The sequence below is a fragment of the Oncorhynchus mykiss genome, chromosome 14 (assembly GCF_013265735.2).
Source record: "Oncorhynchus mykiss isolate Arlee chromosome 14, USDA_OmykA_1.1, whole genome shotgun sequence".
Lineage (NCBI taxonomy): Eukaryota > Metazoa > Chordata > Actinopteri > Salmoniformes > Salmonidae > Oncorhynchus > Oncorhynchus mykiss.
This window is the reverse complement of record NC_048578.1, coordinates 1005643-1077731: the sequence shown is the minus strand read 5'-3', so window position 1 is coordinate 1077731 and position 72089 is coordinate 1005643.

The window sequence follows — 72089 nt, the reverse complement described above, 5'->3', positions numbered from 1 at the left end:
TGAGGAAGAATTCATTAACATCATTGCAGTTTTTTCTCCCTTACAAAAAACAACCCACTTAAAATGCAGATAAGCAAAGTATGTGGGATTAGGTTTGTAATTGTAATGAGAAATGCATGAATTGAATAATCAAATCAATTGCTCTGGCACTACAAAAGCGCTAGCTGCAATAATCATAAAGGGATTTAAAGCATGGGAACAGAGATAATGCATTGATTTCTTGCATCTTCATCTCTCTTCCTCTCCCTGTGCTCACCACCACACTCTCTATCTCTTTTCCTTTCTCTTGTAGCAGGTTTGTAATCAACAGGGCTTCTACAGTCCACCACTGAAGTCGTCTGTGGTCTCTTTTCAGCTCATGCTCAAACAGCGGGCACACCAGGCAGATGAAAGGCGGCCTTGAGTAAAGAGGCCCACTCTGCACAGACTCTCCTCTCCTCACAGCATCAGCCATGCATCACATTCACTGTGTCTGCATATCTCTGTCTCTTCAGTGGCCAGGGGCAGGGATATGCTAAACAAGTCTGTCAGTGTCAGTACAACTCTGGCCCCTTGGCTACACATTTAAAATAACAGTGCAGCTGAAAATGGCACAGATGACATTTGGTGCTTTTCTATCCCTGCTGATAACTTAGCTTTGAGCTGCTAGCCACTCAGAGTACTGTAGCAAATGTAGCTTATGCATGTGCCGAGTGGGACCCATAATAAAGAAGTTGTCAATTCAACATCCAAAGCATTATGCCAAGAGGTCAAAACCTGTTGCTGATGTTGTACCAAGGGCGTGGTTGCAATAATACTGTAATCTGATGCCCTACACAGAGGAAATATGCTTTCTAGCGAGTCATGCAAAATGAATAATAGATTTGAGAGATATTATGCAAAGTAAAACATTGCAATATGAGCTATAACACCAAAAAGTTGTGCAAATTATACAACATGAATCATCTAATTTGGCCTGGTCTGCATATTAAGCTAATTGTATTATCTCCTGTCCCTAATGAGTCTGAAGTGAAAGGACACTTATGTTTACCATCAACCACTTTCGATGCACTAACATAAACTCCAGTGTTGGACAGTGTCCCAAAGCTTACTTGTATGCATATTTTAAAGATGCCACTTGCTGATATGCACACTTTGTTGATATTCATGCTTTTTGATGGCAGTGTGGGAGAGTGTGTGCTTTTGCTTGGCAAGGCTGATGTTTTTAATGAACAGAAAAACTGCCAAAAGTTCTGTGTGACTTTACCACCTTAATCAACCGGGCTCACCTCTGACGATTACCAATTAGAAGATGACAGATTTATCCCGGGGACTTCTGTTTGTTGTAAACCTACAGCTTCTACCTAGGTAGAACTAGATTTGGACCAAACAAGACTTGGATGTATTGTATTGGCTAAAGTGAGTTTTCTGAACGTCTTTCCTGTCTTCTCTGCTTAAGCCTGCTGGTTCCACAGGGCCCCTAAGGCTGCGTTTAGACAGGCAGCGCAATTCTGATATTTTTTTCACTAATTGGTCTTCAGATCAGCTCTGAGCAAGATCTGATGTGAAAAGATCTGATGTTATTGGTCAAAAGACAAATTGGTGGGAAAAAGATCAGAAATGGGATGCCTGTCTAAACGCAGCCTAAGTGTGTTGTTAATTAATTGTTGGTGTCTTTTATTTCAAAAAATGTTTTATTTCACCTTTATTTAACCAGGTAAGCTAGTTGAGAACAAGTTCTCATTTACAACTGCGACCTGGCCAAGATAAAACAAAGCTTTGCGACACAAACAACACATAGTTCACATGGAATAAACAAGCGTACAGTCAATAAAACAATAGAAAAAAAATAAAGTCTATATACAGTGTGTGCAAATGGCGTGAGGAGGTAAGGCAATAAATAGGCCATAGTAACAAAGTAATTACAGTTTAGCAAATTAACATTGGAGTGATAGATAAGCAAATGATGATGTGCAAGTAGAAATACTGGTGTGCAAAAGAGCAGGTAGATTGGGTGGGGTATTTACAGATGGGCTATGTACAGCTGCAGTGATCGGTTAGCTTCTCAGATAGCTGATGTTTAAAGTTAGTCAGGGAAATATACTTTAAGTCTCCAGCTTCAGCAATTTTTTCAATTCGTTCCATTCATTGGCAACAGAGAACTGAAAGGAAAGGCGGCCAAAGTACAGTAGGTGTTGGCTTTGAGGACGACCAGTGAGATATACCTTCTGGAGCGCGTGCTACGGGTGGGTGTTGTTATCGTGACCAGTGAGCTGAGATAAGGCGGAGCTTTACCTAGCATAGACTTATACATGATCTGGAGTCAGTGGGTCTGGCAACGAATATGTAGCAAGGGCCAGCCGACTAAAGCTTACAGGTCGCAGTGGTGGATGGTATAATGGGCTTTGGTGGCAAAACGGATGGCACTGTGATAGACTGCATCCAGTTTGCTGAGTAGAAAATTGGAAGCTATTTTGTAAATGACAACGCCGAAGTTGAGGATCGGTAGGATAGTCAGTTTTACGAGGGTATGTTTGGCGGCATGAGCGAAGGAGGCTTTGTTGCGAAATATGAAGCCGATTCTAGATTTAATTTTGGATTGGAGATGTTTAATATGTGTCTGGAAGGAGAGTTTACAGTCTAACCAGGCACCTAGGTATTTGTAGTTGTCCACATATTCTAAGTCAGAACCGTCCAGAGTAGTGATGCTAGTCAGGCGGGCGGGTTTGGGCAGCGAACGGTTGAAAAACTAGCGTTTAAGAGCAGTTGGAGGCCACGGAAGGAGGGTTGTATGGCATTGAAGCTCGTTTGGAGGTTAGTTAACACAGTGTCCAAAGAAGGGCCAGATGTATACAGAATGGTGTCGTCTGCATGTAGGTGGATCAGGGAATCACCCGCAGCAAGAGCGACATCACTGATATATACAGAGAAACGAGTCGGCCCGAGAATTGAACCGTGCTGTACCCCCCATAGAGACTGCCTAAGGTCCGGACAATAGGCCCTCCGATTTGACACACTAAACTTTGTATGAGAAGTAGTTGGTGAACCAGGCGAGGCAGTCATTTGAGAAACCAAGGCTGTTGAGTCTGCCATGTCGTGTCTTTGGCATCATTAAACAAAGAATGTTATTTTTTCAAATATATTCTCTGTAAATATTCTTATGTGATTAGACGTATCATGTAAATATAATTAACTAGGAAGTCGGGGCACCAAGGAAAATATTCAGATGAAAAAGTTATAATTTTCCTAATATAACTTTTCAGGTGTTTTAATATCTGATCAATTGGTCTTTGACTTAACCTGTTTGGGGTAGGGAGCAGCATTTTCACTTTTGGATTAATAGCGTGCCCAAACTGAACTGCCTCCTACTCTGTCCCAGCAAGGAGGCCTACAAACCTGACTCAGGTACACCAGCTCTGTCAGGAGAAATGGAACAAAATTCACCCAACTTTTTGTGGGAAGCTTGTGGAAGGCTACCCGAAACGTTTGACCCAAGTTAAACAATTTAAAGGCAATGTTACCAAATACTAATTGAGTGTATGCAAACTTCTGAACCACTGGGAATGTGATGAAATAAATAAATCATTCTCTCTACAATTATTCTGACTTTTCACATTCTTAAAATAAAGTGGTGATCCTAATTGACCTACTAAAGGGAATTTTTATTTGGATTATTTGGCTAAGGTGTATGTAGACTTCTGACTTCATCTGTGTGTGTGTATATATATATATATGTATATATATTGATAAAGAAAATCTCTCAAATTAATACTATGCAACCATTGAAACAACTTAATTTGCTCGGATTTATAATTTAAAGACTGGTATTTCACTTACCAGTCTAAGGCAGCATGAGGCAACATGATACGTCCTTTAGCTGTTGTCTAACCTAAATTCACTAACTGAGAACATGACACTTTCTCGGTAGATTTCTGTTAGAATATCGTCCAAAATCTGTATACCTGGACTTTGATTTAGCTTTTCCAGTATTAGTAGCCATATTGTAAGTTCAATATTAGCAAAACACTTAGTTTTCATAACTCACAGATATGCGTAATGCGCTTTAACATGCTTTTGCATAAATGTCCAAAGGCCACTCGAGTCAGATGTTTCCACCTACTTGCAGGTCAGTCAGTCAAGTGAACACCGCCCGTGTCATCGGCGCGCAATGATGTTGTGCCTTCCTGGCTAAAATTGGCTTTCCAGTGGATATACTAAATGCAGAATGATATAGCGAAGGCTGGTTACTTTTTAATGTGTCTGAGGAATAAATATGAACATAATATGACTGGTTGAAACTACGTTGAGCGAGTGGAAATACAAAATTGATCGTGCATATTATATGGACCTTTTTAAGATATGAAAAATTATTTTATCAAACAACATTACACTACATATTAGCTCTGGGACCCTTAGATGACAAATCAGAGCAAGATTTCAGAATGTAAATAAATGATTTACCTTCAGATGTGAAATGTATCAAACGTGTCGCTGTGAAAAGTGTTTTGTTTTTGCGCTTTCCTCAAACAATAGCATGGTATTTTTTCGCTGTAATAGCTACTGTAAATTGAACAATGCAGTTAGATTATTAACAAGAATTTAAGCTTTCTGCCCATATGAGACACACTGAACCATAAGAAGTTTTAAACAATGAACAAGTAAACATTTACTAATTTATTGTTTTTTATTATTTTAACAGGAAAGATATTTTTACAATTGCTCATTGGCTACATCTTCTGACCAGGAGAGAGAATGGCCCGGAAGTGCAAGAGCCTAATTACACACACCAGCATTTAATCAACATGTACAGTGCCTTGCGAAAGTATTCGGGCCCCCTTGAACTTTGCGACCTTTTGCCACATTTCAGGCTTCAAACATAAAGATATAAAACTGTATTTTTTTGTGACGAATCAACAACAAGTGGGACACATTCATGAAGTGGAACGACATTTATTGGATATTTCAAACTTTTTTAACAAATCAAAAACTGAAATTGGGCGTGCAAAATTATTCAGCCCCCTTAAGTTAATACTTTGTAGCGCCACCTTTTGCTGCGATTACAGCTGTAAGTCGCTTGGGGGATGTCTCTATCAGTTTTGCACATCGAGAGACTGACATTTTTTCCCATTCCTCCTTGTAAAACAGCTCGAGCTCAGTGATGTTGGATGGAGAGCATTTGTGAACAGCAGTTTTCAGTTCTTTCCACAGATTCTCGATTGGATTCAGGTCTGGACTTTGACTTGGCCATTCTAACACCTGGATATGTTTATTTTTGAACCATTCCATTGTAGATTTTGCTTTATGTTTTGGATCATTGTCTTGTTGGAAGACAAATCTCCGTCCCAGTCTCAGGTCTTTTGCAGACTCCATCAGGTTTTCTTCCAGAATGGTCCTGTATTTGGCTCCATCCATCTTCCCATCAATTTGAACCATCTTCCCTGTCCCTGCTGAAGAAAAGCAGGCCCAAACCATGATGCTGCCACCACCATGTTTGACAGTGGGGATGGTGTGTTCAGCTGTGTTTGCTTTTACGCCAAACATAACGTTTTGCATTGTTGCCAAAAAGTTCAATTTTGGTTTCATCTGACCAGAGCACCTTCTTCCACATGTTTGGTGTGTCTCCCAGGTGGCTTGTGGCAAACTTTAAACAACACTTTTTATGGATATCTTTAAGAAATGGCTTTCTTCTTGCCACTCTTCCATAAAGGCCAGATTTGTGCAATATACGACTGATTGTTGTCCTATGGACAGTCTTCCACCTCAGCTGTAGATCTCTGCAGTTCATCCAGAGTGATCATGGGCCTCTTGGCTGCATCTCTGATCAGTCTTCTCCTTGTATGAGCTGAAAGTTTAGAGGGACGGCCAGGTCTTGGTAGATTTGCAGTGGTCTGATACTCCTTCCATTTCAATATTATCGCTTGCACAGTGCTCCTTGGGATGTTTAAAGCTTGGGAAATCTTTTTGTATCCAAATCCGGCTTTAAACGTCTTCACAACAGTATCTCGGACCTGCCTGGTGTGTTCCTTGTTCTTCATGATGCTCTCTGCGCTTTTAACGGACCTCTGAGACTATCACAGTGCAGGTGCATTTATACGGAGACTTGATTACACACAGGTGGATTGTATTTATCATCATTAGTCATTTAGGTCAACATTGGATCATTCAGAGATCCTCACTGAACTTCTGGAGAGAGTTTGCTGCACTGAAAGTAAAGGGGCTGAATAATTTTGCACGCCCAATTTTTCAGTTTTTGATTTGTTAAAAAAGTTTGAAATATCCAATAAATGTCATTCCACTTCATGAATGTGTCCGACTTGTTGTTGATTCATCACAAAAAAATACAGTTTTATATCTTTATGTTTGAAGCCTGAAATGTGGCAATAGGTCGCAAAGTTCAAGGGGGCCGAATACTTTCGCAAGGCACTGTAGATTAGGTCGTGGGTGTTTTAACCTGGCTTTGGCCAGATCTGTTTTTGGTCTGGAGCAGCAAGAGGTGACATGCAGGGCTGTTAAAGTAATTTAAATGTTGAAAAATAATGATGAAATAATTCCCACTCTGAAACCTTATAACTGTATGAAATTGTTTAGAATCATACATGTAGCATCTGATGGGCCTGTTTAGGTTTAGTCAGTAAAAGTATAATTAATGATGTGTGTAGTTTTAGTCAGAATTAGGGTAAAACAATATATCTGTACAATATATCTTCACAGTATCTTAAACACAGACTGTCTGAGCAAAATTCGGTGCCGACCTTGCTAGGGGCCTCAGAGATTTGGGAGAGGGCAGTGAGTACTCCCTAATCTTGAGGGAGGACAGGGAGTGCTTTTCACGGTCCCTAATCTTTGTCGGCTGGGTTGTGTGTGTATGTATGTGCGTAGGATACCTAATGTTTGTGTGTATGTGCGTAAGAAGCCAGTATAAAATGAATGGTTTTGTACAACTAACGAGCGCACTCGTAAATAAACTTTCTGACTGTCGTAGCTGGGCCTCCGTCTGTTTCATTTCAACCAGTATCTTACAAATTCTGGGTTGCAGACCGAGTAGTATAATTGATTTGGGTTATGAACATTGAGAACATAATTCTCGTGACAAGGGCCCTCCAACACTGGGAGGTATATTGAACCCAACTAGACAGGAATCTACTGGCTGTTACTTGGCCATAGACCTGACCCAAGTCAGGACAAATCTGTGGAAATTCTATTTTCTTTTGTTGGATGCGCTGGTAAACAGCTTAGCTGTCTGGTAGCAGAGAGGGATGGGAAGACCCGTGTAGAAAGGCTCAAAGACGAGCTAGAATTTGGTTTTATTTTTATACAGTGCTGTGGCACATTCTGTGTCTTTCCCTGGACAAAGGTCAATTTTTGTCTATGCTAGTGTTACTTCACACTCTCGTCAGTTGTTAGCCAGCCCGCCCCCCCTGACCGCTAATTCATTCATCAAATCACATGGTAGAGAGCAGAGACTGAGCCACACATCCACAACAGCAGTGTTCCCTTTATACACAAACATACAATCAAAAAACCAATGCAGTCTGAGATCAAAGCAATTCATACAACAAATCACAGGGTTGGGAGCAGAGCCCTGAACCACACATCCACAACAGCAGTGTTCCCTTTATACACAAACATACAATCAAAAAACCAATGCAGTCTGAGATCAAAGCAATTCATATAACAAATCACAGGGTTGGGAGCAGAGCCCTGAACCACACATCCACAACAGCCGTGTTCTCTTATACACCATTATTTTACCAGGTAAGTTGACTGAGAAGACATTCTCATTTAAAGCAACGACCTGGGGAATAGTTACAGGGAAAAGGAGGGGGGCTGAATGAGCCAATTGGAAGCTGGTGATCATTAGGTAGCCATGATGGTACGAGGGGCAGATTGGGAATTTAGCCAGGAGTTAAGCCAGGAGTTAACACCCCTAATCTTACGATAAGTGCCATGGGTTCTTTAGTGACCACAGAACTTCAGGACACCTGTTTTGTGGTCCCATCCAAAAGACTGCACACCACACATGTCCCCAATCACTGCCCTGAGGAATTGGGATAATTTTTTAGACCAGATGAAAGAGTGTCTCCTTCTTGCCCTCCAATACCACTTCCATCAGCATCTGGTCTCTCATCCAGGGATTGACCAGGACCAATCCTGGTTAGCTTCAGAGGCTAGTCAACAGTGGGATGCACGGTGGTAAACATACAATAATAATACAAAATCTACAGTCTGATATCAAAGCACTATCTCAATTGCTTTAAAATGTCTGTCCTCCTTTGCACTGACTGACTAGGGCCACGTTCAGTTGCCAAACATTTTTGAACATTGCCGATAGAGATGTCATGTTTTAAATGAAAATAGGCCTACACTACATCCTATTTTCATCTGTCAGCACAGTGTCAGTAAAATACAAGTACTGTAAGTAAAGTTATCAATATTTGTTGGATTATGAATTGCAACTTTTTAACATTAAACCAAATGAAGTGGCATACAGACAAATTTGTTGGCAGGAGCAAGTACATTCACACATTTCAGATCTTAGCTTATATATGAGAGAAGGCTCCCAACCTGACATGAATTCATTGGGTAGTCCAAAAAGTTCAAGTCCAAAACATATAAAATGTTTTTTTTTTTTACCTAAGAAGTTTTCAAAGGAAACCCTGAGAGAGTACGCGGGTGACAGTGTATTTTTACATCACTTAGATGCATAATAAGGCCATGCTCATTATACACCAAATTCTCTTTACCATAAAGCTGGCCAAAATGATCCACAAAAGACAAAGGTAAAGTTTTTGAGAACTCGCACATTTGAACAAATTGGGCTAGAATTAAGATGGCAAACGAGAAAGACATGAACTTATTGTACACTGGTGCACTCAAAACGGCATACAGCACTACTGGACCAGTATAGAGCAAAAACTGTCTGAATTCGGTAGCTTTCCATCTACAGTATGCTAAGTCGTTACACAGCAGCCCTAGGCTCAAGTGCAAGGGTGTCAAACTCTCCATGGAGGTCCTAGTGTCTACTGGTTATTGTTTTTTCTTTTCAATTAAGACCTAGACAACCAGGTGAGGGGTGTTCCTTACTAATCAGTGACCTTAATTCATCAATCAAGTCCAAGGGAGGAGCAAAAACCTGCAGACACTCGGCCCTTCATTGAATGAGTTTGACATGTGCAGTAGAATGCAGCTCTTTAGAGAAAGTAGATTGAGACAATTGAGATGGTAAACGGCATTGAAGTAGACCAATGCCACCGCTCCATAGTGCTAGCAGTTTCTTGTCACTCCAAGACATACAAGGTGTATGTAGTCATAGGAGAATGCTGTTACCATACCAAAATCTATTTAGCTGTGGGAATGTCTCTGTGATTTTCCTCATCAGACTGTAATGTAAAACACCTATCAGTTCTTAAGGCACAGTTGGTCTCGGGAAAGGTCATCCTACTTTTAATATGTAAACCATATTTTGTACATTTGTCACAACCAGCGTAACCTGTTTGTCTTGATGAAAACCCTGTGCAGGGGCATCACGCATTACTGAAGTAATTGTAATAAAGAGTTGTTTCCCTTTGAATGTAAAGACAGATTGTCAGTCTAATTTATTTTACAAAATCTGTTGGATGCTCTGCCAATGATTTTGTTTTGGATGTTCCACCAAAAAGTGCAATTAGACAGGCTTTGTTGATGTTAAATCCCTGCACCAGTCCCAAAATGGACAAGATCTTTTGAAAAATCATAAGCCCATCAAAGTTCAGTTGTTTGGAAGTTTTTGCAAACATTTCCCAAGCATGCCAGATAGTTGCTGGTGGCACATTTTATTGTTTTGTTATTCTGAGCTCACTATCTTAACTCTGTAGGAGGGTCCTTGTGTCTTTTGGCAAGGTTGGATGATGGAACCTCAGAATTGAGAGCAGTGTTGTTAAGGAAACTAATGTGATTCCAAACTCGAAAGCCCAATACACCAAGCTGCCTATAAGGCTATGATCTGGTGGACATTCAACCTCATCAACCTTATCCTCAACATCATCATCAACCTCATCTTGAACAACCCCCTCTCCTACATTACCAGTGTCCATCAAAGCATCCATGAATTGCTCATCAATGTCCTGACCACTGTCCTCACCCATTTCCTCAATGGCCTCATTGGAAGAATGAGATGTCAGAGGAACGACATTATCATTGTCTACAGACATTTTTGACTGCTCCTGAGAGTAAGAGCGTTGACAGACATTGCCACCTTGTTGCAGGCTCCTACGCAAATCTACAGTATGTTGTATTTATTTTTGTTATTTCTCACATTACTATCCCAGAACGTTCTTAGCATTATTACATAGAGCTGGAAATTACATTTGGATTTCAGAGGGGCAGTAACTCACCAGCATTTAGACCAGGAATACGACATTCCTGAATTGGATCCTTGGTTCGTACCTTTCAAGGTGATTGAACTTATCCCAGAGGCTGCTCCAAGACGCTGGCGGCAGAGAAGAGGTATTCAGAGTGGACACACCATCCACCTCATCCGACTATATTATTCGCTAATGTTCAGTCGCTGGACAGTGAGGTAGATGAGCTCAGGGTGAGGATCTCCATCCTCAGAGACATCAGGGACTATAACATACTCTGTTTCACGGAATCATGGCTCTCTCTTGATATACTGTCCCAGTCCATACAGCCAGTTGGGTTCTTAATACATTGTGTGGATAGGAATAAAGAAAGGCGGAGGTGTATGTTTCATGATTAACTAGTCATGGTGTAATTGTGGTAATGTACAGGAACTGAAGTCCTTTTGATCATCTGACCTAGAATACCTGACAATCAAATGCCGTCCACATTAACTCTGTAGAGAATTTTCTTTGTTGATCGTCACAGCCGTGTATATTCCCCATAAAGCCAATAACACGACAGATCAAGGAACTACGCTGGACCTTGTGCAAACTGGAAAACGCATATCCCGAGGCTGCATTTATTATAGCTGGGGACTTTAATAATGCAAATATGAAGAATTTCTCAGCACTTTGCAGTACTCGCACTTCAAGAACTCTTGACCATTGTTACTCTCCATTCCAGGATGGCTACAAGGACCTCCCCCTGCCCTCCCTTCAGCAAATCAGCTCACCACTCATTTTGCTCCTCCCTTTCTATAGGCAGGAACACAAACAGGAAGTACCTGTGCTAAAGTCAATTCCATGCTTCAAGACTGAAACATCACATAAGTATTCAGACCCTTTACTCATACTTTCTTGAATCACGTTTGGCAGCAATTAATGCCTCTGCTCTTCTTGGGTATGACCCTACAAGCTTGGCACACCTTGTACAGCTTGAATTTAAATTGGATTACGTTTGGATTTTTTTGTCACTGGCCTACAGAAAATACCCCATAATATCGAAGTGGAATTATATGTTTAGACATTTTTACAAATGAAAAGCTGAAATGTCTTGAGTCAATATGGATTTTTTTTAATTGATTAACCTGTTAGATCTCTAGGGGCGCTATTTCATTTTTGGATAAAAAACGTTCCCGTTTTAAGCGCGATATTTTGTCACGAAAAGATGCTCGACTATGCATATTCTTGACAGTTTTGGAAAGAAAACACTCTGAAGTTTCAGAATCTGCAAAGATTTTGTCTGTAAGTGCCCCAGAACTCATTCTACAGGCGAAACCAAGATGATGCATCAACCAGGAATTAGCAGAATTTCTGAAGCTCTGTTTTCCATTGTCTCCTTATATGGCTGTGATTGCGCAAGGAATGAGCCTACACTTTCTGTCGTTCGCCCAAGGTCTTAGCAGCATTGTGACGTATTTGTAGGCATATCATTGGAAGATTGACCATAAGAGACTACATTTTCCAAGTGTCCGCCTGGTGTCCTGCGTGGAATTCGGTGCGCAATTGCCAGCTGCTCGTACTTTTCCATTTGATATAGGGGAGAAACCATGTGTCCAAGAATGATGTATCAATGAAGAGATATGTGAAAAACACCTTGATGATTGATTCTAAACAACGTTTGCCATGTTTTCAGTCGATATTATGGAGTTAATGTGGAAAAAAGTTCGCGTTTTGAGGACTGAATTTTCGGATTTTTTTTGGTAGCCAAATGTGATATATAAAACGGAGCTATTTCTAATACACAAATAATATTTTTGGAAAAACTGAGCATCTGCTATCTAATTGAGAGTATCCTCATTGAAAACATCAGAAGTTCTTCAAAGGTAAATGATTTTATTTGAAGGCTTTTATGTTTTTGTTGAAATGTTGCGTGCTGGATGCTAACGCTAATGCTAACGCTAAATGCTAACGCTAAATGCTAACGCTAGCTAGCTACTTTTACACAAATGATTGTTTTCCTATGGTTGAGAAGCATATTTTGAAAATCTGAGATGACAGTGTTGTTTACAAAAGGCTAAGCTTGAGAGATGGCATATTTATTTCATTTCATTTGCGAATTTCATGAATAGTTAACGTTGTGTTATGCTAATGAGCTTGCTGATAGATTTACACAATCCTGGATACAGAGGTTTTTTCATAGCTAAACGTGACGCAGAAAACGGAGCGATTTGTCCTAAACAAATAATCTTTCAGGAAAAACTGAACATTTGCTATCTGAGAGTCTCCTCATTGAAAACATCAGAAGTTCTTCAAAGGTAAATGATTTTATTTGAATGCTTTTCTGTTTTTTTGTGTAAATGTTGCCAGCTGAATGCTAATGCTAAATGCTACGTTAGCCATCAATACTGTTACACAAATGCTTGTTTTGCAATGGTTGAGAAGCATATTTTGAAAATCTGAGATGACAGTGTTGTTAACAAAAGGCTAAGCTTGAGAGCTAGCATATTTATTTCATTTCATTTGCGATTTTCATGAATAGTTAACGTTGCGTTATGGTAATGAGCTTGAGTCTGTATTCACGATCCCGGATCCGGGATGGGGAGATCAGAAAGGTTAACAAGTCACAGGCTCTGTGTGTGATAACAGTTTTGAACATAATTTTTTTTATGACAATCAAATCTGTGTACCACACATACACTATCTGTAAGGTCACTCAGTCTAGGAGTGAATTTCAAACACAGATTCAACCACAAAGACCAGGGAGGTTTTCCAATGCCTCGCAAAGGGCACCTATCAGTAGACGGGTAAAATGTAAAAAAGCAGACATTGAATATCCCTTTTAGCATGGTGGTTTTAGCATTAATTACACTTTGGATGGTGTATACAGTTTTCCACAATTGTCTTCACAAGTTTGTTGAATCTTTGGGCCATTTTCCCAAAACTCTAAATGCAAAACTACAAATCTCTAGCAAAAGCAAACATTACATTCAAAACTGTTTTATCTCTTTCCAAAATGTTTTTTTTTTGCATCAAAATGACAAACACACAAGCGTCATATGAATAGATCTGTCTACCAACCAACAACGCACTGATGTGCTCAATACAAAATACTGCTATGAATATCCCATCAGTGGGTTTGTCTTTTGCATTTTCAGTGTTACACTGTAGCCGGTTGTAGAAGATTGTTACAGTAATGTATACCTACTCAAATATACATGAACACACACAAACGCAATACAGTAACACAAACATTGTCATTTATTTCCAAAATGCAGTATTTTTTAACCCTTGTGTTTTGTATGTATCACTTTCCATACCCAACAGGAGAAAACCAGGAAAAACATTCAGAAGATAAATTATTTTCTGTACAAAAATTAAGGTGTCTCATTCTTTCAATACTCCAAACACAAAAAGACATGCAAAATGTAAGACAAAACACATTCGGGCTGCCTCCTATTTTGGTCTGGCCACAGCACCTCATCTACATCACAAGCAACGTTCTCCCTGGCTAAACAGCGGGTAAATCATCTTCTGGAGTGAAGGATCCAGCCGCCGAAAGCCCCCACATCAACTCGACCATATGCATCCTCCATTGCCTGGAGAAGAGGCATGCGTGCGAGGGGATGGCGGTCATACACCTTCCATCGCCATGCCGAAAAAGACTCTTCAATTGGGTTTAGAAATGGGGAATATGGTGGGAGGTGTAGAACAATACATTGTGGGTGGTCAATGAATCAGTTGCGGACCAGAACAGCCCAGTGGAAACTCACGTTGTCCCAGACGACAACATACCTGGACTGCTCTGGTCCACCCCTCTGCTCGGCTGGAATGAGGATGCCATGTAGTGTGTCCAAGACTGTGATGAGAAGGGCGGTGTTGTAGTGACCAAGGTTGGCATGGTGATAGAGGACGCCTTGCTGGCTAACTTGGTAATATTTCCTCCACGCTGTCCAGCGACATTCACAATGGCACGGTGGCCAATAATGACTCGTCCCCTTCTTTTGGCTAGCTTGAAGCCAACCTCATTAATGTACAGTGCCTTGCGAAAGTATTTGGCCCCCTTGAACTTTGCGAACTTTTGCCACATTTCAGGCTTCAAACATAAAGATATAAAACTGTATTTTTTTGTGAAGAATCAACAACAAGTGGGACACAATCATGAAGTGGAACGACATTTATTGGATATTTCAAACTTTTTTAACAAATCAAAAACTGAAAAATTGGGCATGCAAAATTATTCAGCCCCCTTAAGTTAATACTTTGTAGCGCCACCTTTTGCTGCGATTACAGCTGTAAGTCGCTTGGGGTATGTCTCTATCAGTTTTGCACATCGAGATACTGAATTTTTTTCCCATTCCTCCTTGCAAAACAGCTCGAGCTCAGTGATGTTGGATGAAGAGCATTTGTGAACAGCAGTTTTCAGTTCTTTCCACAGATTCTCGATTGGATTCAGGTCTGGACTTTGACTTGGCCATTCTAACACCTGGATATGTTTATTTTTGAACCATTCCATTGTAGATTTTGCTTTATGTTTTGGATCATTGTCTTGTTGGAAGACAAATCTCCGTCCCAGTCTCAGGTCTTTTGCAGACTCCATCAGGTTTTCTTCCAGAATGGTCCTGTATTTGGCTCCATCCATCTTCCCATCAATTTGAACCATCTTCCCTGTCCCTGCTGAAGAAAAGCAGGCCCAAACCATGATGCTGCCACCACCATGTTTGACAGTGGGGATGGTGTGTTCAGCTGTGTTGCTTTTACGCCAAACATAACATTTTGCATTGTTGCCAAAAAGTTCAATTTTGGTTTCATCTGACCAGAGCACCTTCTTCCACATGTTTGGTGTGTCTCCCAGGTGGCTTGTGGCAAACTTTAAACAACACTTTTTATGGATATCTTTAAGAAATGGCTTTCTTCTTGCCACTCTTCCATAAAGGCCAGATTTGTGCAATATACGACTGATTGTTGTCCTATGGACAGAGTCTCCCACCTCAGCTGTAGATCTCTGCAGTTCATCCAGAGTGATCATGGGCCCCTTGGCTGCATCTCTGATCAGTCTTCTCCTTGTATGAGCTGAAAGTTTAGAGGGACGGCCAGGTCTTGGTAGATTTGCAGTGGTCTGATACTCCTTCCATTTCAATATTATCGCTTGCACAGTGCTCCTTGGGATGTTTAAAGCTTGGGAAATCTTTTTGTATCCAAATCCGGCTTTAAACTTCTTCACAACAGTATCTCGGACCTGCCTGGTGTGTTCCTTGTTCTTCACGATGCTCTCTGCGCTTTTAACGGACCTCTGAGACTATCACAGTGCAGGTGCATTTATACGGAGACTTGATTACACACAGGTGGATTGTATTTATCATCATTAGTCATTTAGGTCAACATTGGATCATTCAGAGATCCTCACTGAACTTCTGGAGAGAGTTTGCTGCACTGAAAGTAAAGGGGCTGAATAATTATGCACGCCCAATTTTTCAGTTTTTGATTTGTTAAAAAAGTTTGAAATATCCAATAAATGTCGTTCCACTTCATGATTGTGTCCCACTTGTTGTTGATTCTTCACAAAAAAATACAGTTGTATATCTTTATGTTTGAAGCCTGAAATGTGGCAAAAGGTCGCAAAGTTCAAGGGGGCCGAATACTTTCGCAAGGCTCTGTAAATATAAACATGCTGAATTGCAGCATCCAGCTCAAAGACTCTCTGAAACAGACAACAAGACAATATGGTGAGGCATAATACACTGGATTACAGTACTGTAATGTGTCTATACAGTGCTCATATGATAGTACATTCACAGTATAGTACTTACTCATGGCGCTGTTCTTTAACCCTCTGTCAAATGGCACCCTGTAGACCAATTTCATCCGGATTCGGTTGCGCTGTAATACACGGTCCAATGTAGACAAACCAATTTGGTGAATGTTATTGAATATTGTGTTGTCTGCAATTATGTGGTTCTGGATTAATCGAAGTCTAATGGTACTGTTTGCCACTACCATGTTCACAATAGCGGTCTCCTGTTCTTGTGTGAACAGCCGGTGTCTTCCACCGTGGCCTGGCCGTCTCCCAGTTCTGCAGAAGATCCACAGATATGATATGATTGGTTACAGTGAACTAAAATAATCTATTCTTTCAATATGACATTACTGTAACATTGGCCAACTGCTATGTCGGACTGCAGTGTACTACAGTTTACATACATAAAGAGCATAGTGTAGATGATCCTTTACCTCTAGGTCTTGTTTCACCATTTTCCTCAAAAAAAGGAGAGCTCATCTGTGGCCTTTTATAGTGCTAAAGCTCTGATTTCTAAGTGAACAATTCAGTAACTAGTGTTTACACCTGTGAGGAGTGTGTGTTGCCAATTGATATATAGAGCTTGGCATTGTGATTGGTGTGGCTTTCCAAAAGGACTAAAGAGATTTTAATTTTGAATGTTGTGCCTAATATAGAGAACTGTGTGTAGTGTTTTTCAAAAAGTGTGATATAGAATTTTAAACTGAGTGTAAATCAGGAATTCTGCTTGCAATTTTGCAGACTTGGTTTAGGGATTTGGTACATGAGTTTCAGGTTTTGGTGATTGTGTTTCAAGTTCCAATTTCAGTGTGTAAACAATTGGGAAAAACTGTAAATACACCCAGCAACTACAAATATACAGGCGTCCTTCCTAACTCAGTTGCCGGAGAGAAAGGAAACCGCTCAGGGATTTCACCATGAGATCAATTGTGACTTTAAAACAGTTAGAGTTTAATGGCTGTGACAAGACAAAACTGAGGATGGATCAACAACATTGTAGTTATTACTCCACAATACTAACCTAATTGACAGAGTGAAAAAAAATATTCCAAAACATGAATCCTGTTTGCAATAAGGCAAAGCAATAAACTTTTTTCCTGAATATAAAGTGTGTTATGTTTGGGGCAAATCCAATACAACCCATTACTGAGTACCTCTCTCCATATTTTCAAGCATAGTGGTGGGCATGTAATGGGTATGCTTGTAATCGTTAATGAAAAAAATTAACAGAATGGAGCTAAGCACATGCAAAATTAAAGAGAAAAACTTTGTTCAGTTTGCTTTCCACCAGACACTGGGAGATGAATTCACCTTTCAGAAGGACAATAACCTAAAGCACAAGGCATTGCTTACCAAGAAGACAGTGAATGTTCCTTAGTGGCTGAGTTAGTTTTACTTAAATCTGCTTGAAAAGCAATGACAAGGCTTGAAAATGGTTGTTTAGCAATGATCAACAACCAATTTGACAAGAGCTTGAAGAATTTTGAAAATAATAATGTGCAAATATTGTACAGATTTAACCTGAAAGATTCACAGCTGTAATCGCTGCCAAAGCTGATTCTAACATGTATTGACTCAGGGGTGTGTGTACTTATGTAAATAAGATATTTCTGTATTTCATTTTCAATAAATGTGCAACACGTAAAAAAACATTATCATGTTTTCACTTTTCATTATGGGGTATTGTGTGAATTCAGGCTATAACACAACACAATGTAGAATAAGTCAAGGGGTATGAATACTTTCTGAAGGCACTGGGATGGAAGATTGTGAGTCACACTGGTCTAGGTTAGTGTCTGGAAGAGGGGAGAGAGAGATGTTCGGCTAACATTAAATTTAGCTAGTTAGTTAACATTATATGTTCCTTTTTAGAGGAGTTCCAGAAATCTGCATTTTAACAGTAGTCCTTTACAATGTGCTGAATGTGTGAAAATGTGGGGCAGAGAGACTGGAGCCAACAACACATACTGAGAAGAGACACTCTTCAATTTAAATTAACTGGCAAAATAGGAATTGATGTCCGTTTAATCGTCTAGTATTACATTGCGGGGATTGAAATGTTGAATGTAAATTTTGCGATAAAATTAAGAGAAATTATATGCTTAAAATGTAGCTATTGATATTCTGTCTGTGTAGCAATGTATGACATAATCACACTGGTGTGTTCATCATTATAAACTGTGGTTCGAGCCCTGAATGCTGATTGGCTGACAGCCATGGTATATCAGACCATATACAATGGGTATGACAAAACATTTATTTTTACTGCCCTAATTCTGTTGGTAAACAGTTTTGTAATAGCAATAAGCCGCCTCGGAGGTTTGTGATATATGGCCAATATACCATGGCTAATGGCTGTGTCCAGGTACTCTGCGTTGTCGTGCTAAGGACAGCCCTTAGCCGTGGTATATTGGCCATATACCACACCTCCTCGGGCCTTATTGCTTAAGTAACACACCTCTATATTGCTATACTCAACTCACTGATGGTGTTTGTATGAAGCTGGAATTACCATGTGTTTTCCTTCCGAATCAGTCGAGGTCATGGTCGTAAGATATGTATATCTACCGGTAAACAGTGTTATTTTTATCAGGTATGTTTACTCTTGTACTGCTGAACAAGGGAGAGATAAAGCCTTGTGCCAAGACCATATTCAACTGGCAGCTTCATTAAATATCTTTATCTTGGCCAGGTCGCAATTGTAAATGAGAACTTGTTCTCAACTTGCCTACCTGGTTAAATAAAGGTGAAATAAAATACATTTAAAAAAAATAGTTTCCGCAAAACACCAGTCTCAACGTCAACAGTGAAGAGGTGACTCCGGGATGGTGGCCTTCTAGGCAGAGTTGCAAAGAAAAAGCCACATCTCAGACTGGCCAATAAAAATAAAAAATTAAGATGGGTGAAAGAACACAGACACTGGACAGAGGAACACTGTCTAGAAGACCAGCATCCCAGAGTGACCGCTTCGCTGTTGACGTTGAGACTGGTGTTTTGCGGGAACCATTTAATGAAGCTGCCAGTTGAGGATTTGTGAGGTGTTTGTTTCTCAAACTAGACACTCAAATGTACTTGTCCTCTTGCTCAGTTGTGCACAGGGGCCTCCCACTCTTTCTATTCGGGTGTGTGGGAGGCATGTGGGAGACTCCCCAAACATATGGACGAAGCTCCTCTGGTCAGATGGAACTAAAATGTAGCTTTTTGGCCATCAAGAAAAACGCTATGTCTTGCACAAACCCACCACCTCCCATCATCCTGAGAACATCATCCCCACAGTGAAGCATGATGGTGGCAGTATAATGCTTTGGGGATGTTTTTCATCAGAAACTGGTCAGAATTGAAGGAATGATGGCTGGCACTAAATACAGAGAAATTCTTGGGGGAAACCTGTTTCAGTCTTCCAGAGATTTGAGACTGGGATGGAGGCTCACCTTACAGCAGGACAATGACCCTAAGCATACGGCTAAAGCAACACTTGAGTAGTTTAAGGGAAAACATTTAAATGTCTTGGAATGGCCTAGTCAAAGCCCAGATCTCAATCCATTTGATAATCTGTGATATGACATAAAAATTACTGTACACCAGCAGAATCCATCCTGCTTGAAGGAGCTGGAATAGTTTTGCCTTGAAGGATGGGCAAAATACCCAGTGGCCAGGCTTATAGAGACCTACCCCAAGAGACTTGCAGCTGTAATTGCTGCAAAGGTGGCTCTACAAAATATTGACTTTGGGGGATGAATAGTTATGTATGCGCAAGTTCTGTTTTTTTGTCTTATTTCTTTTAAGTTACACAATAAAACATATGTTGTATGGTCAAAGTGGTAGGCATGTTGTGTAAATCAAATTATAAGAAAACAAAATAGGAAAAATGCCAAGGGTGGTGAATACTTTCGCAAGGCACTGTATGTTCATCAGTCCACGGTAAGACAAATAGTCTATAAATGGAGAGAGGTCAGCACTGTTGCTATTCTCCCTAGGAGTGGCTGTCCTGCAAAGATGGCTGCAAGAGCACAGTGCAGAATGCTCAGTGAGGTTAAGAAGAATCACTGAGTGTCAGAAATCTCTGGAACCTGCTAACATCTCTGTTGATGAGTCTACGATACGTTAAACACTAAACAAGAATGATGTTCATGGGAAGACACCACGGAAGAAGCCACTGCTGTCCAAAAAAAACATTGCTGCATGTCTGAATTTCGCAAAAACACATCTGGATGTTCCACAGCGCGACTGGCAAAATATTCTGAGGAAAGATTAAACTAAAGTTGAGTTGTTTGGAAGGAACACAACACTGTGTGGAGAAAAAGGCACAGCATACCAACATCAAAACCTCATCCCAACTGTAAAGTATTGTGAAGGGAGCATCATGGTTTGATGCTGCTTTGCTGCCTCGGCCTGGACAGCTTACTATCATTGACGGAAAAATGAATTCCCAAGTTTATCAAGACATTTCACAGCAAGTGCCTTTTCTGTCACACGTTCAAATGTTGATTGACAGTTGTTGGGTGATGCAAGAGGACAACAACTCAAAACACAGAAGTAAATCAACAACAAAATGGTTTCAACAGAAGAAAATATGCCTTCTGGAGTGGCCCAGTCAGAGTCCTGACCTCAAACCGATTTGAAATGCTGTGGCAGGACCTCGAGAGCGCTTCACACCAGACATCCCAAGAATATTGCTGAGGTGAAACAGTTTTGTTAAGAGGAATGATCCAAAATTCCTATTGACCATTGTGCAGGTCTGATCCTTAAATTACAGAAAACGTTTGGTTGAGATTATTGCTGCCAAAGGAGGGTCAAGCAGTTATTAAATCCAGGGGTTCACATACCTTTTCCACCCTGCACTGTGAATGTTTACACGGTGTGTTCAGTAAAGACATGAAAACTTAGAACTGTTTTCTTTCAAAAACAAGGACATTTCTAAGAGACCTCAAACTTTTGAACGGTAGGGTACGTTGATCCTATTCTCATCCTGTTGTCTTTCAAAGACTACTCTCTGTTCCTGGCCTGTTTCCCTTCTGTGTCAGATGGTATCTTGAGGTAGATGCCGCACGTCTGAGCTTCCAGTCCCCTAACGCCAAACTGCCCTTGGATGATCCTCGACAGACAATCACACTATATCCTCTTGTACAGCTACAAGAGCAATGTGTATTGCATTTAAGATGTTAATCAAACATAGATAATACAAAGTTGCCTAAACTAAAATGAAATATAAAAAAAGAAATATGAATTTATCTTCCCTCATGAATACTTTACAGGCAATGATTTTGTAAGAATTCCTTTTCACCTCATAAAACAACCACAATTTCCACTGCAAACCCAGGCATACCAGTGGAGAAGTCTCCATTAAATATTGAAGACAATCCCTTCATAAGTGGCTCCTGTGCTGTATGTGCAAAGTACTGAAGCTGAATGAACTCTGAGGGAAACTTCACTGGGTGCATCTCTATGTGGGCAGTTTTCATCCAAAGGACACTGCTCATTGATTTAGTATACAACAACCACAAACACAAGTCTGCCAGGGATGCCAACATCTTACCAGGCATACGTCTAAATTTAGACAAACTTCGTAAAATATTGTAATATTTCATGGCGGTGACATGTTCAATTTATTCCTGATAGCTGGGTACCTTTTATACCAGGTCTAGCACAGCAACTAGACCCTGATACCCTGATGAAGAAAGCTTGTCTGTCGAAACGTTGGACATAAATATTTTTGCATCTAAGCTTCTAGTGTGCGGCTCTCCTTTATTTTTTTAAAGTGTTCCTTTCCACTAGCCAGCACCTTGCCTACGTAGGTGTGTTTCTTTCACCTCTAGACTAGCACAGCAACTGCCTTTTCTGTCACGCGTTCATATGTTGATTGACAGTTGACTGAATGTAACCATTTAAACCCTCCTTATCTTGCTCTGTGAAATATGGGTGGAAAGGACAGACAATGTGGCTATTATCTGTGGCCATTAATGTTCAAATCTAATTTTATTTGTCACATGCATCGAATACAACAGCTGTAGTCGACCTTACCGTGAAAGGCTTACTTACGAGCACTTAAAAAAAGCTTGAATCTAGAATATAACTACACTGCTCAAAAAAATAAAGGGAACACTAAAATAACACATCCTAGATCTGAATGAATGAAGGGCTGTGCAGCCCCCCAAAGAAATGCCACCACACACCATGACTGACCCACCGCCAAACCGGTCATGCTGGAGGATGTTGCGGGCAGCAGAACGTTCTCCACGGCATCTCCAGACTCTGTCACGTCTGTCACATGTGCTCAGTGTGAACCTGCTTTCATCTGTGAAGAGCACAGGGCACCAGTGGCGAATTTGCCAATCTTGGTGTTCTCTGGCAAATGCCAAACATCCTGCACGGTGTTGGGTTGTAAGCACAACCCCCACCTGTGGACGTCGGGCACTCATACCACCCTCATGGAGTCTGTTTCTGACCGTTTGAGCAGACACATGCACATTTGTGGCCTGCTGGAGGTAATTTTGCAGGGCTCTGGCAGTGCTCCTCCTGCTCCTCCTTGCACAAAGGCGGAGGTAGCGGTCCTGCTGCTGGGTTGTTGCCCTCCTACGGCCTCCTCCACGTCTCCTGATGTACTGGCCTGTCTCCTGGTAGCGCCTCCGTGCTCTGGACACTACGCTGACAGACACAGCAAACCTTCTTGCCACAGCTCGCATTGATGTGCCATCCTGGATGAGCTGCACTACCTGAGCCACTTGTGTGGGTTGTAGACTCCGTCTCATGCTAGCTACCACTATAGTGAAAGCACCGCCAGCATTCAAAAGTGACCAAAACATCAGCGAGAAAGCATAGGAACTGAGAAGTGGTCTGTGGTCACCACCTGCAGAACCACTCCTTTATTGGGTGTGTCTTGCTAAATGCCTATAATTTCCACCTGTTGTCTATTCCATTTGCACAACAGCATATTAAATTTATTGTCAATCAGTGTTGCTTCCTAAGTGGACAGTTTGATTTCACAGAAGTGTGATTGACTTGGAGTTACATTGTGTTGTTTAAGTGTTCCCTTTATTTTTTTGAGCAGTGTATAATAACATGTCCATCTATCCATCTAGCCATATTTCTATCCATGGGAGGGGTGTTTGTTCTAGCATATTTCTATATGAATGTTCCAAAGTGTTTTACACACAGAGCAATAATTATACTGAACAAAAATATTAAACGCAACAGGTGAAGTGTTGGTCTGTTTCATGAGCTGAAAAAAAGATCCCAGACATTTTTCACACGCACAAAAAGCATATTTCTCTCAGATTGTGTGCACAAATTAGTTTACATCCCTGTTAGTGAGCAATTCTCCTTTGCTAAGATAATGTATCCACCTGACAGGTGTGGCCTATCAAGAAGCTGATTAAACTGCATTAACATTGCACAGGTGCGCCTTGTGCTGGGGTAAAAGGCCACTCTAAAATGTGCAGTTTTGTCGCACTACACAATGCCACAGATGTCTCAATTTGAGGAAGTGTGCAATTAGCATGTTGACTGTAGGAATGTCCACCAGAACTGTTGCCACATGATTGGATGCTCATTTCTATACCATAAGCCGCCTCCAAAGTTATTTTGAGAATTTAGCAGTACGTCCAACTGACCTCACAACCGCAGACCAAGTGTAACCACGCCAGCCCAGGACCTCTACATCTGGCTTCGTCACCTGCGGGATCGTCTGAGACCAGCCACCCAGACAGCTGTTGAAACTGTGGGTTTGCACAACCTAATAATTTCTGCACAAACTGTCAGAAACCGTCTCAGGGAGCTCACCTGCATGCACATCCTCCTAAGCAGGGTCTTGATCAGCGTCGTAATCAACTTCAGTTGGCAAATGTTCACCTTCAATGGCCACTGACACACTGGAGATGTGTGCTCTTCATGGATTAATCCAGTTTTGAACTGTACTGGGCAGATGGCAGACAGCATGTATGTTGTTGTGTGGTCTAGCGGTTTGCTGATGTCAATGTAGTGAACAGAGTGCCCCATGGTGGTAGTGGAATTAAGGTATGTGCAGGCATAAGAACAGGAATACCGTGACGAGATCCTGAGGCCCATTGTTGTGCCATTCATCCACCGCCATCACCTCATGTTTCAGCATGATAATTTACGGCAAATGTTGCAAGGATCTGTACACAATTCCTGGAAGTTGAAAATGTCTGCATACTCACCTGACACGGCACCCATTGAGCAAGTTTGGGATGCTCTGGATTGACGTGTATGACAGTGTGTTCCAGTTCCCGCCAATATCCAGCGACTTCACAATCAACAGCCTGATCAACTCTATGCGAAGGAGATGTGTCATGCTGCATGTGGCAAATGTTGGTCACACCAGAAACTGGTGACTGGTCTTATGATCCATGGCCGTACCTTAAAAGAATTAGTGTTCATTTTGCCGATATTTGTATTTCTTATTACCTCAAAAGCTCATTTAAGTACTCAGGAATTGAGTGTCATTACGCACACCTGTCACCATCGTTACGTGCTTCAACACTTCATGGGACTCATCTGGACTCTATTACCTTATTGATTGCCTCCCCTATAGCTGTCACTTCCTCGTAGAGTGACACTGTAGACACTTCCACGTGTCTACATTAATATCATTTTGTTCCCCTTGTTTCATGTGCATTATTTATTAAATATTCACTCCTTGTACTTGCTTCTCATCTCCCAGCGCCTGTCCTCACAGAATGCAGACACCAATATAGGGAGTTTTTGTTTTTTGTTGGGGTTGGTAATGCCGGGTCCGGGTGCCACTGCCGAAGGAACCGGGGTTGCCTCAGCTGGTTCGTCGGGCTCCCACGCCCCAGCTGGCTCATCAGGCTCTCATCCCACGTCATGCCTCAGCAGGCCCGTCGGGCTGTCATTCCTGCTCCCGCTCCCCCTCTCTGGTGCTCAAGGGCACCAGGCATCATTACGTATACCTGTCACCATCGTTACGAGCATCACCACTTCAGGGGAGTCACCTGGACTCAATTAATTTGTTGATTGCCTAACCTTTTATCTATCACTAACTCAGTTTCATCCCCGTGTCTGCATTTAATGCTGTTTTGTTTCATATCCGTTATTTATTAAATATTCACTCCCTGTACTTGCTTCTCGTCTCCCACAATAGTATGAACAAACCAGTCACATGCTTTGGAAAAATCAACTAAACAAACTTTGCACTGTGCCAAAGTAACTTCACCAAAGATTGTGACCATCCCACCCTCTACGGCTACTCCGATAACACTGGAGATTCTCGCCAGAGGGCTAGCCAAGTCACGGGAAAGTCTGCCATCAGAACTTACCGAATTGCTGAATAACTCCCTAGTGCCTTCTCTGGCCCCAATTCAGGCGACTGTTGAAACCATCTGTCGGTCTGTGGCATCCCATACCACCACACTGGCTGAAGTTGAGGCCTGGCTGTCGGACCACAGCGACCAGATCACCACCCTGGAGACCAGGCTTAATGAGGTGATTGACGGGAACGAGTTGCTACAGGCAGCTATAGGTGGAGGATTTCATTTCACGGTCAAAACGCCAAAATATACGTGAGGTTGGACTGCCATGAGACAAGAACTCCTACCCAATTCATGTCGGAGCTGGTGGGTGATGAGACTTTTCCCAAACCCCCTGAACTCGACAGAGCCCACTGTAGCATGGGACCAAAGCCTCGCCCCGGTGGTCGTCCGGGTCGGATCCTAAAGTGGTTCTACCACTACAACGAGAAGGGGCTTGTCCTTCAGTGGGCAAGGAGGCATGGTGACATCACTTTCCAAGGTCACAAGATCAAGTTCTACCACGATTTCAGTCCTAGCTTGGCAAAAAAATGGGCCACATTCAATGAGATCAAGTCTACTCTGTACAAGAATGGAATCTGCTTCAGGCTGATTCATCCTACCTCCCTCTGCATCATCTTTAAGAGCGAGGATCACTTTTTAAGACCCCCAAAGAAGCGGAATCCTTCTCGGTAGCTCTATTAGACGGCTGTATCCTACTGTTTACACTCGGACAAGGACCTGTTGCATGTGGATTTAATAACATGGAGCCATTTCATCTCGTGAGTTTTAGGTTAGGCTATAACACTGACTTCCCACCTCTGGTCATGTTGCCTTCCTTTCATATGGACAGTATGGACCCTACATTAATCTACATGGACCATATTATTGATCTGTTGCGCATTAAATATTTACAGCCTATGCTAGTTATGTCTATTGAAGCAACACACTTTTGATTTTCTATTGAATTGATTTGTCTGCTGGGCGCTGTTCTCAGATAATTGCATGGTCTGCTTTCGCCGTAAAGTCTTTTTGAAATCTGACACCGTGGTTGGATTAACAAGAAGTTCATCTTTAAATCGATGTATAACCCTTGTATGTTTTATGCATTTTTATAATGAGTATTTCTGTTTTTGAATTTGGCGCTCTGCAATTTCATTGGATGTTGGCCAGGTGGGACGCTAGCATCCCACGTACCCTAGTGAGGTTAAACATTTGACGTCATAATACACATTGATTATAGGGTCTTAAAGGACATATACTTATACACTTGATATTTTTGAACAAAACGATCTACTCTATTACTTCTTAAATCATGATCATAAAGAGATATAACATCCTCAAAAGAAACTCCACAGGTTTGTTGACACAGGTAGAATGCAGTGTTGACCACAGGTAGTAGAAAGGTTATCTTGTACTTGTTTGATGCTGTAGTAGATTTAAAAACGTTTTAATAGATGGGGGGAAATGAGAAAATCTGGGGGGGAAAGCCATAGAAATCAAAAAAGGTTGAGATTGTTCTACCTACATCATCCTCTAATGTCAAAGCTACCCAATGTTCACCAGCCATGTGTTTAGGATGGGTATTGACAATAATAAACATCCTGTTATTTCTTAATAGGTATTTCATAAACAGCCCGTAATCCACCAAATTATTTACCTTTTCAAGTGGCGCATGAGACCTTGTAGCGCTTGGGTATTCATGTTTTGATCATCAATATCTTAATTAAAAAGAATCCACTAAGACTTCTGGCATTCACTTCCAATATTGAATGAGAGCATGCATTAACAATCGTACTAACTGTACGATCTAAAGGTGTAGGGAAACACATTTTCAGCCTGAGGTTCCTGTTGGACACCACAGACAGATTTTCTGAGGTGTCTTCATTCGGTGATAAATTGAAAGCATAAAATGTGCAACCCTCTGCAAAATCATTTCTGTCAATAGGTGAAGACAGATCTTTTAAATGTCTCCGTGTTGCCAAGAATAGATTGTAAAACTCTCGCACTGATATGTTATTGACTTTAAAATATATATATATATTTCACGTTTATTTAACCAGGTAGGCTAGTTGAGAACAAGTTCTCATTTGCAACTGCGACCTGGCCAAGATAAAGCATAGCAGTGTGAACAGACAACACAGAGTTACACATGGAGTAAACAATTAACAAGTCAATAACACAGTAGAAAAAAAAGAGTCTATATACATTGTGTGCAAAAGGCATGAGGAGGTAGGCGAATAATTACAATTTTGCAGACTAACACTGGAGTGATAAATGATCAGATGGTCATGTACAGGTAGAGATATTGGTGTGCAAAAGAGCAGAAAGTAAATAAATAAAAACAGTATGGGGATGAGGTAGGTAAAAATGGGTGGGCTATTTACCGATAGACTATGTACAGCTGCAGCGATTGGTTAGCTGCTCAGATAGCAGACGTTTGAAGTTGGTGAGGGAGATAAAAGTCTCCAACTTCAGCGATTTTTGCAATTCGTTCCAGTCACAGGCAGCAGAGAACTGGAACGAAAGGCGGCCAAATGAGGTGTTGGCTTTAGGGATGATCAGTGAGATACACCTGCTGGAGCGCGTGCTACGGGTGGGTGTTGCCATCGTGACCAGTGAACTGAGATAAGGCGGAGCTTTACCTAGCATGGACTTGTAGATGACCTGGAGCCAGTGGGTCTGGCAACGAATATGTAGCGAGGGCCAGCCGACTAGAGCATACAGGTCGCAGTGGTGGGTGGTATAAGGTGCTTTAGTGACAAAATGGATGGCACTGTGATGAACTGCATCCAGTTTACTGAGTAGAGTGTTGGAAGCAATTTTGTAGATGACATCGCCGAAGTCGAGGATCGGTAGGATAGTCAGTTTTACTAGGGTAAGTTTGGCGGCGTGAGTGAAGGAGGCCTTGTTGCGTACTAGAAAGCCGACTCTAGATTTGATTTTCGATTGGAGATGTTTGATATGAGTCTGGAAGGAGAGTTTACAGTCTAGCCAGACACCTAGGTACTTATAGATGTCCACATATTCAAGGTCGGAACCATCCAGGGTGGTGACGCTAGTCAGGCGTGCGGGTGCAGGCAGCGAGTGGTTGAAAAGCATGCATTTGGTTTTACTAGCGTTTAAGAGCAGTTGGAGGCCACGGAAGGAGTGTTGTATGGCATTGAAGCTCGTTTGGAGGTTAGATAGCACAGTGTCCAAGGACGAGCCGGAAGTATATAGAATGGTGTCGTCTGCGTAGAGGTGGATCAGGGAATCGCCCACAGCAAGAGCAACATCATTGATATATACAGAGAAAAGAGTCGGCCCGAGAATTGAACCCTATGGCACCCCCATAGAGACTGCCAGAGGACCGGACAGCATGCCCTCCGATTTGACACACTGAACTCTGTCTGCAAAGTAGTTCAAAATCAAATCAAATCAAATTTTATTTGTCACATACACATGGTTAGCAGATGTTAATGCGAGCGTAGCGAAATGCTTGTGCTTCTAGTTCCGACAATGCAGTAATAACAAGTAATCTAACTAACAATTCCAAAACTACTGTCTTGTACACAGTGTAAGGGGATAAAGAATATGTACATAAGGATATATGAATGAGTGATGGTACAGAGCAGCATAGGCAAGATACAGTAGATGGTATCGGGTACAGTATGTACAAATGAGATGAGTATGTAAACAAAGTGGCATAGTATAGTATAAAGTGGCTAGTGATACATGTATTACATAAGGATACCGTCGATGATATAGAGTACAGTATATACGTATGCATATGAGATGAATAATGTAGGGTAAGTAACATTTATATAAGGTAGCATTGTTTAAAGTGGCTAGTGATATATTTACATCATTTCCCATCAATTCCCATTATTAAAGTGGCTGGAGTTGAGTCAGTGTCAGTGTGTTGGCAGCAGCCACTCAGTGTTAGTGGTGGCTGTTTAACAGTCTGATGGCCTTGAGATAGAAGCTGTTTTTCAGTCTCTCGGTCCCAGCTTTGATGCACCTGTACTGACCTCGCCTTCTGGATGATAGCGGGGTGAACAGGCAGTGGCTCGGGTGGTTGATGTCCTTGATGATCTTTATGGCCTTCCTGTGACAACGGGTGGTGTAGGTGTCCTGGAGGGCAGGTAGTTTGCCCCCGGTGATGCGTTGTGCAGACCTCACTACCCTCTGGAGAGCCTTACGGTTGAGGGCGGTGCAGTTGCCATACCAGGCGGTGATACAGCCCGCCAGGATGCTCTCGATTGTGCATCTGTAGAAGTTTGTGAGTGCTTTTGGTGACAAGCCGAATTTCTTCAGCCTCCTGAGGTTGAAGAGGCGCTGCTGCGCCTTCTTCACGATGCTGTCTGTGTGAGTGGACCAATTCAGTTTGTCTGTGATGTGTATGCCGAGGAACTTAAAACTTGCTACCCTCTCCACTACTGTTCCATCGATGTGGATAGGGGGGTGTTCCCTCTGCTGTTTCCTGAAGTCCACAATCATCTCCTTAGTTTTGTTGACGTTGAGTGTGAGGTTGTTTTCCTGACACCACACTCCGAGGGCCCTCACCTCCTTGGTGAACCAGGCAAGGCAGTCATCAGAAAAACCGAGGCTACTGAGTCTGCCGATAAGAATATGGTGATTGACAGAGTCAAAAGCCTTGGCAAGGTCGATGAAGACGGCTGCACAGTACTGTCTTTTATCGATGGCGGTTATGATATCGTTTAGTACCTTGAGCGTGGCTGAGGTGCACCCGTGACCGGCTCGGAAGCCAGATTGCACAGCGGAGAAGGTACGGTGGGATTCGAGATGGTCAGTGACCTGTTTGTTGACTTGGCTTTCGAAGACCTTAGATAGGCAGGGCAGGATGGATATAGGTCTGTAACAGTTTGGGTCCAGGGTGTCTCCCCCTTTGAAGAGGGGGATAACTGTGGCAGCTTTCCAATACTTGGGGATCTCAGACGATATGAAAGAGAGGTTGAACAGGCTGGTAATAGGGGTTACGACAATGGCGGCGGATAGTTTCAGAAATAGAGGGTCCAGATTGTCAAGCCCAGCTGATTTGTACGGGTCCAGGTTTTGCAGCTCTTTCAGAACATCTGCTATCTGGATTTGGGTAAAGAAGAACCTGGAGAGGCTTGGGCGAGTAGCTGCGGGGGGGGCGGAGCTGTTGGCCGAGGTCGGAGTAGCCAGGCGGAAGGCATGGCCAGCCGTTGAGAAATGCTTGTTGAAGTTTTCGATAATCATGGATTTATCGGTGGTGACCGTGTTACCTAGCCTCAGTGCAGTGGGCAGCTGGGAGGAGGTGCTCTTGTTCTCCATGGACTTCAGTGTCCCAGAACTTTTTGGTGTTGGAGCTACAGGATGCAAATTTCTGCCTGAAGAAGCTGGCCTTAGCTTTCCTGACTGACTGCGTGTATTGGTTCCTGACTTCCCTGAACAGTTGCATATCGCGGGGACTATTCGATGCTATTGCAGTCCGCCACAGGATGTTTTTGTGCTGGTCAAGGGAAGTCAGGTCTGGAGTGAACCAAGGGCTATATCTGTTCTTAGTTCTTCATTTTTTGAACGGAGCATGCTTATCTAAAATGGTGAGGAAGTTACTTTTAAAGAATGACCAGGCATCCTCAACTGACGGGATGAGGTCAACGTCCTTCCAGGATACCCGGGCCAGGTCGATTAGAAAGGCCTGCTCACAGAAGTGTTTTAGGGAGCGTTTGACAGTGATGAGGGGTGGTCGTTTGACTGCGGCTCCGTAGCGGATACAGGCAATGAGGCAGTGATCGCTGAGATCCTGGTTGAAGACAGCGGAGGTGTATTTGGAGGGCCAGTTGGTCAGGATGAAGTCTATGAGGGTGCCCTTGTTTACAGATTTAGGGTTGTACCTGGTGGGTTCCTTGGTGATTTGTGTGAGATTGAGGGCATCTAGCTTAGATTGTAGGACTGCCGGGGTGTTAAGCATATCCCAGGTTAGGTCACCTAACAGAACAAACTCTGAAGCTAGATGGGGGGCGATCAATTCACAAATGGTGTCCAGGGCACAGCTGGGAGCTGAGGGGGGTCGGTAGCAGGCGGCAACAGTGAGAGACTTATTTCTGGAGAGAGTAATTTTTTTAATTAGTAGTTCAAACTGTTTGGGTATGGACCTGGAAAGTATGACATTACTTTGCAGGCTATCGCTGCAGTAGACTGCAACTCCTCCCCCTTTGGCAGTTCTATCTTGATGGAAAATGTTATAGTTGGGTATGGAAATCTATGGTGGCCTTCCTGAGCCAGGATTCAGACACGGCAAGGACATCAGGGTTAGCAGAGTGTGCTAAAGCAGTGAGTAAAACAAACTTAGGGAGGATGCTTCTGATGTTGACATGCATGAAACCAAGGCTTTTTCGATCACAGAAGTCAACAAATGAGGGTGCCTGGGGACATGCAGGGCCTGGGTTTACCTCCACATCACCCACGGAACAGAGGAGTAGTATGAGGGTGCGGCTAAAGGATATCAAAACTGGTCGCCTAGAGCGTTGGGGACAGAGAATAAAAGGAGCAGATTTCTGGGCGTGGTAGAATATATTCAGGGCATAATGCGCAGACAGGGGTATGGTGGGGTGCGGGTACAGCGGAGGTAAGCCCAGGCACTGGGTGATGATGAGAGAGGTTGTATCTCTGGACATGCTGGTTGTAATGGGTGAGGTCACCGCATGTGTGGGAGGTGGGACAAAGGAGGTATCAGGGGTATGAAGAGTGGAACTAGGGGCTCCATTGTAAACTAAAACAATGATAACTAACCTGAACAACAGTATACAAGGGATATTGACATTTGAGAGAGACATACAGCGAGGCAAATCAAATCAAATCAAGTGGAGTACCGTGATTAATGGACAGTGATTAATGGACAGTCCAGCATGCATCAGCTATGTAGCCAAGTGATCAGTGTCCAGGGGGCAGCGGTGGATGGGGCAGGGAAGCTAGACTGGCGAGTATTATCCAGGTAAAAAAAACTGTCTGGCTGTGCAGAAGGTAAAAGCCGCTAGCAGTGGCTAACAATGACTAAATAGCTTGTAGCTAGTTAGCTGGTTAGCTTCTGGAGGTTCTTGAATATGTTCTCAAAATTAACAATAATAGCGATTCCGTATCACATTGGGTGAGGCAGGTTACCGGAAGGTATAATCAAAATAAAAATCGAAAAGAGATTGAAAGTAAATGTGGGTCCAGTGAGTGGTTGGGACGCGGCGATTCAGACAGTTAGCAGGCCTGTGCGAACAAGCTAACAGTTAGCGGACCGGGGCTAAACAAGCTAGCAGGCCGAATTAGCAAGCAAGCAGATAGCAAGGGCTAGAAAGTTAGCCTTTGGGGGACGTCGCGATGGGTGAGTCTGTATATGCCTCTTCATGCGGTGACATCGATAGACCGGTCGTGGGTCCGGATATTGTAGCACAGGAGTATGCTTCGGTGATTGGAAGGCCTTAGTTGGGACCTGACGTCCGTCCTGACAGAGAGCTACATACTCTGCATTGAAGTGCTGAATATGTACTTTTTTAATAGAAGCTGCCTGAATAAGAGGCGCGATCAACCAATCCTATAACGATGTAACTGTGTAACGTACCTAAAACAGTTTTTCTTGACTGCATATTCTACTCCCCACAGGTATGCTGAATGTTTTCATGGTAATTATTTGGAGAGGTTAAAGGGCATTGCCTTTCATCAAAACCTGTGAGTGACCCAGACGAACGGCTGGAGCGTGGCCCCCAACACTTTGAAACGAAAAGTTACCATCTTGGGCACCCATAAGACAAAACTCATATTTGGCCCTTGTTAATTTGATCCTTATATCGACCAAATTTAAGAGTAAACATTCTTGAAAGAAAACGTCAGTGTATAGGTCCTAGCAGATTAAAATGTCGAGAGGCTGAACAGTAGACCTCACACGACTCCAGTCCTTTGTTTTCACCATTTGTGCGGTCTATGGCTTCCATAGAAGCTCTAGCAGTATCCTTGCTAAAATGCCCAGTGCTGAATTGTGTCTTCAAAGTGTCCCCTGGGTAGTTTAGTAAACATTCTAGGATAGCCCTATAAGGATAGCTGGCACTGCTTTGACTGATAAGCCGTTCACCCAAGTCACATCCACTTGGGAGAAGATGGTAGTGAAATGGGTAATTAATTAGGCTCACCTTGGCATCATTTGCAATATTTGTCACTCTGAGGCGTAAATGTAATAGGGTGTTGTTGAGGTCCAGGTAGTTGTCACCATGGCCTAGGATGAAAAATCTCTAGGTCCATGGTCTGTAATGGCAGAGAGTGGGGCTATCTATTGAAAACTGAGTTAAGGGGGCTGTGAAAAGCTCGAGCTCTGTCTTTCTAGCTTCAGATGACATGCAGTGTAAAACATCCATGTTGATTGTTCGTTTAGAAAATGAGTATTATTTTTGCCGTTTTTGGTCGAGACCTCATTTTACGTAGTCTGACTTGCTGAATTTCTCCACTTTTTAAGGGCGGGCGTACGTCTTCAACACGGAAGTCTCTTTTTGACTACTGATTTTAAATTAGGTTTGGCTCTGCAAATGCCTCACTTCATAAAGAGTATAACCATCTTAAAGAGCTTACGAAATATACCCCTTTCTCCGACCCATACATAGTCGGGGTACAATGAGAACCGGGTAATCCATGACCCACTTGATCAAAATAGTATGATATGTAGCAGTTATGATTGAGATGGTGGTTGTGTAGCATAACCACTTTTGTTATGATTGTAGATAATAATTTTCTATTTATTTTTTGTGTCTTTTTTTAATAGATGTGTAGAGAAGCTTTGACAGGTCTAAAGTGGAGTTTTACAATCACATTACCATAAGTAAACAGTATTTCGATTTTTGTTTTTTACCCTGTTTTTCTCCCCAATTTAAATATTGTGTCATCGCTGCAACTCTACATTGGGCTCGAGAAACGAAGGTTGATGAAATACTGTTCAACTGTTAACCGAAGTCAGCCTGCGGGCAGTAAATAAAGCCCCCTCGGCCAAACCCTCCCCTAACCCAGATTATGCTGGGTTAAAACCTGTTGATGCCAGGAGTTCCTCTGGAGGAACACCCTCCCCCCCGTTCAGCTCAAACGGTGGCGCATGGAACGCAAAAATATTCTTAAAAATATTTAACCTCCACACATTATTAAGTCCAATAGCTCAAATGAAAGATAAACACCTTGTTCATCTACCCAGCATGTCAGATTTTTAAAATGTTTTACGGCGAAAACACACCACACATTTATATTAGACCACCACCGAAACAAAGACAAGCGGCAGCCATTTTGTCCCAGAAAATATAAAATTATAAAAGCAGGATTAAAAAATAAATCGCTCACTAACCTTTTGAAAATCTTCATCAGATGACAGTGATAGGACATGTTACACAGTAAAAATTTTTTTTTTCAATAATATGCCATATATATCCATAAATGTCCATTTACAGTGTACTCATGTTCAGAAATTACTCAAAAATGCCCGCAGGAAACCTAGGTAGCTCGGCAAGATAACGTAAATAGACATCATAAACTTTGGCTAAATATACATGTTCTACATATAGTTAGAAAGATACACTGCTTCTTTATGCAACCGCTGTGTTAGATTTATTTTTAACGTTACAGAAATCGCACACTATTTCATATGCTGAGGCAGCGCTCAGTTCCAAGCTACATTTCCACGTAATGTTGGAGTCAACAGAAACACAGATTTAAGCATAAATATTCCCTTACCTTCGATGGTCTTCGTTCAGAATGTTCTGGAAGGGTTCATACTTACCCAATACATCGTTTGGTTTCAAGTCTTGCGTCTTTGTATTAGCTACTGCTAATAACATCAGCTGAAATGCACCCAAAACGTCCTCCGGTCCGGATAAGTTGCGCATCAAAACTTCAAAATTACACATTATATGTCGACTAAACAGGTCAAACTAAGTGCAGAAGCAAGCTTTATGATGTTTTAGACGTGCAAAACAAACTTCAATTCAACCGGGCATCGTTTGCTCTTCCCAGGAGTGCTGGAACAAAGAAATGGCTGTGACCAATTCGCGCCCTGACGCACAGGTTTTTTTATCGCGACACTTACTCCAACCACTCCTATAGGGCCAATTCTCGCGCGATTTGAACGATTGAACGCTCCAAAGAAAGAGGACATCTAGTGGAAGAGATGGAAAGTGTCCCCAGATCCATAAGTGGTCGGGAAGGGTGGGGGCATGACGTCAAAGTTGCTCCAACTTTCATGGCCACAAAAACTAGTTTGGAAGAATGCATGCCCTGTGAGTTCTGCTATACTTACAGACATAATTCCAACGGTTTTAGAAGCTTTAGAGTGTTTTCTATCCAATAATAATTATTATATGCATATATTAGCAATTTTTTATATTTTTTTTTTTCAGTTTACTAGGGGTACCCAATTTCTCCAAAGGGGGCGTAAATCTGCCTGGCATCTATGTGACTCCCTATCATGGCCGGTTGTGATACAGCCTGGGATCAAACCCGGGTCTGTAGTGACGCTTCTAGCACTGCGATGCAGTGCCTTACACCACTGCGCCACTCGGGAGGCCACACCTGGATTTTTTCAATACATTTCTTGCTTACTGGTACGTTGTGTGGCTTGTCATAGTTAACAGTGACTACATCCCCGTCCTCTCCATCTATGTGAACTGTTAGCAGGTGTCTCCTACCCTTTGATAGGATATGATGTCGGTATGCACAAACATGGGCTAAAACCCTGCATGTACACTAGCTTTCAAAGGTTTGGGGTCAATTAGAAATATCCTTGTTTTTGAAAGACAAGCACATTTCTTTATTGATTAAAATAACATACATTCATCAGAAATACAGTGCAGACATTGTGACTGTTGTAAATGACAATTGTAGCTGGAAACGGCAGATTGTTAATGGAATATCTACACAGGTAGACAGAGGCCCATTATCAGCAACCATCACTCCTGTTTTCCATCACTCCAACCATCACTTCTGTTTTGTGTTAGCTAATCCAAGTTTATAATTTTAAAAGGCTAATTGATCATTAGAAAACCCGTTTGCAATTATGTTAGCACAGCTGAAAACTGTGTCCTGATTAAAGTAGCAATAAAACTGGCCTTCTTTAGACCAGTTGAGTATCTGGAGCATCAACATTTGTGGGATCGATTAGAGGCTCAAAATGGCCAGAAACTCGTCAGTATATTCTTGTTCTGAGAAATGACAGCTATTCCATGTGAGAAATTGCCAAGAAACTGAAGATCTGGTACAGAGCTTTGTACTACTCTCTTCACAGAACAGTGCAAACTGTCTCTAATCAGAATAGAAAGAGGAGTGGGAGGCCCCAGTGCACAACTGAGCAAGAGGACAACTACCTTAGGAGTGTCTAGTATGAGAAACAGATGCCTCACAAGTCCTCAACTTGCTGTTTCATTAAATAGTACCCGTAAAACACCAGTCTCAACATTAACAGTGAAGAGAAGACTCCGGGATGGTGGCCTTTTAGGCTTCCTCTGTCCAGTGTCTGTGTTCTTTTGCCAATCTTAATCTTTCCTTTTTATTGGCAAGTCTGAGATATGCCTTTTTCTTTGCAACTCTGCCTAGAAGGTCCGCATCCTGGAGTCTGTATAGCTAGCTCATCATACCCCGTGATTTGTACATGTTTTTGAACATGGTTGTAGTTCAATAATGATTTCATATGGTTCACGGCTAGGAGGGTGTTCATCTCAAAGATGATCCTCTACAGTAATATAGAATCTACTAAATTTGCGGGGTTCAGATATCCTTTTAAAAGAAAAATCACAGTCCTTTTCCTTGACACTATACCAACTATGTGGGTATGTGATCTCGCTGAGATCTACTTCTCAGTCTGCTGCTAACGCAATAGGTTTTGCAAAATTGGTTGTATAATCCAAACATTTGTTGTTGAAATATATACCTGCAGACAAATTACTGGGGAGGGTAAGGTAAAAATCTGCTGTGTTCCATGACGCCCTTCAGTGTACACTCAAATGGAGGGATTTTCATCATTCATGTGGGTTTAAGTTTACGCCCCCTGCCTCCACTACCTCTTCCTCTAGTACCCAACTGTGGAACATTTGGGGCCAGTTTTATTTTGAAACGAGTTTACCGAAGACACCTCAGAGGGCTTGATACGGATACTCCTGTGGTAGCTATAGTTATTGCCCTTTACAAAATCTTAAACTATATCCACATATCTACGGGGTGTTGTGAGCCATAAAGTATTTCCAGATCCTCTTGTTCAAAGTCCTGTTAAAGCGTTCAACCACAGAAGCCTTCAAATCCGAGCCTGAAGCAAAATGTATGATATTGTGATTCTTCATGAATTTCTAAAGAGTATTTTTAAGTATCAGTCTGCGCTTTCTTGGTTGCTCCTCCTTCCTCAAAGTTAAGAGTCAAAGGCCCTGGTCACCTCTGCCCCACTCTTATTTTTTTAAGACCCTTACAAAAGCTATTTTATCGAAAATGTCTGCAATCAACATGCATCGATTTCCATAATGTTTATTGGCAAGTGCCTGCACGTCACAGATTAGCCTGAAACTGTGACAAGGGATGATTAGAAAAAAATATACTTAGAAGAAATTGTTTTTACACCGGTTTATGCAAAGTGTAAGCATCCTGCGCTGCTAAAAAATTGGTCACTTGATCATCGCTTAACCTGCTGCCTGTTTCTTCAGCTATTGCTCTCTGGAACCTCTCCTTTCCACTAAAATACCCTGGGTTTGAGGGGGAATCATAAATGTTTTTCATCAGCACTTATTTTTATGTATTACATATATATACATACAGTGTATGTATGATATGGAGGAAGAGATTAATACCCGTTTTCTCGATGGCAAAGGCATGGAATACATTGAAATTGGAAAACGTACATATTTTTGGACTCCTCAGTCCACGTGAAAAAATTCAGACCCCTTGACTTTTCCCACATTTTGTTACGTTACTGCCTTATTATAAAATTGATTAAATAAAATTGTTTCTCATCAATCTATGCACCATACCCCATAATGACAAAGCAAAAACAGGTTTGTTGAAATGTTTCTAAAAAAAATTTTTAATAAATGTTTATTATTAAAACTAAAAACAAATACCTTATTTACATAAGTATTCAGACCCTTTGCTAAGAAACTCGAAATTGAGCTCAGGTGCATAATGTTTCCATTAGAGTCCACCTGTAGTAAATTCAATTGAATGGAAATGATTTGGAAAGGCACACACCTGTCTATTTAGGTACCCCAGTTGATAGTGCATGTCAGAGCAAAAACCAAGCCGTGAGATGGAAGAAATTGCCAACAGAGCTCTGAGACAGGATTGTGTTGAGGCACAGATCTGGGTAAGAATACCAAAACATTTCTGCAGCATTGAATTTCCCCAACAACACAGTGGCCTCCATCATTCTTAAATGGAGAGAATTTTGGAATCACCAAGACCATCCCTATAGCTGGCCGCCCAGCCAAACTGAGCAATCGGGGGAAAGGGGCCTTGGTCAGGGAGGTGTCCAAGAACCTAATGAACCTAATGAACCATCACTCTGACAAAGCTCCAGAGTTCCTTTGTGGAGATGGGTGAACCTTCTCTGCAGCACTCCACTAATCAGGCCTTTATGGTAGAATGGCCCGACGGAAGCCACTCCTCATTAAAAGGCACATGACAGCCCGCTTGGAGTTTGCCAAAAGGCACCTAAAGGACTTCGACCATGAGAAATAAGATTATCTGGTCTGAGGAAAAGATTGAGGTTGCGCCAAAAATAAACTGATCAAATTCAGGACATTTATAAGGACTGTGTTTGTGCAAAATGTTTCTGTGAAAAAATAGTGTGGCCAGCTCAAAAGCTGACTGTTGTTTCAATCGAAACTGGATGTTCCAAATAATCACACCGGTGTGAGTGTACTGTACACGGCAGGGACCACAGCAGAATGATCAAACCCATTTGTTGGTACGTGTGAAAAGGTTAACAGATCAACCACAGGACAACCGAAGGACACATCAACTTCACACTTCAAACTATAATATGAGATGGTCAGTATGTGTTGGTAATAATTTCTAATGCAGCTTTTTTGAAAGTGTTACTCTCCACTTTCTGGAGGACCTTGTTTTGAAATCAGTAGAATTAGAGTATGATAGCTAAGAAATAGACAGAGTCGAAAAGAGAACACACAGATTACATCTTCAAACTAAGAGCAAACATGGCATCGGTGACAGAAGGAGAAGCGTCTATCCATCTATACATTTTCAGATATTACACGTTTCTAATTTTGTCAAAGTCATTTTCATTTAAAGTTAGTGTACTGTTAGCTAGCTAACGTTACGTGTATGATCTGTGTAGTAATTTTATTCGTATCTTAGAGCCATTTGCATTGCTCGTTATAGCCCTATGTTAGCTAGCTAACATTGAACCTGGTTGGTTAGCGATCTGGAGATTCATGCAGGGTAGTAACGTTATGAGTTGGGATTATGGTTCATTATTTAGCTAGCTTTCTACATGTCTAAACAAAAGACTCCACTATACAAGTAACTATTTCAATAGAATGTTTTATGATGTCACTGAGACAACTGTCAATAGACGTAGCTGGTGAATTCGCTCTGGCTATCTACTTCGATTTCAGAGAACTCTCATCTGAGTGACAGAGAGTGCTCAACACCAGTTGAATATGGCCGGTGTCTGTAAACGTTGACAAAAAAGTAAATTGTTACCAGCAGCACAGTTACAGTCACCAATGCTCTGGATAACATAACAGCCTAACCAGCTCTACTAGTGCAAATAAAATGGTCAGAGTGAGCTGTTCTCTCATTTGTGTCTGGAATTAGCTAGCAAGCTAGCCAATGTTAGCCAGTTACCTTGGTTGCTTGAATGCTGCTGTTTGATTAGAATGCTCAGATCAACCCTACTCTTTGGTCAAAGTGTCCAGTTTGTGCTCTGAACAATCCAAGAGCGAAACGCTCTGAATTTACAACCTGACAACACCCTGAGTTTACGAACGCCCAGAGCACACTCTGGCACTCCAGACTAAATGTACCAGATTAAATGTACCGTAGTTTAAGTTTAGTACATAGCCTCACATGTGAATCCTTAAAGAGATTGTGGGGCTAAAGCTTATTGTGAACGATGCTGAATGGCTGTAGACAAATAAGAGCTCTCCAGTAGGTACCATAATATTCAAGGGCCATTTTCTCAAAAGTGAGGTTTATCAACTTTCAAAGCAGAATTACTTTTCCATTGTTCCTCAAATGCAGTGTATGATATACCATTTGTAGCTCTGAGTCTCTACTTTTATCCAATGTGCCACATAAGATCGAGCCGGTCGGTCAAATATTCTCTCTGTTGGAACGTTGCTGAGGGGACTTGCTTCCATTCAGCCACAAGAGCATTAGTGAGGTCGGGCATTGAAGTTGAGCAATTAGGCCTGGTTTGCAATTCGGCTTTCCATTTCATCCTAAAGGTGTTAGATGGGGTTGAGGTCAGGGCTCTGTGCAGGCCAGTCATGTTCTTCCACACCGATCTCGACAAACCATTTCTGTATGGACCTCGCTTTGTGCACGGGGGCATTGTCATGCTGAAACAGAAAATGGCCTTCCTCAAACTGTTGCCACAAAGTTCGAAGCATAGAATATCATTGTATGCTGTAGCGTTAAGATTACCCTTCACTGGAATTAAGGGGCCTGGCCCTTTAGAGTTGGCACTATGTAGCGTTCTCCTGGCATCCGCCAAATGTAGATTCATCCATCAGACTGTCAGATGGTGAAGCGTGATTCATCACTCCAGAGAGCATGTTTTCACTGAGTCCAATGGCAGCGAGCTTTACCCCACTCCAGAGGACTCTTGACATTGTGCATGGCAATCTTAGCCTTGTGTGCGACTGCTCGAGCATTGAAACCAATTTCATGAAGCTCCCGACAAATAGTTGTTGTCCTGACGTTGCTACCAAAAGTAGTGAGTGTTGCAACCGAGGACAGACGATTTTACAAATTGACTTTGTAAAGGTGACATCCTATGACGGTGCCACGTTGAAAGTCACTGAGCATTTCAGTAAGGCCATTCTACTGCAAATGTTTGTTTATAGAGATTGTATGGCTGTGTGCTCGATCAGCAACAGGTGTGTTTGAAATAGCCAAATACACTAATTTGAAGGCGTGTCCACATACTTTTGTATAACTAGTGTATATGTTAGCGACTGAGACATCTACACTTGGAAGCGTAGCTGCTAGGTTTTAGGGAGCTATGAAATAGAGGTCCATGCCACACTTAAAGTCGGACATGGTTTCTGTTTGCGAATCGCAAGTGTTTGAAGGTTACTACAACAACAACTGGATGCTTCATTTCTTCACAGCTGTAGTTGTGAGTCTTCATCTATAAGAATGACATCCTGGCATTCAAAGCGTACACCATCTTCAAAATGTATTAGAGGGACAACTATGAAACTATTTAGAATGCAAGTACAGGTATTCGGACACTGTGTGAGTGTGCGTTATCAGTATGACAGACTTGTAAGTGTGTGTGTCAGTCATAGTGAGTGAGACTGATGAACTGAGTGTGTGAGCGTCATGTACCCATGAGCGTTCTGATGAGAAAAACTCATGTGGACTGAGGAGTCCAAATATTGTACAAAACATATGAGCCTTGAGCATTAAAATGTGTGTGTGTGTGTCCGGATGCATTCACAGACGCAACAATCAGCTTGTTGGGGGTGCTACAGAAGCGGTGGGACAGAGGATACGGCAACAGACGCACACACCAACCACCATTCACTTTTATCTCTCTCTGTCAGTCTATCCTCCCTTCAGCTTGTTATTCTATTTTTAGAAAGTTTAATAGCCGCATTTACCCCGTATTCCCTGCAGGCATTCCTGTATTTATACTGATAAAATCATATAAATGGTGCAGGCATTCCTGATAAATCATTTAAATGTCCTCGCCTTCCTGTAGCCCCACCTTCTCATCCTCAGTGTCGTCCAGAGAAACCTGTACATGATACAACAAGCAAGATTAGGTTAGTCATTTTTGCATTTTACAGTATGTAGTGTACTTGGACTGTGGGGGTATCATTAATTGTTTTTTAAATCTACCATTTGCAAAACAAATTTATTGTGACATATGTTTTTCATATGATCATGGTGACAGTCTACCACAAAGCTGTATGAGGATGACCAGATCCAGGTACCAACCAGAGGCTCAGAGTCAATGGTCTCAGATTCCACTTAAGATCCAGCATTGTCTTATCACTGCAACATGACATTGCCTGAAGCTTGGCCTACTCCAAGGTGATCTCCACTGCACTAAGGGACCGAGACGACTGAAAACAGAGACCCCTTCATTCTACCACATTTCACAAAGTCATTCAACATTTGATTCATGCACCATTATATCATAATTAACAATAAAGTGAATTAACTTTGTTTCTACATATTATTTGTGCTACATGTCAGGTCCAGTAGGTTATTGTGGACTATACAGATTACTCAATTAGAATGTTGTTTAGGTTGACTTGAAAAGATTATGTTTTGGTATTGTCTACTTTCTATAACTGGTCTCATCACCTGCCTCTTGCATTTCAAGAAGTTGTTTATGAATTACACTTGCCAGAAAGTAAAGCAAGCACAGGAATTGAACCTCACTGGTGTAGTGTTCGATACAACATCAGGGTTAGTGCAAGACGAGGATTGTTTTGATTAGCTAAGAGGTCAGGCAGATGCGATTTCATGTTGGCTTTTATGACCAAACCTGGACGATGCTGGGCCTCCCAATCATAGCCGGTTATGATACAGCCTGGACTCAAACCAGGGTGTCTAAAGTAACCCCTCAAGCACTGAGATGCAGTGCCTTAGACCGCTGTGCCACTCGGGAGCCCAAATATAGCTATCTATCTACCTAAGTTGGGTTATCAAACAAATGCCTGTATTGGAAAATAGCTAGCTTACTTGCTGGCTTTAGGTTGCTTGCAAATTTTCATGTTCAAAATGCTCAACAGCTAACGTTAGCTCAGCAGCTTCAGTGACTATCACTTTTGTCCGTGCAGTCCCTCCTGACAATCTGTTATTGATGTGAACTAGCTGGTCTAGTTCTTTGAATTGGAAACAAAGTGGTAATGTCATTTTCTCAACAATAGTTCTGATTTGCGCTGATGAAGAGTGACTCTGCTTCTGCCTTGCCTCAAGCTAGCTAGCTAACGTTAGCTATAGAGGTCTCTTTCTATTTTACCTTTAGGGAAGTCAATTCTTATTTTCAATGACGGCCTAGGAAAAGTGGGTAAACTGCCTTGTTCGGGGGTAGAACTATTTTTTTTTTTACCTTGTCAGCTCGGGGATTTGATCTTGCAAACTTTTGGTTACTTGTCTAATGCTAGGCTACCTGCAGCCCCTCTTTGCTGTGTTGTTGTTGGGTTCCCGGACAGGATGTGAAACCTGGGGCCTGGCTGGCTAATGTAGATAGCTAACTACTGAGCAACTAATGTTACAATGCCAATTTAGAGGCAACAGATAAAATTGTAAAAATGCAGGCTATCTGGCTTGAATTAAATATTGAACATGGCTGAGATATGGCTGAGAACCAAAATACAGTGGGGCAAGAAAGTATTTAGTCAGCCACCAATAGTGCAAGTTCTCCCACTTAAAAAGATGAGAGAGGCCTGTCATTTCCATCATAGGTACACTTCAACTATGACAGACAAAATGAGGAAAAAAAATCCAGAAAATCACATTGTAGGATTTTTAACTCTTTACAACTTGAAGGTCATTTCAAAAAGTGAATATGCGAAATTGCTAATTTTCCATCACCTTTTTCGGCAAAAGAAACTAAAGAACATATGGTGGCACTATCTGGTGACCATTTAGGGAATGGAGTTCTCAGCTGATGTGCCAAATTTAGTTCCAGAATATGGAGGGAGGGATAAAAGAGAGGAAAAAGCCAATTCAACATGCATCGGCCAATCAAAACCTAATATAATATAGATGCATCTATAATATAGGGAATATGGTGCCATTTGGGACGCAGAGAGAATTTGCCCAGCAGGAGCAGGAGTCAGAGAGGGGGATGTGGAGATTCACTGCAGGGTTCAAAGGAGCTGAACCACAACGGCATTAGGCTACACGCGGAGAGAGACGGATGAGATCATTGATAGGTGTCAAGCTATCCCATTCCCCTGGGGGAGAAACACCAATTCCCATTAATAAATACTTCAGAGAGGGTCAATAGCTTCAGATGCCACTTCCCCTCTGCATCAAACTCTAATCTCTATCCATTTCATTGCTGCCACCCGACACCCTACTCTCAGTGACTTAGCTATAGGAGTGATGTACTGTACTACGCTGCATTTTCACAAGTGTTTTGACCACAATCTGATAGTGAATGGCTAATAAAAAGCATACTGGTACAATGCTTTTGGAAAGTATTCAGACCCCTTGACTTTTTCCACATTTTGTTACGTTACAGCCTTTATTCTAAAATTGATTACATATTTTTTAAAATCCTCAGCAATCTACAAATAATAACTCATAATGGCAAAGAGAAAATAGGTTTTTAGGAATGTTTGAAAATGTATTAAATGTAAAAAACAGAGACCGTAGTTACTTAAGTATTCAGGCCCTTTGCTATGAGACACGAAATTGAGCTCAGGTGCATCCTGTTTCCATTGATCATCCTTCTACAACGTGATTGAAGTCCACCTGTGGTAAATTCAATTGATTGGACATAATTTGGAAAGGTCCCACAGTTGATAGTGTATATCAGAGCAAAAACCAAGACATGAGGTCGAAGGAATTGTCCATAGAGCTCCGAGACAGGATTGTTGTATAGGTACAGATATGGGGAAATGTACCCAAAAAATTCTGCAGCATTGAATGTCCCCAAGGATATAGTGTCCTCCATCATTCTTAAATTAAAGAAGTTTGGAACAACAAAGACTCTTAGTAGAGCTGGCCGCCCAGCCAAACTGAGCAATCACAGGAGAAGGGCCTTGGTCAGGGAGGTGACCAAGAACCCGATGGTCACTCTGACATAGTTCTAGAGTTCCTCTATCGAGATGGGAGAACCTACCTGAAGGACAAACATCTCTGCAGCACTCCACCAATCAGGCTTTTATGGTAGTGGCCAGACAGTACCACTCCTCAGTAAAAGGCAAATGTCAGCCGCTTGGAGTTTGCCATAAGGCACCTAAAGACTCCCAGACCACGAGACACAAGATTCTCTTGTCTGATGAAACCAAATTTCAACTCTTTGGCCTGAATGCCAAGCGTCACGTCTGAAGAACCTGGCACCATCCCTACGGTGAAGCATGGTGGTGGCAGTATCATGCTGTTTTTTTTTTTGTGGCAGGGACTGGGAGACTAGTCAGGATCAAGGCAAAGAGGAATGGCACAAAGTACAGAGAGATCCTTGATGAAAACCTGCTCCAGAGCACTCAGGACCTCAGACTGGGACAAAGGTTCACCTTCCAACAGTACAACGACCCTAAGCACACAGCCAATACAATGCAGGGGTGGCTTCAGGACAAGTCTCTGAATGTCCTTGAGTGTTTTTTTTTTTTAATCAATTCTAGAAATCTGGTTTTGCCTTGTCATTATGGGGTATTGTGTGTAGATTGATGAGGGGAAAAAATGGTTTCATAAATTTTAGAATAAGGCTGTAACCTAACAAAATGTGGAAAAATACTTTCGGGAGGCACTTTTCTAGAGACATTATACTTTGGAGCCTTATTATACAGTGAAAGAGGCCGAGTGAGAGAGCAGTTGCAAATTTCAGCGGCAGCATTGCCTGCCCTGATCTTCATTGGAGGGGATGATCATTGCACAAGACACATTTTCTCATCTTTATTCCACACCTGACAATAGTTGATAAAAGATTAAACTATATTTTTGCAGCAGCGATGCCATAGCCAGCAGTGAAATTAATTGGAGAGTCATAAGAAGATAAACACATTCAGCCGTTAATAACTCCAAGGTCCGAAGATGATTGGGGGTTGATCTTAAAGATCTGACAGCCAATCTGAGAAGCGCAACCAATCAGCCACAGCAAAGATTTACTTTGTCTCTAACCCAACTCCCCAATAATACAGGGATCACTCTTGTACTTTGTATCTCAGTAATAGATTATGGAAGTGCTTGGTAATATAAAATTAATGGTATACAAAGCCATTGCCTTTATCAAAGAATAATTTGCATATTAAAGCAAATTGCCACAACCAGTGCTGTGCTGCGCTTTCAGGATAAAGTCTAGTGGAAGATTTGCCAAGCAAGTCATCTTTATGCCTTAAAGCAAACTAAACATTTTATGCGGAATAAAGATGATATCGTCGGTAATTAAAATGGATCGATCGGATTCCTTCTGGACAATGGCATTGATTGAATTCAAAAGCAAACTCCGAGGAGGTGTGATGTAATGACTTTAAGAGGGGGGTGGATGAGCTCCAATGAGTAATAATCTTAATAATCTTAATATCTAGTATCTTTTAAACACTTCTCATTTAAAAATCCTAGCTAACTCATGGGTGGGGAATCATATGGTTAGAGGGTTTCTGAAGGCCTTTACTTGATCATTGTCCATTGCAAATGACTTCCCAATTACCTTGTCGAGGAAATGCGGAGCACAAAAGTGACACATCTGACCACTTCAAAGGGTGAGTCTCTTTTTATGGACTAATTATAGTTTTGTTTTAATAAAGAAGTCATCTCTCCTGTAATAATATTGGTATCTTCAAACTATCAGTCTTTTTAATAACGTGGATCTTACTGATTAAATGTTAAATGTTCCTGCTCACGCCTTCATGCATTAAACCAGGTTTGGCTGTTTAATTTAAAATGGAGCACCTGCATTATATTTCTCGGCACCAGTAAAATTAGTCAGTCATTGGGACCAAATTGAAGTGTGGTATTCACCTGTATTCAACTCCAGATAACAGGTCAATTGAGTGTTGGGAACTACTAATTTCATTCCCCTCTGTTCAGTACACACAGAGGGCTAGGCCAGGCATACATATTGGGAGCTTACCACCAACCTTGTAGAAATCTTGATTCATGGCCAGCTTTCAACAGGCCTCAACTTAAATAATCCTGAAGGGCAATGCTAATGGAAGGGAGTGGGTTCGCCGTTTTTTTCATGTCAGAGTGGGAATTTTCTCGTCAGCGCATTATGTTTTATCATTTACTGCAAATGTGTTTGGCAATCTCACAAACTGATACTTAAATTCGGTCTGCTGTTGCTTTTGGGACTTCTCCAGATACTGAGTCACCCACAAGTAGAAGCTGCGGAAAACATATTTATGGTCCAATACCGGTCATTGATGATGCAACTAGTTACTTTTTAAATGAAAGAAATGTGTTAGAGTTCATGAGAGAAACTCCAGTAAGCAATATCTTAAACCTCTTACTTTAACCCCCCACTGCTCAAAAATAACATATATTTCATGTGTATTGCTTTGCTCACCTTTAATATTGTCTAAATTATTGTGTATTTTGCAGTGCTTCTTACAATTCCATGGAACAATTATTGTTTTTCTTAGGCCAGCCAACTATGGCCAGGTGTCTGTATAATTCATTTTTCTTCTTAAAAAATTAAAAAGCACTGCCCAAACTTTCAATCAAAGTTAATAAAGGAAAAATAAGCACTGCAGATTTAATTTGTTCAAATGTTTGCAAAGTGAAAATTGTTATCGAACATCATCATCATTTAATACACTTATTACATTTGAAAAATAATGTTTTTATGACTGCAGGTCCTGTCTAAAGTATGAATGGGTGTGATTTGAATAGATGTCAAGGATTTCAAACCAGATTGACCTTTTCCAGGCAGAACTTTTTCAGTATTTTCAGATTCAGATCAACTTTATTATCCCACCAGGGGGAAATTCATTTGGTCATGTGCTTAAAAAGAGAGCACATAAAACATGAAAAAACAGAAACTACACAATATAATTAATTGAAAGTGCTATAGCTACACATTTAAAGTGTAAGTGCAATATACTGTATACTCAAGGGACCATCAGACGATTCCTTATACAGCCTAATGGCTGTTGGAATAAAAGAGTCCCCATATATATATCCATTTTGATTTGATTTTGAAGAAGTCTCTTTACCCTTGTCCAGCTGCTGCTGTGACTGAGTTTTGAGTGGAGATGATGAGTACTGTTCTGTAAAATTCTTTCAAGTTTTAGGAGGATGAGTTTTGTGTACAGGTTGGTGGCTGATTATTGATCTATACCAATTATCCTTCCCGCCATCCTGAAACTTGACCTGGTCTTGCGCTTACATGTTTCCAAACACGCATATCAGACCAAAGGACAACACACTCTGCAGGACAGATTTATAGAACAGTTGTAAGAAAGGAGTTGCAGTGGGAACTCCAGGTGGCATGCTGTTGATTAAAAAAAATCCCTGGGGACCTCATACGGCCCCCTACCGTCAGAACCTGCCCTAGCCACTAAGTGACATAAGCGGCCACTAGGGGGCCCTGACCTTCCCAAAAAGTCCACGAAAAATGTATTAATCGGTAAGTTAGTCTAGCCAGCTGTCTAATAAATGTTAATTCCCCTATTTTGGGGACTTCCGTTATAATTTCATTGTTTTATCAAGGCATATAAAGGTAATTTTCTTAGATCAACTTCAGTTAGGCCATATTGCTTCACGACAGTTCTGGCTGACAGCCCCGCTTTCATACTTCAATTCAGTTGGCCTCGAAGGACTCTGGGGTCTCGGGTTACATATCCACAGCCATTGGATGCTTGGGAGTCCCGCCTTAACACTAATTTGCTGATTGGGCTGTCCGTCAATTTGTGCCAGAATGATACATCACAGGCATGCAAACTGCATAGCCGAGAGTCTATTGCAGTGATCCTATTGTTCTATGACAAACACACATCGATTTATATTGAATTTCAGATATAAAAACTAACACAATTTGAAAATGTGTAACAAAACCACTTTGTGTTCATCACTTTATATTAGATGAAAGCTGAGATTGTGACGAATCAGTAGATTAGTTCACAGGGGGGATAGACAACAATGAATGAGAGCAGCGCAACAGGAAATTAGTCGGATTTTCCCTGACCTCTAGTTACATAAAAAACGATTACAGTAATAAGGCAGCTGAAATCTTGTAGCATGTCAATTGTAAAGTTGATTGTGAGTATATGTAGATCAGTGGAGGCTCTTCAGAGGAGGAAGGGGAGGACCAACCTCAGTGAAATTTCATAAAAATAATGAAACATTAAAAAAGTTGTCCTTTTTAGATAAAACTATACAAAATAGTAAAATCAAATGTATTTGTCACATACACATGGTTAGCAGATGTTAATGCGAGTGATGCGAAATGCTTGTGCTTCTAGTTCCGACAATGTAGTAATAACCAACGAGTAATCTAACTAACAATTCCAAAACTACTACCTTATACACACAAGTGTAAAGGGATAAAGAATATGTACATAAAGATATGAATGAGTGATGGTACAGAGCGGCATAGGCAAGATGCAGTAGATGGTATCGAGTACAGTATATACATATGAGATGAGTATGTAAACAAAGTGGCATAGTTTAAAGTGGCTAGTGATATATTTGACATCAATTCCCATCAACTCCCATTATTAAAGTGGCTGGAGTTGAGTCAGTGTGTTGGCAGCAGCCACTCAATGTTAGTGGTGGCTGTTTAACAGTCTGATGGCCTTGAGATAGAAGTTGTTTTTCAGTCTCTCGGTCCCAGCTTTGATGCACCTGTACTGACGTCGCCTTCTGGATGATAGCGGGGTGAACAGGCAGTGGCTCGGGTGGTTGTTGTCCTTGATGATCTTTATGGCCTTCCTGTGACATCGGGTGGTGTAGGTGTCCTGGAGGGCAGTGAAGGAGAGTCCGCATGTTTTGGTTGCGGACCGTGTCCGTGGCACTGTATTGTCCTCAAAGCGGGCAAAAAAAGTTATTTAGTCTGCCTGGGAGCAAGACATCCTGGTCCGTGACTGGGCTGGTTTTCTTTTTGTAATCCGCGATTGACTGTAGACCCTGCCACATACCTCTTGTGTCTGAGCCATTGAATTGCGATTCTACTTTGTCTCTATACTGACGCTTAGCTTGTTTGATTGCCTTGCGGAGGGAATAGCTACACTGTTTGTATTCGGTCATGTTTCCGGTCACCTTGCCCTGATTAAAAGCATTGGTTCGCGCTTTCAGTTTCACGCGAATGCTGCCATCAATCCACGGTTTCTGGAATGTTTTAATTCACGGTTTGGGAATGTTTTAATCGTTGCTATGGGAACGACATCTTCAACGCACGTTCTAATGAACTCGCTCACCGAATCAGCGTATTCGTCAATGTTGTTGTTTGACGCAATACGAAACATATCCAGTCCACGTGATGGAAGCAGTCTTGGAGCATGGAATCAGATTGGTCGGACCAGCGTTGAACAGAACTCAGCGTGGGAGCTTCTTGTTTTAGCTTCTGTCTGTAGGCAGGGAGCAACAAAATTGAGTCGTGGTCAGCTTTTCCGAAAGGAGGGCGGGGGAGGGCCTTATATGCGTCGCTGAAGTTAGAATAGCAATGATCCAAGGTTTTACCAGCCCTGGTTGTGCAATCGATATGCTGATACAATTTAGGGAGTCTTGTTTTCAGATTAGCCTTGTTAAAATCCCCAGGTACAATGAATGCAGCCTCAGGATATGTGGATTCCAGTTTGCAAAGAGTCAAATAAAGTTCGTTCAGAGCCATCGATGTGTCTGCTTGGGGGGGAATACAGTGCCTTGCGAAAGTATTCGGCCCCCTTGAACTTTGCGACCTTTTGCCACATTTCAGGATTCAAACATAAAGATATAAAACTGTATTTTTTTGTGAAGAATCAACAACAAGTGGGACACAATCGTGAAGTGGAACGACATTTATTGGATATTTCAAACTTTTTTAACAAATCAAAAACTGAAAAATTGGGCGTGCAAAATTATTCAGCCCCCTTAAGTTAATACTTTGTAAGGCCACCTTTTTCTGCGATTACAGCTGTAAGTCGCTTGGGGTATGTCTCTATCAGTTTTGCACATCGAGAGACTGACATTTTGTCCCATTCCTCCTTGCAAAACAGCTCGAGCTCAGTGAGGTTGGATGGAGAGCATTTGTGAACAGCAGTTTTCAGTTCTTTCCACAGATTCTCGATTGGATTCAGGTCTGGACTTTGACTTGGCCATTCTAACACCTGGATATGTTTATTTTTGAACCATTCCATTGTAGATTTTGCTTTATGTTTTGGATCATTGTCTTGTTGGAAGACAAATCTCCATCCCAGTCTCAGGTCTTTTGCAGACTCCATCAGGTTTTCTTCCAGAATGGTCCTGTATTTGGCTCCATCCAAGTTCCCATCAATTTTAACCATCTTCCCTGTCCCTGCTGAAGAAAAGCAGGCCCAAACCATGATGCTGCCACCACCATGTTTGACAGTGGGGATGGTGTGTTCAGGGTGATGGGCTGTGTTGCTTTTACGCCAAACATAACGTTTTGCATTGTTGCTAAAAAGTTCAATTTTGGTTCAATCTGACCAGAGCACCTTCTTCCACATGTTTGGTGTGTCTCCCAGGTGGCTTGTGGCAAACTTTAAACAACACTTTTCATGGATATCTTTAAGAAATGGCTTTCTTCTTGCCACTCTTCCATAAAGGCCAGATTTGTGCAATATACGTCTGATTGTTGTCCTATGGACAGAGTCTCCCACCTCAGCTGTAGATCTCTGCAGTTCATCCAGAGTGATCATGGACCTCTTGGCTGCATCTCTGATCAGTCTTCTCCTTGTATGAGCTGAAAGTTTAGAGGGATGGCCAGGTCTTGGTAGATTTGCAGTGGTCTGATACTCCTTCCATTTCAATATTATCGCTTGCACAGTGCTCCTTGGGATGTTTAAAGCTTGGGAAATCTTTTTGTATCCAAATCCGGCTTTAAACTTCTTCACAACAGTATCTCGGACCTGCCTGGTGTGTTCCTTGTTCTTCATGATGCTCTCTGCGCTTTTAACGGACCTGTGAGACTATCACAGTGCAGGTGCATTTATACGGAGACTTGACTAAACACAGGTGGATTGTATTTATCATCATTTGTCATTTAGGTCAACATTGGATCATTCAGAGATCCTCACTGAACTTCTGGAGAGAGTTTGCTGCACTGAAAGTAAAGGGGCTGAATAATTTTGCACGCCCAATTTTTCAGTTTTTGATTTGTTAAAAAAGTTTGAAATATCCAATAAATGTCGTTCCACTTCATGATTGTGTCCCACTTGTTGTTGATTCTTCACAAAAAAATACAGTTTTATATCTTTATGTTTGAAGCCTGAAATGTGGCAAAAGGTCGCAAAGTTCAAGGGGGCCGAATACTTTCGCAAGGCACTGTATATACGGCTGTGATTATAATCTAAGATAATTCCCTTGGTAGATAATGTGTTCAACATTTGATTGTGAGGAATTCTAAATCAGGTGAACAGAAGGACTTGAGTTCCTGTATGTTGTTGTGACCACACCACATCTCGTTAACCATAAAGCTTACGCCCCCGCTCCTCTTCTTACCAGAAAGATGTTTGTTTCTGTCAGCGCGATGCGTAGAGAAACCAGCTGGCTGCACTGACTCCGATAGCGTCTCTCGAGTGAGCCATGTTTCCGTGAAGCAAAGAACGTTACAGTCTCTGATGTCCCTCTGGAATGCTACCCTTGCTCGGACTTCATCAACCTTGTTGTCAAGAGACTGGACTGGCGAGAAGTATGCTAGGGAGTGGTGCGCGATATGACGCTGCTCTTATATTCAGTAGTTCTTCTCGACTGTATGTAATGAAACCTAAGATGACCTGGGCTACCAATGTAAGAAATAACATGTAAAAAAACAAAAAACTGCATAGTTTCCTAGGAACGCGAAGCAAGGCAGCCATCTCTGTCAGCGCCGGATGTTAAAGGGTGTGTCACCAAATAATTGATTTAAAATACAGTTTTGCAATGAAGGTCTAAAGTAACTTCAACAGCATTGCCTGTGGTAGCACCATGGTGTAGCCGGAGGACTGCTATCTCCCGTCCTCCTCTGGCTACATTGACTTCAATACAAAACCGTAGTTCTCACCCCCTTCCATCGACATACAGTGGGGAGAACAAGTATTTGATAACCTGCAAAATCGGCAGTGTTTCCTACTTACAAAGCATGTAGAGGTCTGTAATTTTTTTTATCATAGGTACACTTTAACTCTGAGAGACGGAATCTAAAACAAAAATACAGAAAATCACATTGTCTGATTTTTAAGTTATTAATTAGCATTTTATTGAAATCTACAATGTACTATTTTTCATACTAATTACTATGGCAATGCAAACAAAAGTGCATCCAAATCATAGATAATAAATACAACAGTATAAGGCATTACTACAGTGGTTGCTCAACTAAAAGTTTTGAGATTATGCTGCGGGAGTTAGAGGTAATTTGTGGTTTAGTATGGTGCCCTGCGTCACTGCTCCAGACCAGCGCAAGTGGGAGTTAGAACACTGATTATGATTACTGGAAAATACTCTTTCAAAATTAATGGAAGAGGCAATGAGATTTTTATTTTTATTGAATCTCCATTTGAGTATTGGTTAGACTACAATTAGGGTGAGTTAATGTTAGGATTATTTTGCTCTTACTGTAGTACTGTAGCCTACTCCCGACCGGTCATGTCGTACAGCGCCATAATGGGCTATTAGCAGGACAATTGATCAGCATTAAAAACTTTGTGGATGGGGCCTCCCAAGGGGTGCAGCGGTCTAAGACACTGCATCACAGTGCAAAATGATCAGGAGACCCATGAGGTGACGGTGGGCTTTTGGTTTCTCTCCCTTTAAAAACCTAAATAAATTATTCTAAATAACTAACTGGCTTTATTTACATATTAGTAAGAATGTCTCACCCCATGTTCAAGAATTGCCTACCCGTGTGTGATCAACTATTTCAGCACCATTTCGCGCTGCTCAGAGACATTCATGGGGACTGGTCTTGATAAATCAATGAGATTTTATTTTCACTGAATCTTGGTTTGGGTATTCGTTAGTCTCCAATTAGGGTGTGGAAATGTTATGCTCTTAGTACTGTAGCCTATTCTCGACTGTCAGGTTGTACAGCGCCATATTTTCTTGACGGAAACCCTGAAAATTAATCAAATGAATCCCATATAATATGTTTTTACAAAAAAAGGTTTTAAAATTCTCTAGTACAGCCAATATTGACTATCAAGACTATCAAATGCTTCTCAAAGATGCCCTCTGGTGGTCAAACTAGCACTAACTAGCATTAATTGCAACAGTGGCTGACAATTAAATTACGTGTCAATTCTGCGGCAGCCCGCATGGTATGATGCAAATTTTACAGGAAGAACCACTCTAGGTAATGTTCATGGCCCTCTCATGAAGATACAGTATGTTTTATACAGCCATCCACTTAACATTCATCAGGCTAAACTTGTAGAAATCATGGCCGAATTACCGACCGGGCACGGAGGGCATGTGCCCAGGGGCCCTGACCTCCAGGGGGCCCCAACTGATTTTGTTAAGTCACTCTCACTCAGATGTCATATTGATATGGTATAAGTCATGGCAAAATGTGTAAAACCGCAGAACATTTGCTGTAAAACTGCAAATTTTTCTCTGTGCCCCATGGCAAAATTTGTGGAATTGCATGAAATCTGTTATAAAATTGCTGTATTTTCTATACTCCCCATCGCAAAATGTGACCCACCACCTCGATTCAGTCTTATGTAGCAACATTTGAAATTGTGTTTTTACATTGTATAAAAGTAGAGGCTCACAGCTAGAAAAGGGTATACCCTACACTACAGTTGAGGAACAATAGGAAAAATAATTCTGCTTTGAAAGTTGATCAACTTGTAACCCCACTTTAGAGAAAATGGCCCTTGAATGTTTTGGTACACCTAGTGGATAGCTCTTCATAGTCTACACCCATTCAGCACATTTCACACCTTATCCCCACCCATCTCTTTTAACTCTTGAAGCTAGGGGGCACTATTTTTAGAAAAATAACGTTCCCAAAGTAAACGGCCTATTTCTCAGGACCAGATGCTAGAATATGCATATAATTGACAGCTTAGGATAGAAAACACTCTAAAGTTTCCAAAACTGAATTTGTTCTTAATTAGCTGACTTGCCCAGTTAAATAAAGGTTACACACACACGTCCTGGGGCACTTGTTATAAACTTTACCTAGCACCCGGATATTTTAGCACAAACTTGGCCGCAAGTGGATCTTCCAGCAAGACAATAACCCCAACGACACATCAAAATCCACAATAAAATTGTTAATTGCTCCTGTAAGTTGCTCTGGATAAGAGCAGCAGCCAAATTACTTAAATGTGAGAGTAGCCTACTTATGGATGTGTAAGCATTTTTAGACATTTTAATGTGTGTAACTTCACTTAATCTATTCTCCCTCTATCCCTTTTCCATCAATCCATACACATCTTGTTTCTGACAGACTGTCTCTCATTCTCTCTTCCATCTATTCACTCTTATCTTCTCCCTCTCTCCCTGAAAGCCCATTATCTTTGAAGATGGGGGGCCATTATGCACCAGCCAATGCAATCAGTTGATTAAATGCCACTTCGACCTCCTGCTCCAATCAGTCACAGGAAGGGGAGCTCACTAACTCAGTGTCCACTCGTCATATGGGCCAGGATATCCACCACTGCACTGCCTCACCTGCTGTGGTCTCCACGACCCTCTACACGGGACCTATATTTCTACCTCAGCCACCAGAGAGGTCCCAGCCCTGACAGATGAGTTAATATCTTCTAAGATATTAGTTGGGTTGTTTTATTTTTCCCCTAGAGGCCCTGTGTCATTGAAAATCCCCTCAACGCCCAATCGAACGTATTAGTCATTCACAGAGAGAAAGACACTGCATGCTGAAAACATTTTTTTATATGTATTTATTTAACTTTTATTTAACTAGGCAAGTCAGTTAAGAACAAATTCTTATTTACAATGACGGCCTACCAAAAGGCAAAATGCCTCCTGCGGGGACTGGGGCTGGGATGAAAAAATATATGAAAGTAGGACAAAACACACATCACGACAAGAGAGACAACACAACACTACATAAAGAGACCTAAGACAACATGGCAAGGCAGCAACACATGACAACACAGCATGGTAGCAACACAACATGACTACAACATGGTAGCAACACAACATGGTAGCAACATTATTGGGCACAGACACAGCACAAAGGGCAAGAAGGTAGAGACAACAATACATCACGCAAAGCAGTCACAACTGTCAGTAAGAGTGTCCATGACTGAGTCTTTGAGTGAAGAGATTGAGATAAAACTGTCCAGTTTGAGTGTTTGCTGTAGTGAACTGAAAAGACAAGCGACCCAGGGATGTGTGTGCTTTGGGGACCTTTAACAGAATGTGACTGGCAGAACGGGTGTTGTATGTGAGGATGAGGGCTGCAGTAGATATCTTAAATAGGGGGGAGTGAGGACTGCAGTAGATATCTTAGATAGGGGGAGTGAGGACTGAGAGGGTTTTAGCTGTGGAATTGATAGAAAGAGCAGAGCCTGGTGGAGAAACAAGGCCAATGATCAAGCTCTTCCCGCAAGCTACCCAGGCAACTGCCTCTCACTGAAAATGTAAAACGTGATGGCCGCTCTTAGTCCAGGAATTAAGATGAATTGGTGGTTCTGACACCACCACTTTTATGCCAAGGGCATGCATATGTTGTCTTTGAAAAACACTTAAAATATTGGAAAGCCTGTGGTGGATTTATTTGCACATAGGCATGGTACACCCACATGCATAATTCATTGCATGGACAAAGAGGTATTTATAATGTTGATTTAGCGATGCTGTATAATGAAGGTACAGGGATCTGGGTGTTTCTATCCATGTCTTGGCACAGACAAGGTCTGGAACCCATGATAATCCACCAGTATCTGTCTTCACCTTCCAAATGTCACCTTTTCACATTGGAGGAAAGGATATATAAACAGAGCTGAAGCCACACCCCTGAAGGACGTTCAGATGAGATAAATGCAGGGGCATACTGTATGTGGCTAGTACAGTATAGTAACATTATAAAATCCATGTGATCCAGTTTATCATTAAAATCCAGACAGAAATTATTTACACAAGAAGCAATCTATTATCACAGTCAAAACTCTCCGTCGTTTAGTTAAGTTCACCAAGTGATCCAATACCATATTATTAGCCAATATTGTATCTATTAGAATTCTTATGGACTTTTAATAAGCCACTCTCTGAAAAACATTCAAGAGACAAATACATGTCTGATATACTAACTCAACATATCTCCTTCACATTCACACAGCAATACTCACTCAACGATTTTCGTGAATAAGGAGCTACTCCCCTCCAACCCCCTCAGCTGCCCTGCCTCATCATGCCCGTTCAGCATCAGCTATAGCATGCAGTAGAGCAGCTCAGTGTCTCCCATCCAAGCAGCCTGTAGAATTGGATCTCTCATTGGACTGTTATAATTATTGCTGCTTTATTGGCAGCAGCCCAGTGGATCTGTCACATCATTGAAGGGGAACAGGGCCAACGACAGGCATTGCCATGGCGATCCCACCATTATCTCACTGCTCAATGCCCACCTCATCTATAGGGAGATTGAAATGGAACGTGTTCCATGGGCTTGTCCATTTTTGTCCCACTGCAAAAAAAGCAGAGTGAGAAAGATCTAGAGTGGGAGTCTCTACTGCCAGAAGAAGGATTTACAAATGGTAATTACGTTACCTATTATGATGGGGACCTATTGTGAGCAAAAACAAACATTAGTTTACAGACATCTACGGTGTTATGGTTCAGTTTGATTGAAGTGCTCTCTACTGGCTTGGCCGTGTTACTGTGTTGCAGCCAAGCTGCCTGGGCTTGCAGAGAATCAAGCTTCTCTCCCTCTGAGCTTGTATGTACTGCACAGCACAAATCCAATGGATCATCCAGCTTCAATAATATCTGACTATAACTGACAGGACAGCTGTGCCTTTCCCCTGTCACTGCCATAGTCAATGCTGTTTTCTGCAGAATTGGAGAGCTCTGAAATATTTTCCAGATTTTCAGTCCTCCTCCCCAGAGGCACTTGATCAAATAATGCCCTTCATCCAATAAGCACTTAATTGAGCAGGCATAATGTTGAACATTGGCGACCATAATGGCTACCGTCTCGGAAGCCCAGACATGGCGAGTAGTAAATCTGACTTTGTCTATTATGTTAATGTTGCCTGTGTTTAACCAGGAGGCCTGGTTTATTGTCTGTGAAGGCTATATGCCAGTGGCTGTGGGTGCTGTGCTGCTCATGGTGCAATACCCCTGGCCTCTTTTCCGGAGTCTTGTCTCCAGCCTCACCAGTAAGGACCTAGCTGCCCCAGAATGCAAAATTAGAAAGCAGCCCAGCAGTACTTTTTTGTGTCTGTCTCAAAACAAGACAAATCCTTTTCAATCGAGACCTCAAACTGTCTGTTCTGTAAGTTAACCCATGTTTTATTACAGACACTGTAAGATGACTCCTCTGCTGCACCAGTTTGTATGAGACACCATGAAAATCATTCAGACCCTGTTTTTGACACGAGGGGCTAAAAAGAATGTTTCTGTTGACTTCAGTTGACAATCGATAGAGAGTGTCTCAGTAGACTCTGTTGCTCATACATTTGTAGGGTCAGTTAGCATCTCTTGGAATGACTGGCACTTTGAGGGAGGGAAAAGCACACTGTAGTCAATGACCCAATCTTCTCTGAGTTCTTTGACCTGGTAATAAATCCAATGACAATGGCAGAAAACAACTGGGTATGTCTGCTGACAGGCCTTCTGCATGAGGACCACAATGTGCTCTGGATGTCTAAAGACAAGGAGGAGGAGAAGCGAAGGAGGATGAAGGCAAGCGAACACTCAACTCTGAGAGAGTCCATGATCACGCTGTCCTCTTCCACTCCAAAACCTCAGACAGCTGGTTATCATCATCATCATCCCCCCCTCCCGCCCATCCCTTGATCTCTCTCTTTGGGCTGCCCAGCCCAGCTGTGCTCGCCACTGAAATCTCCCTCTATCTCTCTCTGTTGGTTTGTTACCAGCTGGGTTCCTGGTGGGTGTTTGCTGTTATCAAAGGCTCCCCTTGCTGGGCCTGACACACCCACAGTGCTGACTGGATCAGGCCCATGATCAGAGCAGCGCATGAAGGGAGAGGAAGGAGTATCTGGGTCAGGATTTAGGTCCCCCCTTGGTGGAGTGGGGGAGAGAGAGAGAAACACGCAGGCCAAGACTCATTACGCCCCCTCTTTCCCTCTCTTTTTCTGTCTTTTTATCCCCATCCTTGTCACTGCCAGCAAGCAAAATCTTGCAGACATTTATGATGAGGCAGGCTTCTGCTCTTCACTGCAATGCCGCTTCCTCTAGCAGAGTCTAAAAAGCCAGCAATTCGGCTATCAATGTATAATTTTATGAAAATACATTTCACCTCCCTAATTTTGAGTTGCACCTCCTTTTGCCCTCAAAACAAATGGGAAATGGGAGCCTGAAAAACCCAGCAGCATTGCAGTGTGCCTGGCACCCACTACCATACCTCGTTCAAAGCACTTAAATATTTTGTCTTGCCCATTTACCCTCTGAATGGCACATATACAGTACACAATCCATGCCTCAAGGCTTAAAAATCCTTCTTTAACCTGTTTCCTCCCCTTCATCCACACTGATTGAAATGACAATATGGGACCATAGCTTTCGCCTAACTTCCTGTTCTATTAAGGAAGTCACAGCGGGGTGTGCATCACATAAGACTAAATGGGAAATATACTGAACAAAAATGTAAATGCAACATCCAACAATTAAAAATATTTTACTGAGTTACAACTCAGTAAACTCAGTAAAATCTTTTAAAATTGTTGGATGTTGCATTTACATTTTGTTCAGTATATTTCCCATTTAGTCTTATGTGACACACACCCCGCTGTGCCTTCCTTATTAGAACGGGAAGTTATTTCCAGAAATAATAAAAAGTTAGGTATAGAATTTCTCAGGAGTCAACCTTTACCCCCTCCACTAGCATCCCTCCATGCGCGGGGGGGGGGGGGGGGGGCACTGCACAGTAATTGGATTTAAGGGAGAAAAAGGTCTTAAGCGATGAGACATGAAATGAGGAGGAGGGAGGATAGCCCTCATCCCTGTTGCTCTTTCTACAGCTGCTCCCTGATATAACAAAGCTGGGCGCTGGGAGCCGGAGGTGGAAAGCCTCTCCTTCACTGGAGGAGAATCGGCTCAGGGGAAGATAGTTCCCCCGTTGACAGAGATGGATGATCATGGCAGCAGATTGAGGGCACAGTGAACCGGAGTTCTCCAATTCACTCTCTCCGTGGCGTGACACGTTGTGGCTTGTAGCATTAAGAATGTGCTAGGGGAAGTGGAGGTAATCCTGACGCAGAAGGAGCTGGACGAGGATCAAACAAGGAGACTAAGAAATGTCTCAGCGTGTTGACTGGACTGGCAGGATGAGGAAATTGTCCATCTCGACGGGTGGCCAAGAACAGTGGCTGTCTCAGTGGAAGAGACTGCGGTCAGACAGAAAACCAGCAAACCAGCTGAATTCTGTAAACTCTGTTAATTACGCTTTTTTACATTTCCTTAGCGCTGTCTTCATTATCTAAATTCTCATATTTCAATGCATGTCACATATAGTTTATCGGGCGGCAGTGTAGCCTAGTGGTCAGAGCGTTGGACTAGTAACCGAAAGGTTGCAAGATCGAATCACCGAGCTGACAAGGTACAAATCTGTTCTGACCCTCATCCTGCCAGTACTAGGCCATCATTGAAAATAAGAATTTGTTCTTAACTGACTTGCCTAGTTAAATAAAATAAATTGCCAACCAAATATTGACACTACTTCTGCAGGAAAAAAAAAATTCTGTCAAGAAAGAACCTAAATGTTTATGAGTGCATTACGTAAGCTCTATTGACAACACATTATCAAGGAAAGTAACTGGCTCTCCAGAATACAGCTGGATGAGTGTGTGTGTCCCCTGATGGCCAGTGTATTTCTTCCTAGTCATTTGTGTTATAGCTCTCCATCTTCATTGATGGCTGTAATTATTGTCAGGGGGTTCTTTTTGTTGTTCAAAACATCTGTGTAGACAAACTTTTTTACATAATGTGCCATTATTTGTCTTCTTCTAATTTTTATGTATTAAAGTATTTTTCTCTGACAAGCTATCACTGATGACATTTAATGAATATGTTTTATAATTGTCAGTGAAATTAGCTGAGATTACCATGCAACACAATTTTTGTAGCAACCCTAGGCTAATTGGACAGCCAGCTGTGAGCATTAGGTATTGGTCAAGAAACGTATCCCTGAACTACCAAGTGTCTACTTCATTCTCAATCATATTACAATCGTACACTGACATGAAACCATACCAATAAAAACATCACTCCAATAGCTGCAGAGGCAGTTCTGGGAGCATTTGCAACAGGAGCAGTGAAAAGACTCACAGTAGAGAGTCACAGTTCTAATCTTTCATCCCAGCTGCCCACACTAGCCAGTATAATTAAGCAACGGCCAGAGTGTGTGCAGGAGAACAAGACGAGTGAAGCAGCTGTCTACTTGATGAACTGCATGGCCTCTGGCTTCCCTCCTCCCTTCCACTTTCCATTACTCCCCGCCACCCGCAGCTCATTGAGAGACTGCCTGCCCCTTCTCGATACCTCCAGCCAGGGGACTGAGAGGAGGACCTCATTCCCAAGTACTGGGAACCACAGGATAGAGGAGTGAGACACAGGTCCCTCCTGCAGGTAGTGGGAAGTTGGGGGCAGAGAGACAGAGGAGGAGTCCCAAATGGCACAATATTACCTAAATAGTACATATTCCCTGTGGTCCCTGGTCAAAACTAGTGCACAATATAGGGAATAGGGTGTCATTTGGGACACAGCCTATGACAAAAGCTGTGCAGTGTTTCCTGGCATGGAGAGGCACTGCGCACTCTGAACAGCTGACCATGCAGGAACTAGGGGAGAACAGAGGGGAAAGGTACTTATTTAGACTGGGTGAGTTAATGAAAACATTGTCATGGCTTTTCCAGAGAGGCCCTTTTGGGGAACCTAAGCAAGATTTGGTTCGTGGCCCGCCCGATTGACGGTAAAGAGATTTATTTAAAAGTTTATTTCCTGCAATTCTACACATTTTGCCATGGGGTGTAGAGAAAGTTTTTCCGTTTTAAAAGGCCTGGTGCTGTCAAAAACGTGCTTTTCCTGTGTTTTCTATATATTTCCACACAATGAAGTTGGAATAATACTGTGAAATTCTGAACATGATAATAACGCCCTTTTAGTGTAGGAGCCATTTGAATAGACCACCTGAAAGTTCAGCCTGTTTTGGTGGATGGAGTTTTGGGCTTCCATGCTGTAAATGAGATAAAAGACCAATAAGACCAATAAGAAAGAGTTCCAAACTTCGCTGCCAATAATGGAGCATTTTTGATTATCCCCTACCCCTTTTTCTCCCCAATTTTGTGGTATCCAATTGGTAGTACTTACAGTCTTGTCTCACCGCTGCAACTCCCGTGCGGACTCGGAAGAGGCGAAGGTCGAGAGCCATGCGTCCTCCAAAACACAACCCAACCAAGCCGCACTGCTTCTTGACACAATGAACATTAAACCCGGAAGCCAACCGCAGCAATGTGTCGGAGGAAACACCGTACACCTGGTGACCGTGTCAGCGTGCACTGCGCCAGGAGGCGCTAGTGCGCGATGAGACATGGATATCCCTGCCGGCCAAGCCCTCCCTAACCCGGACGACGCTGGGCCAATTGTGCGCAGCCCCAATTCTACATGTTTCTAATGACTTATGCCATGCTAATATGATATTTGAGAGAGATAGACTAACAAAATCAATGGGGGCCCCCTAGAGGTCAGAGCCCCTTGGGCACGTGTCCTGCGTGCCCAGTCAGTATTCGGCCATGATTACAAAAAGTTTAGATAGTTTAGCCAGCTAACTACCAATTATAATTTTTTCAGAGATGGCTAATTACATGACTGTCAGTGACTGACACAACATGTGAAACTGCTGATGCTGTCACATATTGTTACGGGAGCAATGCAGGAGATGAGAAGCAGCTACAGGGAGTGAAGGTTTATTAGCTGACGGACATGAAACGGAACGGAAAATTAACACAGTTGACAGTGAGAGGACGTTTATTTTTTTCCAGAGTTAGGCATGTATAAGCTGGAAGTAGAAGCCTTAGTGTTGTTGTTCATTAGTTTACTCCAATTATGAGACGGGTGGTAGGGTTAGTGTAAAACAATAAAGGAGAATATATATGTATTTTTTTTTATGTATATACACTTAAAGTTGGAAGTTAACATACACTTAGGTTGGAGTCATTAAAACTAATTTTTCAGCCATTCCACACATTTCTTGTTAACAAACTATAGTTTGGCAAGTCGGTGAGGACATTACTTTGTGCATGACACAGGTAATTTTCCAACAATTGTTTAGAGACAGATTATTTCACTGTATTACAATTTCAGTTGGTCAGAAGTTTACATACACTAAGTTGACTGCGCCTTTAAACAGCTTGGAAAATTCCAGAAAATTATGTCATGGCTTTAGAAGCTTCTGATAGGCTAATTGGAGGTGTACCTGTGGATGTATTTCAAGGCCTACCTTAAAACGCAGTGCCTCTTTGCTTGACATCATGGGAAAATCAAAAGAAATCAGCCAAGACCTCAGAAAAACAATTGTGGACCTCCACAAGTCTAGTTCATCCTTGGAAGCAATTTCCAAACGCCTGAAGGTACCACGTTCATCTGTACAAACAATAGTACTCAAGTATAAACACCATGGGACCAAGCAGCCGTCATACCGCTCAGGAAGGAGACACGTTCTGTCTCCTAGAGATGAACATACTTTGGTGCGAAAAGTGTAAATCAATCCCAGAAGAGCAAAGGACATTGTGAAGATGCTGGAGGAAAAAGGTACAAAAGTATCTATATCCACAGTAAAACGAGTTCTATATCGACATAACCTGAAAGGCCACTCAGCAAGGAAGAAGCCACTGCTCCAAAAGTGCCATAAAAAAAGGCAGACTACGGTTTCCAACTACACATGGGGACAAGGATCGTACTTTTTGGAGAAATGTCCTCTGGTCTGATGAAACAAAAATATAACTTTTTGGCCATAATGACCGTCATTATTTTTGGAGGAAAAAGGGGGAGGCTTGCAAGCCGAAGAACATCATCCCAACCATGAAGCACGGAGGTGGCAGCATCATGTTGTGGGGGTGCTTTGCTGCAGGAGGGACTGGTGCACTTCACAAAATAGATGGCATCATGAGGCAAGAAAATTATGTGGATATATTGAAGCAACATCTCAAAACATCAGTCAGGAAGCGCAAATGGGTCTTCCAAATGGACAATGACCCCAAGCATACTTCCAAAGTTGTGGCAAAATGGCTTAAGGACAACAAAGTCAAGGTGTTGGAGTGGCCCTAACCTCAATCCCATAGAAAATGTGTGGGCAGAACTGACAAAGCGTGAGCGAGCAAGGAGGCCTACAAACTTGACTCGGTTACACCAGCTCTGTCAGGAGGAATGGGCCAAAATTCACCCAACCTATTGTCGGAAGCTTGTGGATGGCTATCCGAAATGTTTGAACCTGTAACGGGTTTCTTCTTCCTCCTCTGAGGAGGAGTAGTAGGAAGGATCGGAGGACCAAAATGCAGCGTTGTATGTATCCATAATGTAATTTAATGGAAAATAAATACAAAATAGAAAAGAACAAGAGAATCAAAATGAAAACCGAAACAGTCCCGAATGGTGCAACCACTGAAACGGAAAAATAATCACCCACAAATCAAGGGTGAAAACAGGCTGCCTAAGTATGGTTCTCAATCAGGGACAATGATTGACAGCTGCCTCTGATTGAGAACCATACCAGGCCAAACAGAAATACCAACTCATAGAAAATAAAACATAGACAACCCACCCAACTCACGCCCTGGCCAAAGAACTAAGTTCAGAACGTGACAGAACCAAGTTAAACAATTTAAAGGCAATGCTACCGAATACTAATTGAGTGTAAAGTGCCTTGCGAAAGTATTCGGCCCCCTTGAACTTTGCGACCTTTTGCCACATTTCAGGCTTCAAATATAAAGATATAAAACTGTATTTTTTTGTGAAGAATCAACAACAAGTGGGACACAATCATGAAGTGGAACGACATTTATTGGATATTTCAAACTTTTTTAACAAATCAAAAACTGAAAAATTGGCCGTGCAAAATTATTATAAAGGGGGCCGAATACTTTCGCAAGGCACTGTATGTAAACTTCTGGCCCACTGGGAATGTGATGAAAGAAATAAAAGCTAAAATAAATAATTCTCTCTACTATTATTCTGACATTTCACATTCTTAAAATAAAGTGGCGATCCTAACTGACCTAAGACAGGGAATTTTTACTAGGATTAAATGTATTTGGCTAAGGTGTATGTAAACTTCCGACTTCAACTGTATACATTACCAGTCAAACGTTTGGACACACCTACTCATTCCATGGTTTCTCATTATTTTCTACTATGTTATACATTGTAGAATAGTAGACATCAAAAATATGAATTAACACATATGGAATCATGTAGTAACCAAAAATGTGTTTAGCAAATCCAAATATATTTAATATTTGAGATTCTTTAAAGTCGCCACCCTTTGCCTTGATGACAGCTTCGCACACTCTTGGCATTCTCTTTATGCTGTAGTCTCCTGGAATGCATTTCAATTAACAGGTGTGCTTTGTTAGAAGTTAAGTTGTGGAATTGCTTTCCTTCTTAATGCGTTTGAGCCAATCAGTTGTGTTGAGGCAAGGTAGGGGTGGTATACAGAAGATAGCTCTATTTGGTAAAAGACTAAGTCCATATTATGGCAAGAACAGCTCAAATAAGCAAAGAGTAACAACAGTTCATCATTACTTAAACCTTCTCACATATGAGTTCCAAATATCTCTAACGGTTGCCCCAGCATGAGTTTTCTATGCCCGTTTATGTCCGAATGCGCTCACTGTTCCAAAAAGCGGTTGTTACACAACAGGACAGTTACATATTTTTATTTAACAAGGCAACTCAATTAAGAACACATCCTTATTTACTATTACAGCCTACCGGGAAACACTGGGTTAACTGCTTTGTTCAGGGGCAGAACGACAGGTTTTTACTTTGTCGGCTCGGGTATTGGTGGTGGTTGAAAAACAACAAAAACTTGTTTCACTAGAGGAAGAAAACGGAATATGCATAATCCATATTTCATATTCATGCTGTGATTGAACAACGACTGCATTTCCACCCCCCACCTCTAAAGGCATAGTATCATGGCAGGTCACCTGTCAAGTCACCTGTTAGGTCAGTTAGTCAGTAATGGCTGCAGATGTGCTCAATAGTGCAGTTTGAGGGACTTCTCAGGGAAAATGCCTTGCAGTGAGGCATAGGGGATTGTCTGCAGCAGAACGACCCCCAGTGGATGGGCTCCGAGGGGTGTAGTGCTCCCCCAGCAGCTCTCTCGTGAGGTTTTCTCCATACTTTTGGTAGGTAATTACTTTACCTATGGGGGAGAGGAAGTGGGAAGGATGAGGGAAGGGAGAGGATAAGGCAGTATGTGAACTGTATGTCCAATTACAAAAAATACCGTGTTCAGTAATCATCTCACCTGTCAGTTGGCGGTGAACTATGTGGCCTTTGAGGGCAGCAGTGTCGATCAGAGAGAAAAATATATTGTTATACCACTTGGTAGTTTTCCGAGTGCATTCCACAAAGCTATTTATCATGTTTTGAGTTTATAGTGAAGCACACAGTCTGGTTTGATCTTTCTCTCTCCTGTCAGGTGGTCGACCTTCCCTGTGGCCTACATGGTTGCTGTATGGACAGTGGAGAGGACATGAATGTCTCATTTGTCATGCCACTTGACTGACAGCTGTTGACCGTTGAGAGGGGAGAGGTGACTCCACCTCCCCTCTCTGCATCCGAATGCCGGCATCCCCTTCCTGTTCAACCTGGCTGTGCCACAGGCCCCTGTGCTGTTGGAAAGCAGATGCTGGAAGAGCGTGGGACTGCTTTACCAATTGTCCACATACAAAGTGTGTCCCTTGCCTGGATGGGGAGCCCGCATGTTCATCACCGTGGACCCGGACATCCCTAACCCCTCATAATGTTGGATGTCAGAACTTGACCCCAAACCTGTGCCTTTTGGAGGGAATATATTGACGGAACGCCAGCCTACCCTTCCATAACATCAGGGACTCATCAATGCATAGGTCCTTGTATGGCACAAAGACCCGACCAAATGCTGATGTAAGGCTGGTAAGAACATTTCTTATTTTGTGTAACGGGTCATTTAGGTAGGCAGTAGCATTGTTGACGAAAATAAGGCATCGCAGCAGAACTAGGAAGCGGTCTTGGGAAAAGAGGGTGGCAAAGAAGGGACTTGCAAACATAGGATCTGTGCTCAAGTATTCTCTTAGGGAGTTCTTCTTTACTATTCCCATGAGAAGGACTGTCACCAGGAAGGGATACATTTCACAAATGTTGGTTGTCACCCATTAAGTGAGTTTCCCCCTGACTCTCTCTTCTCCTGTAGCTCCAAGGCATAGCGATTGGTCTCCTCTACTATGTCTCCCACCAGCTCCTCTGTCAGAAACAGCTTGAAGCACTCTGCCAGAGGGAAATGGCAAGGGGCTTTGCACTCCAGACTGGGACTCATCAAAGCAAACAGCAGGGCCAGGAGGGGTGATATGGCTGGCGGCCTTCCAGCTACCACAGAACTCCTGTACTGTATCCGCCCCTCAACTGTACATTGGAAGGGACACCGATACCGAAGAAGATTTATTAAGTTCACAGTGCCCATTGAAGGAGAGTTGTGCCTTTTGTGCCGGTAATTTTCATATTTAGAAAGATGTACAAAACATTTTTGTTTCCCCCCCATTTCTTTTCATTTAATTAAAAACAAGCATAGTCTACCCTCCCCTTAATGAAGGCTGGTTTAGCAGCATCGCAGAGGTGTCTTTTTATCAATTCTGATTGGCCAAGCCTCAACACAGCCACAACTTGTTTATTTATCAAAAAAATCAAGCACTTTCGCTCAACCGCCAGTTACTGCACCCATAATTCCCATTGTGAAAATAGCACAAATATTTCTGACACACCCTCGAACCTATAACGCTACCATTAACTCTAAGGCCCTGCCTTGAACCTTAGTCACTTCTAGTCATGAATCATCCTATATAACTACTCATGTACGCACTTTTCTATTCAGATACTGCATACACACCATTATACACTGTCTACAAAATATTAGAAACACCTGCTCTTTCCATGACAGACTGACCAGGTGAATCCAGGTAAAAGCTATGATCCATTATTGATTTCAGCTGTTAAATCCACTTCAATCAGTGTAGATGAAGGGGAAGAGACAGGTTATTAAAGCAGGATTTGTAAGCCTTGAGACAATTGAGACATGGATTGTGTATGTGTTCCTTTCAGAGGTTGCCTTTGAAGATATGATAGTAGGTGTCAGGTGCACCAGTTTGAGTGTGTCAAGAGCTGCATCGCTGCTGGGTTTTTCATGACAAACTGTTTCCGGTGTGTAAAAAGAGTAGTCCACCACCCAAAGGACATCCAGCCAACTATAAATATTAGTGTCAACATGGGCCAACAAATGTAGAGTCCATGACCCGACGAATTGAGGCTGTTCTGAGGGCTAACGGGATGCAACTCAATACTAGGAAGGTGTTCTCAAATGTTTTGTACACTCCGTGTATATACTGTGACTTCAGAAAGTATTCACACCCCCTTGATTTCTTTGTACATTTTGTTGTCCTGAATACAAAGCGGTATGTTTGGGTCAAACACATCACTAAGTACCACTCTTCATATTTTCAACCATGGTGGTGGCTGCATCATGTTATGGGTATGTTTGTCATCGGAAAGGGAGTTTTTTATGATACACATACATTAAATAGAGCTAAGCACAGGCAAAATCCTATAGGAAAACCTGGTTCTGTCTGCTTTCCAACAGACAATGGGAGATAAATTCACTTTCAACCAGGACAATAACCTAAAACACAAGGACAAATATACACGAGTTGTAAAGCAAGACAACATTCGTCATCTTGCTTACCAAGAATTGAAAATGGCTGTATAGCTATAAGATGGTTAAAATTGATGGGAAGATGGATGGAGCCAAATACAGGACCATTCTGGAAGAAAACCTGATGGAGTCTGCAAAAGACCTGAGACTGGGATGGAGATTTGTCTTCCAACAAGACAATGATCCAAAACATAAAGCAAAATCTACAATGGAATGGTTCAAAAATAAACATATCCAGGTGTTAGAATGGCCAAGTCAAAGTCCAGACCTGAATCCAATCGAGAATCTGTGGAAAGAACTGAAAACTGCTGTTCACAAATGCTCTCCAGCCAACCTCACTGAGCTCGAGCTGTTTTGCAAGGAGGAATGGGAAAAAATGTCAGTCTCTCGATGTGCAAAACTGATAGAGACTTACCCCAAGCGACTTACAGCTGTAATCGCAGCAAAAGGTGGCGCTACAAAGTATTAACTGAAGGGGGCTGAATAATTTTGCACGCCCAATTTTTCCGTTTTTGATTTGTTAAAAAAGTTAGAAATATCCAATAAATGTCGTTCCACTTCATGATTGTGTCCCACTTGTTGTTGATTCTTCACAAAAAAATACAGTTTTATATCTTTATGTTTGAAGCTTGAAATGTGGCAAAAGGTCGCAAAGTTCAAGGGGGCCGAATACTTTCGCAAGGCACTGTATATTATCCAAGCTGGGCTGTGGGAAAATCTCCTTTTGTTGGTGGAAAAGGAGTGGGAAATAGAAGACAGCATGAAAGAAAGAGTAACCCTATGAGCTTGGTTCACTTATCGGAAACAAGGCCTAACCTTTAAATTACCTCTGCACCTCCATGCTTCTCACTCCTTCAGTCCCCTGGCAGATGGCCAGACAGAGTGATGAAGGAAGTGATGGGAGTTGTAGAATAAGTTGAAAAAGGATTTGTAATAGGCTCAGCTCCTTGAAAGAGTTCAGGACCATCTCTACAGTTCACAACACCCCCGTCAAAGCTTTCCCTTCACCGCAGAGGAGCCTAGACTCAGAACTCGAGGTCTAAGACTGACTGAAGGGGACGCTCCTTCTGAGAAGCTCCTCCTGAAACTAACATTCAAAACATCTTAGTGAACAGCTCGTGGTCATAGTGATGGAGAGATGTGGGTCAGTCATGTAAGCTCCTATCATTTTGATAGGTTTGGTTTCTGAGCGTTATATATTATGAATCATTAGGTATAATAGATACATGAGGGGTGCCATAAGTAAGCTTGGGAGGGGCTGAGTGCAGGGAAAACGATCACATGTAGCAGTACTGATAAGGGGAGGAACTCTTTAAGGCCCATATCACTCAGCTCCCTGCCTAGCAATAATGATGCAATGTTTAGTGATAAGGAGGAGACTCCACCCAAAGTGGGGTATGTACAGTGCCTTGCGAAAGTATTCGGCCCCCTTGAACTTTGCGACCTTTTGCCACATTTCAGGCTTCAAACATAAAGATATAAAACTGTATTTTTTTGTGAAGAATCAACAACAAGTGGGACACAATCATGAAGTGGAACGACATTTATTGGATATTTCAAACTTTTTAACAAATCAAAGACTGAAAAATTGGGCGTGCAAAATTATTCAGCCCCTTTACTTTCAGTGCAGCAAACTCTCTCCAGAAGTTCAGTGAGGATCTCTGAATGATCCAATGTTGACCTAAATGACTAATGATGATAAATACAATCCACCTGTGTGTAATCAAGTCTCCGTATAAATGCACCTGCACTGTGATAGTCTCAGAGGTCCGTTAAAAGCGCAGAGAGCATCATGAAGAACAAGGAACACACCAGGCAGGTCCGAGATACTGTTGTGAAGAAGTTTAAAGCCGGAATTGGATACAAAAATATTTCCCAAGCTTTAAACATCCCAAGGAGCACTGTGCAAGCGATAATGTTGAAATGGAAGGAGTATCAGACCACTGCAAATATACCAAGACCTGGCCGTCCCTCTAAACTTTCAGCTCATACAAGGAGAAGACTGATCAGAGATGCAGCCAAGAGGCCCATGATCACTCTGGATGAACTGCAGAGATCTACAGCTGAGGTGGGAGACTCTGTCCATAGGACAACAATCAGTCGTATATTGCACAAATCTGGCCTTTATGGAAGAGTGGCAAGAAGAAAGCCATTTCTTAAAGATATCCATAAAAAGTGTCGGCTAAAGTTTGCCACAAGCCACACCAAACATGTGGAAGAAGGTGCTCTGGTCAGATGAAACCAAAATTGAACTTTTTGGCAACAATGCAAAACGTTATGTTTGGCGTAAAAGCAACACAGCTGAACACACCATCCCCACTGTCAAACATGGTGGTGGCAGCATCATGGTTTGGGCCTGCTTTTCTTCAGCAGGGACAGGGAAGATGGTTAAAATTGATGGGAAGATGGATGGAGCCAAATACAGGACCATTCTGGAAGAAAACCTGATGGAGTCTGCAAAAGACCTGAGACTGGGACGGAGATTTGTCTTCCAACAAGACAATGATCCAAAACATAAAGCAAAATCTACAATGGAATGGTTCAAAAATAAACATATCCAGGTGTTAGAATGGCCAAGTCAAAATCCAAACCTGAATCCAATCGAGAATCTGTGGAAAGAACAGAAAACTGCT